General features: G+C 38.2%; 1 long non-coding RNA gene across 1 annotated transcript; it reads left to right on the top strand.

Annotated features, from left to right (window-relative positions):
- The first annotated feature begins 6,702 nt into the window (after positions 1-6,702).
- On the top strand, positions 6,703-37,862 carry LOC122688695. The gene is made up of 3 exons (XR_006339546.1): positions 6,703-6,741; positions 15,892-15,904; positions 37,767-37,862. It is a non-coding gene; the product is annotated as an uncharacterized LOC122688695 (long non-coding RNA).
- Positions 37,863-72,089: the final 34,227 nt, after the last annotated feature.

The following is a 72,089-nucleotide window of genomic DNA, read 5'->3' on the forward strand; positions in this document are numbered from 1 at the left end:
CAAGCGTATTGCATGTTTCTGCCATTATAGTGTGATATAAAATTATTTCACTACCTTGACAATCACCTGTGCTCCACTTGTTTTTATTTTCTTCCTCCTATGAACCACTGGGAAGCTCTGAATTTTTGCTGTCTCTATAGTTTTGCTTTTTCCAGAATTTAATATGGTTGTAATGGCAGTATGTAGCTCTCTCGAGAGTGGTTTATTTCACTTGAAATATGCATTTAGGGCTCCTTCATGTCTTTTGTATCTTGATAGCTCCTTCTAGCGTCTCTTCACCTTAATTTTGAAGCTCGATGAATTGTGATTCAATAAACTCAATAGCAAGTTTTTCAATCATCTGATAATTATACCATACACCTTCTGAATTCTCTCTCAGAATAGCTTCTGAAATAGTTTACCATCCTCAATATTCCTTCTCTATTTTTTCACATTTTCTCTTTGGAAAGCAAGAAGTCTGTACATATCCTAGGTTTTTAAAACCATTTGTTTCTATTTGATAGCATATTGGATTAACCTACCTTCCTTTTAGAAAGCTGTTTAAGAGTTGCCGGAGTTTTCCTAATAAGCTTTAACTCATTTCCTCCACAAGGGAGGTGATACTTTGCTTGGATAAATAAGACCAAGTGCTCGGCCCATTAGCAAAACTGTTGTCTTCTCCCTTGTGCAGGTGGTCTGAAGCAGCCAGCCCCCAGTCTGTTGTTGGTTTAATCAGCATGGTAACCAAAAAAGCGTTTCTTCTTGGCTATTGAAAATGAGAAGAAGTGAACAGAAAGTGTTTAATTAGAGAACAGGATGCCATTTATCCCTCTGAAGTCAGTATCTCTCAAAAACAGACACGTCACCGTCTTACAGCCTCAGATTATAGAAAGACAAGGTGAATGGATGGTTTTCTCAAGGAACAACATTTAAAGACAACCTTAAAGCTATTCCTTACCATTAATACAGAAACAAGTAACTATGTATGTAGAACCACAAACCAGATGAGCAAACCAGTCAACAAATAGCAACGCTCCTTCCTTCATGTCTAAATTGGGTCAAATAAAAATGATTGAACACAAAGTCTGAAAGGCACTTAGGTGTGTGATACACACTACGTGATTCAATCCTTAAATAGCACAGGCAACATTGTTAACATCACATTACTTTTGAGGAAGCTGAAACTCAAGAGTTTGTCAATTTTCTGCTGGTTATAAGGCTAATAGGTTATCTTTTCACTTTATTTGCTACATTCTCCTCCTTAAAAAGCTCTGCTTAGATCCAATATGCTTCCTGACTGGCCTGTAAATATACACTGTGTATTTCAACTGTTATTTTATCTACATTTATTGAAGAGAATTATCTAGTTTCTGTTAGGGTTCAGACAAGTTTGCTCTGAGTTAGTTCATATTTTTTATTACCTTTATTTACCAGACACCTAATACTATAGAATTTATTTCTAGCAACCTCATTATTAATACTGAAAGGTAGATATGATTAAATTTTATGAATCACATATTTGAGACTCTAAAATTACTATAGAGTAAGTGATCTAAAGAAATATTTAAAACCAAATTCAGTTTCTTCTTAGCTTTTTCACTACCCATCCGACACTAATGAACTCGTATTGCATAATGTCTCATGATAAATACCATTAAATAATTTCCATAAAAGCTAAACTAAATAATTTTGCTTAGACATTTTATAATTGAAATCTTTTTTTTAATTGAAGTATAGCTGATTTTTAATGTTATTTAGTTTCAAGTGTAGAGCAAAGTGAGTCAGTTTTATATGTATGTACAGACATATGTATACACACATATGTACACAATGTACACACATATGCACACACATACACATATATACACATATGTACACATACACATACACACATATGCGCGCGCGCGCGCACACACACACACACACACACACACACACATGCTTTTCCAGATTCTTTTCCCTTATGGGTTATCACAAGATACTGAGTATAGTTCTTTGTGCTACAAAGTAGAATGTTGTTTTTTATATATTTTATATATAGTAATGTGTATATGTTAATCCCAAACTCCTAATTTATCCCTATCCCATCTTTCCCTTTGGCAACCATGTTTCTTTTCTATGCTTTTGAACCTATATTTAGTTTGTAAATAAGCTCTTTGGTATAATTTCTTTTTTAATTTCATGTAAAATTGGTGGGACTTCCCAGGTGGTAGAGTGGTAAAGAATATGCCTCGCATTTCAGGTTATGCAAGAGACGCGGGTTCTATCTCTGGGCTGGGAAGATCCTCTGGAGGAGGAAATGGCAGCCCACTCCAGTATTCTTGCCTGGGAAATTCTGTGGACAGAGGAGCCTGGTGGGCTGCTGCTGCTGCTAAGTCACTTCAGTCGTGTCCAACTCTGTGCGACCCCATAGACGGCAGCCCACCAGGCTCCCCCGTCCCTGGGATTCTCCAGGCAACAACACTGGAGTGGCTGCCATTTCCTTCTCCAATGCATGAAAGTGAAAAGTGAAAGTGAAATTGCTCAGTCGTGTCCGCCTCTTTGCGACCCCATGGACTGCAGCCTACCAGGCTCCTCCGTCCATGGGATTTTCCAGGCAAGAGTACTGGAGTGGGGTGCCGTTGCCTTCTCCGCTGGTGGGCTACAGTCCATAGATTTGCAAAGAGTCAGACATGACTGAGCAACGAAGCACACAAGCACATCAGTTCAGTTCAGTTCAGTTCAGTTCAGTCATGTCCGACTCTTTGCGACCCCATGAACTGCAGCACTCCAGGCCTCCCTGTCCATCACCAACTCCCGGAGTTTACTCCAACTCATGTCCATCGAGTCAGTGATGCCATCCAGCCATCTCATCCTCTGTCGTCCCCTTCTCCTCCTGCCCCCAGTCCCTCCCTGCATCAGGGAACATAAGTGATGTCAAATATTTGCCTTTCTCTGTCAGGCTTGCCTTATTCTCAAGGCAAGAACGCTGGAGTGGGCTGTACTCTCCTACTCCGGTGAACCACATTTTGTCACAACTCTTCACTATGACCGGTCCATCTTGCGTGGTCCTGTATGGCACGGCTCAGAGATGTATTAAGTTACAGAAGTCCCTTTGCCTCCACAAGGCTGTCATCCATGAAGAGGATCACACTACACTAAAGCCTTGGACCATGTGGATCACAACAAACTGTGGAAAATTATTAAAGAGATGGGAATGCCAGACCACCTTACCTGCTTCCTGAGAAACTAGTATGCAGGTCAAGGGACAACAATTAGGATCAGACATGGAACAACAGGCTAATTCAAAATTGGGAAGGGAATGCATCAAGGCTCTCTATTGTCACCCTGCTTATTTAACCTATATGTGGAGTGGTGGTGGTTTAGTCAATAAGTCAAGTATGACTCTTGCAATCCCATGGACTGCAGCCTGCCAGGCTCCTCTGTCCATGGGATTCTCCAGGCAAAAATACTCATGTGGGTTGCATTTTCTTCTCCAGAGGATCTTCCCAACCCAAAAACTGAACCTGGATCTCCTGCATTGCAGGTAGATTCTTTACCGACTAACCTATGATTAACCTATGACTAACCTATGATTCTTTACCGACTAATCTATATGCAAAATGCCAAGCTAGGTAACTCACAAGCTGGAGTCAAGATTTCTGGGAGAAATATCAACAACCTCTGATGTGCAGATAATGCCACTATAGTGTCAGAAAGTGAAGAGGAACTAAAGAGCCACTTGATGAAGGTGAAAGAGGAGAGTAAAAAACTGGCTTAAAACTTAACATTCCAAAAACTAAAATCACGGCATCTGATTCCATCACTTCATGGCAAATAGATGGGGAAAAATGGGAACAATGACAGATTTTATTTTCTTGAGCTCCAAATTCACTGAAGACAGCAGCTGCAGCCATGGAATTAAAAGACACTTGCCCTTTGGGAGAAAAAGTATGAAAAACCTAGACAGTGTATTAAAATGCAGAGACATCAGGTTTTTTCAATAATCATGTATAGATGTGAGAGTTGGACCATAAAGAAGGCTAAGTGCTGAAGAATTGATTCTTTTGAATTGTGGTGCTGGAGAAGACTCTTGAGAGTCTCTTGGAAAGCAAAGAGGTCAAACCAGTCAATCCTAAATGAAATCAACCCTGACTATTCATTGGAAGAACCTATGCTGAAGCTGAGGCTTCAATACTTTGGCCACTTGATGTGAAGAGTCAACTCATTGGAAAAAACCATGATGCTGGGAAAGTTTGGGGGCAGGAAGAGAAGGAGGCAACAAAGGTGAGATGGTTGGATAGCATCGCCAACACAATGGACATGAATCTAAACAAACTCCAGGAGATAGTAGAGGACAGAGGAGCCTGGCATTCTGCAGTCAATGGGGTTGCAAAGGGAAAGTCATGATTTAATGACTGAGCAACAACTAAACATCCTGACTATCCCCTGAGCTTTCAACAAGTCATCATCTTTTCTTTTTTTTTCCCATTTATTTTTTATTAGTTGGAGGCTAATTACTTTACAATATTGTAGTGGTTTTTGTCATACATTGACATGAATCAGCCATGGATTTACATGTATTCCCCATCCCGATCCCCCCTCCCATCTCCCTCTCTACCCGATCCCTCTGGGTCTTCCCAGTGCACCAGGCCCGAGCACTTGTCTCATGCATCCAGCCTGGGCTGGTGACCTGTTTCACCCTAGATAACATACATGTTTCGATGCTGTTCTCTCGAAACATCCCACCCTCGCCTTCTCCCACAGAGTCCAAAAGTCTGTTCTGTACATCTGTGTCTCTTTTTCTGTTTTGCATATAGGGTTATCATTACCATCTTTCTAAATTCCATATATATGTGTTAGTATGCTGTAATGTTCTTTATCTTTCTGGCTTACTTCACTCTGTATAATGGGCTCCAGTTTCATCCATCTCATTAGAACTGATTCAAATGAATTCTTTTTAATGGCTGAGTAATATTCCATGGTGTATATGTACCACAGCTTCCTTATCCATTCATCTGCTGATGGGCATCTAGGTTGCTTCCATGTCCTGGCTATTATAAACAGTGCTGCATCTTGAGTCTTGCCCCAACTGATCAGGGTGGCAGTTCCTGATGGTTGGGGTTGCTGTGACAATTTCTTAAGACTACACTGAGGTTTAGCACATCCATTTGACTCTTCCTTTTATGAATTATTTCTCTGTAGCAAAAAGTACTGTTTAATATCATTTTACCCACCACAGGACTTCCTTGAATGTTGGAGTCAACATTTTCAAAGACTGATACTTCTTTATCAAAAAAGTTTGTGCCATATTCTAAATGACGATCCTTTGTTGTCATTTCAACAATCTTCACAGCATCTTCATCAAGAGTAGTTTCCATCCCAAGAAGTCACTTTCTTTGCTAATCTGTAAGAAACAACTGCTCATCCATTAACATTTTTTCAGGAAACTGCTGCAATTCACTCGCATCTTCGGGCTTCACTTTTAACTCTTGTTATCTTTCTAGTTTCATCACATCTGCAGTTACTTCCTCTACTGCTGTCTTAAACCCTTCAAAGTCATCCATAAAAATGACTCTAGAAGGTCCATAGATTAATGTAACAGAAACCTAGAAATAAGAATTTACTTTTAATATATTCTTATGAGTTTCTACCACCTCTAAACAGATATACCATTTCTATACATTAAAATTATTATGAACTCCTACTATAAATGGAGGATGAAATGGCAATCAACTCCAATATTCTTGCCTGAAAAATCCCATGGACAGTGGAGCCAGGCAGGCTACAATCCATGGGATCACAGATTCCAGGTATGACCGAGCCACTGAACACACATACCATTAAACCTCACTCCCAGAGCCAATGACTAGGATCAATTTAGTTTGTATTTCAATATTTATTTTATATATTTAAGAAATAATTTTTAAATTGGATTGTATGCATTTGGGTGGTCAACATATTATTTGCTTGCCTATTTTTTTTTCTTTTCTTTTTTTTTTATTTGCTTGCCTATTCATTTAATTTATATAATGTTACATGCAACTAGAACATTGTACATGTTTTATCTTTGATATACAAAATTACTGCATCTAATTTATATGTCTTATTGAACATTTAGGTGCATATTAGTGAAGATAACTTTGGCTTTTGCTGCAACATATGAATCTCGAAATAGCATTTCTTTACATGGCAGAGTTTTATTTCTGACTGATCTAAACTATAATGTAGGTCAGGGAATGAGCCTTCTTTCCCATCTTTTACTGCCTCAATCTGGAAGATGTATCTTTCAAATCCACTATGACACAGCAAGAAAGGGACAAAGAACACACACTGGTTATTTTCTTCCTTTTTGCTCATATTTGATGGGCAGCATTTGTCACATGTGGAGAAGGAAATGGCAACCCACTCCAGTATTCTCACCTGGAGAATCCCATGGACAGAGGAGCCTGGTGAGCTACATACAGTCCATGGGGTCAGAAGAGTCAGACACGACTGAGTGCCTAAACCACCACCACCACCATTGGTCACACGAACCCAATCTAATTGTACGGGATTCTGTAAAATGTAGATGAGTCAGTTCAGTCACTCAGTCATGTCCAACTCTTTGTGACCACATGGACTGAAGCATGCCAGGCTTGCCTGTCCATCACCAACTTCCAGAGCTTACTCAAACTTATGTCCATGGAATAAGTGATGCCATTCAACCATGTCATCCTCTGTTGTCCCCTTCTCCTCCTGCCTTCAATCTTTCCCAGCATCAGGGTCTTTTCCAGTGAGTCAGTTTTTTGCATCAGGTGGCCAAAGTATTGGAGCTTCAGCTTCAACGTAAGTCCTTCTAATGCATATGGAATATTTAGGCTCAGCCATAGCATGTCTAAATTGTCATTTTATGGTGCTAAAACACTGATGCTCTTGTATGTTTGGGTTCACATGTGAGAATTTGTCTGGGATACGAGTAGGATTTATATGTAGGGTTTACATACATATTTTGTATTTTGATGGAGCAGACATATTGTTCCCTTATATGGTTGTGACAAATTATGTTCTTTTATTAGGTCCAAAACAACTAAACTTGCATTTTTATATCCTTCTCTCTCTTCTCATACTTTCTGATTATATTTAAATCATCAGCAGAAGAGGACATTGTTTTGTTTTCAGTATGCGCCCTTAAAACTCCACAAATTTATAAATTTGGGAGGGGAACTTCTTACAATTTTATTGATCTATTCCTATGTCAATGCTGTTTTGTTTTGCCTTCAATCTTTCCCAGCATCAAGGTCTTTTCCAATGAGCTGGCTCTTCACATCATGTGCCAAAGTATTGGAGCTTCAGCTTTGGCATCAGTGCTCACACTCCCATCTTTATCTGAATTCCCAGACTATTCAGTTTAAATTTCTTCTTTTGAAATATCTTAAACTGCTTACTTGCTTTACACCATTAGAACCTATATGTCTTAATGGGACAGGACATAGATGTCTTCTTAATGGGATAAGACATTTTTAGCTGTCAATTATAAATAATAGAAACTCAACTCAAACCATATCAAGGGGGAAAAATAATGTTTATGTAAGTATTTAAATTTTGGGTTTCAAATACTTTCGGGGCCAAGGACCCTAAATGGATATTTCTCTGTCCTTTTCTGTGTGTGTGTCTCTCTCTCTCCCACTTTATTGTTATCTTCTGACTCTTGCTTCCTCTCTTCTCTCTGTATTGGCCTCATTTCATTCTCCTACAATTTTAAGGCTGATAGAAGTCTCGACAGTTACAGAACATCCACTCTTTACATAGCAGTTCCAGGGAAGTCATTTTGTCAGATTTGCTTACTTCCTGCAGCCATCCCCAAGGTAACTAGTATCTCAAAAGGAATGCATATTGCGATTATGTTGGTCTGAGTCTTATGACCACAACATGCAATGGGTCTAGGGGAACAAACCCAGGCTACTCAAGAACAGATTACTGCTTTCTGTTTTGTGCTTTTGTCACTTGTTTATTTGATTTTTAAATAAAGCACATGATTTGAAGACTCAAACAAGAACTTTTAAGTCAGAAATTAATCCCCTAAAGGCCTAAAATAAAATAGGAACACTGTAGTCATAGCTTTTATTTCCAGTTTAGTTTGTACTAGTTTTTCACGTTAAATAGCTGTTGCAATCAAATTGTTCTGTCAGTGTCTACTGAAACATGCCTTGTTCTTTGCTAGACCTCATTATTCTAACCACTCTTCCCACCTGGAATACTTCAAGACCCACACTCTCTGCAATGAAAAATTCTATGCATTCTTAAAGGTTCTATCTGAAAGGTTTTACCTAATTGTCCAGGCTTAAAATATCTATGTTTCTCTTTCCTCCGAAGCTTCTCAATTGTTCAAACCATGACACAGCCATCCTGTAGCTATGACTTGACTTTAAGGACCTAAAAGAATAAAAACAGTGTGACACCCATCTCTGAAAGGTCCTGTCCCTCCCAGGGTCAGTTAATGCACATGCCTCCTCAGCTTTGGCCTCGCTCCTCCTCCTTCCTTTGTCTTTACTCTTTAAAATTAGCTAGCAATGTTACTTATGCTTTGGGAGGTATATATTTTATCCTATCTGCTAGATTATAAACTAATTTAGGACATATATTTCGTTTCATACCTAGCTTGTGAGTGGTTTGAATAAGACAAAGTTTGGATTCAGATAACTCTGGTAATTCAAGAACAACAGTTCATTCTCTGTAAGACTTTTCTTGGTCATATTACTTAATCTCTGGAACTATGTATCTATGCTTATCATATGGGGGTGATGATATCTGTTTATCTAATGAAATACCTTAGGTCATATCATGGGACACTTTCTTAAAATAAACCCTTTTTATCCCCTCTTTCAACTCTCACTATGCCTAATACCCAACCAACACTGAACAAATATTTGCTGATTGTTTGAATAGTACAAATTAAGGCACAGGTTTCATAGATTTGACTTCAACATTTACTGAATCTAATTGCATTATATGGGAAATGAAAATGCAGGCTGAAAAGCAAGTTACACTATGATTATTGATTTTCCCTATCCTTAGCTTATTTTTGTAATGGACAGAAAACTGGCATTATGGCTTTTTAGCAAGACTATGCTGATGCTATTACTTTCTTTTTCTTGTTTTCAAAGGACTCCTGGTCATATGGTTTATAATGTTTATTAATACAGTTCTTGGGCACATCAACAAAACCACTTTCTAAGTAGAACTGTCTCAGGTTGTGATATTTATCATTTTTCCTTTACTTGATTTGAAATGAAAGTCACTCAGTCGTGTACACCTCTTTGAGACCCCGTGGACTATACAGTCCATGGAATTCTCCAGGCCATAATGCTGGAGTGGGTAGCCTTTCCCATCTCTAGGAGATCTTCCCAACACAGGGATCAAACCAAGGTCTCCAGCATTGCAGGTGCGGGAGTCACAACGGAAGCCCAAGAACACTCGAGTGGGCATCTCTTCTCCAGCGGATCTTCCTGTCCCAGGAGTCGAACAGGGGTCTCCTGCATTGCATGCGGATTCTTTACCAACTGAGCTATCAGGGAAGCCCAAACTTGAAACTGTTACTGAATTAAGTCCTGTGGACCCTCCAAGCCTGGCAGAGACTGTCTGCCTTCCTGGGGGGAGGGTTCATTTTTCATTTGGGTTTGAGTAGGTTGAGATCAACACAACACAAGCTTTGTTCAGCGGCCAAAGAATGAAGCAGAAACTAAGTTACCAGGTCAACTTCTTGCCCAGCTGAAGAGAGATTTAATTTTAAGCAGTAAAGATGAAGGGAGGCATGCTAGTCGTTCAGTCATGTCATACTTGAGAATCCCATGGACTGTAGCCTGCCAGGCTCCTCTGTCCCTGGAATTCTCCAGGCAAGAGTAGTGGAGTGGGTCGCCATTCCCTTCTCCAGGGGATCTTCCCGACCCACGGGTTGAGCCCAGGCCTCCCACGCTGCAGGCAGATACTTTGCCATCTGAGCCACAGGGACAGAGGGAGAAGAGGTGAGGCTAATTATGAGGACGTGTGTGCATTAGTCGACCCTGGAAGGGACAGGACTTTTCAGGGATTGGGGAAAAAAAAAAAAAAGAATATTTTTATTCTTTTGATCCTTAAAGTCAAGTGATAACTAAAGATAGATGTGTTATTTAACTTGCTAATGTAGCAAAATCAGGGTATACTGAGACTCAGAGTCTGTTGGAGGTTAGATTCATCACCATCTAGGCCTCCGTTGAATTCACCTGGCCTTTGGTTGTTCATAACTTCCTTTCTTATCTCTGGATCCTTGCACTTAAAGATTTATGTTCACTCCTGCTGGAGATGGGGAGGGGCTTGGCAGGTTTGGAACAAGGGAACTCGTGCTAACAGTGGGGACTGGAGGGTTTTGAGCAAAAACCTGGAGTAGCTCTGGCAACAAAACTGAGAGAGGGAGAAAAAAATACAGTGATGTTTGACCAATATTGCTATGGCAGGAGGGAACCCTAGTAGTAATCATTTAATAAGGCAATTTTCTCATACAAATCATCTCAGTGACACAGTAAGCTTTTATTTTTTTTAATATTTATATATTTGGCTGATTCATGTCTTAATTTCAGTATGTGGGATCTTGTCCCCTGACCAGGGATTGGAGTTGGGCCACCTGCATTAGGAGTGTGGAATCGAATCCACTAAACCTGCAGGGAAGTCCCAGTAAGATTTTTAATTTGATTATTCAGGTGATGAAGCTAATGCTCAGAACACAGGTAATTGAAGTAATAGTGCTTTGGGATGAAAACCCAAATGTTTCAGATTCTGACACATTATTCATACCAATATCATGCTACCTCCTGACTAGCCTCAAGAAACTAATTTGCCCAAAACTTCTGTCAACAATCTTAGTATAAATTAACTCCGACAGACTATATATTAAATTGAATCTCATTTTTAATAAACTTTTTAATGCCAAATTTCACATGTTAGTAAAGTAATGCTCAAAATTCTCCCAGCCAGGCTTCAGCAATATGTCAGCTATGAACTTCTAGATGTTCAAGCTGATTTTAGAAAAGGCAGAGGAACCAGAGGTCAAATTGCCAACATCCCCTGGATCATCGAAAAAGGAAGAGAGTTCCAGAAAAACATCTATTTCTGCTTTACTGACTATGACAAAGCCTTTGATTGTGTGGATCACAATAAACTGTGGAAAATTCTGAAAGAGATGGGCATACCAGACCACCTGACCTGCCTCTTGAGAAACCTGTATGCAGGTCAGGAAGCAACAGTTAGAACTGGACATGGAACAACAGACTGGTTCCAAATAGGAAAAGGAGTACCTCAAGGCTGTATATTGTCACCCTGCTTAATTAACTTATATGCAGAGTACATCATGAGAAATGCTGGACTGGAGGAAGCACAAGCTGGAATCAAGATTGCCAGGAGAAATATCAATAACCTCAGATATGCAGATGACACCACCCTTATGGCAGCAAGTGAAGAAGAACTAAAAAGGCTATTGATGAAAGTGAAAGAGGAGAGTGAGAAAGTTGGCTTAAAGCTCAAGATTCAGAAAAATATTATCATGGCATCCGGTCCCATCATTTCATGGCACATAGATGGGGAAGCAGTGGAAACAGTGGCTGACTTTATTTTTCGGGGCTCCAAAGTCACTGCAGGTGGTGACTGCAGCCATGAAATTAAAAGACACTTACTCCTTGGAAGGAAAGTTATGACGAACCTAGATAGCATATTAAAAAGCAGAGACATTACTTTGCCACCAAGGTCCATCTAGTCAAGGCTATGGTTTTTCCAGTGGTCACGTATAGATGTGAGAGTTGGACTATAAAGAAAGCTGAGCATTGAAAAATTGATGCTTTTGAACTGTGGTGTTGGAGAAGACTCTTGAGAGTCCCTTGGACTGCAAGGAGATCCAACCAGTCCACCCTAAAGGAGATCAGTCCTGGGTGTTCATTGGAAGGACTAATATTGAAGCTGAAACTACAATACCTTGGCCATCTGATGCAAAGAGCTGACTCATTTGAAAAGACCCTGATGCTGGGAAAGATTGAGGGCAGGAGGAGAAGGTGTTGACAGAGGATGAGATGGTTGGATGGCATCACTGACTCAATGGACATGGGTTTGTGTAAACTACGGGAGTTGGTGATGGACAGGGAGGCTTGGCGTGCTGTGGTTCATGGGGTCGCAAAGAGTCGGACACGACTGAGCGACTGAACTGAACTGAACTGAGCTGAAGGCCAAAAGGATTTTTTGCTTCTTTTGTCCATTTTCAAGCTGTGTTTTTTTTTTAACTTATCTGAAATCTCTGTCATGTGTTTATAACATCAAAGTCCTTTCCTCAAGACCAAAGTGCTGTCACAAATAGAAGATTACACGTTTGGGACTACGTGAAGCAGCAAGAAAAGATAAGCTCTAAAGAAACAAAGATCTTATTTTGATAGCAATTTGCCAGGCAATGTATGACAAAGCAAGAGGAAGGCAGAGTTTATGATTCAGCCACGTGTTACATCCCTCAGAAAATATTGTCTCAAACAGATTGATAGTATATGATGTCAGACATGTTTAAGCACCACTTAAACTCTCAACAAAAACCTCTCACTAGAATTTTCCTAGTTTGGAGGTCAAATAATTTCTGGTGGCTGAAATAAACAGTTAAGAAAGAATATTACATATTTTTATTTACATATGATGAAATTTTGAGTGAAGTCTAATAATTTAGCTTACTCTTTACATTTAACACATTGTACATAAATAATCCACTTACCTGGCTTTCATTCTCTACAGATTCACAAATCATTTTAGCATGGATATATTGTTTCATATAAAGTGAAACTCCATTTGTAAATATTTGCCTATAATAGTCACTTACTGTATTTGTTAGCATGAACTTAATTTAGTCTTCCATTGGTTTTTATTAAATATATTTTATTGAAATGTTTCAATTCATTTAAGTTTATTTTGTTATGAAATAATTCCAAATAGTGACAGATTATTTTTAAAAAAATTGTACCCATAATTATAAATAGTACAAATGAAATATTAAATGGATAAAATACATATGACTACAGACTTTTGGCATTCTAAAACTAAGTCATTTTAATTTTTCAATTCACATTATTATTTTTCTTTTCCAGGGAGAGTGAATTTCTGATGTATTTTCCTCACAATAAAAATGTTCTGAAATAGGGAAATATTTATAAAATGGAATTTTCTTATTGAATTTCTTTTCACAAAGGTGCTAAAAAAATCCAATTTTAATAAACATACATCAAAGTTAAAAAACAAATGTTAAGGCTTCTATGGCACCAAGACAAACAGTAATTTAGACAAGCTAATTAGCTATGTGATTCAATCAATGAAAAAAAGTCAGATCTGCTAATCCACAATATTTGGACTGTTGACTGATTGAGTGCATGTGTCTGTGTGTGTGTTTAATGGAAAACTTAAAAAGAACTCAACTGATACACATATAAAGCTAAAAGACAGGAAAACATGAAAATGTTAGGTTGCTAGAGTCTTTAAGTCTCCCAGCTTAAGTTCTTAAAGATGCAAAATGTAAACAAAGGAATTGTAAACAATTCCCCTAAATGAGAAGAAGAACAGAGAAAGAGGGCTGTTGCTAGTGTAGAGAGAGAGGTGCTGACTCTTATGCTTCTATGCATTTTTGGATAATTCTTGCTGTACTGTAAATTCCCACATTCCAACAGAGATGGGATTTTATTTCTTATTCATATAGCAATTCATCTCATATATACACCTGGTTTTGTAGGTTTGAGGAACACATTTGTTCACATTTTGGCCTTATTTGATCCTATGGTCTTATGGTCTTAGACTCTTCTGCTTTCTGTGTTATTCTGAAAAGAAAAGAGAAATTCCAGATATTTCTTACCACTTAGGTCCAAGAGTAACTCACACAATTTCTCACACACTCCACTGGCTAGAATTCAGTTATTGGTCTATATTGATTGTAAGTAAAACTGGAAAATGGAGTCTGGCTTTATTGCCAAAAAATGAACATGCAAATTAGTGAATAAATGAGTTGGACAAAAATACAGCCATTCTCTTTTAAACTATTAATTGCATTTTTATTTTAGGGGACATTTATAAAAGAAAAACAATTATTAAAAGAAGTAAGAAAAATAAAATAGAAAAATTTTGGAAAGAAGAAATCAGTGAAGAAAGATCAGTTGAAAATAGAGGAGAATGTGGAATAGCCACAATACATTGCCATGTTTCACTTTTCAATCTCTGTCTATAATTTCTCTTTCCCTCATTCTTTTCAACATTTCCTCATTCCCTGTGATTTTTCTCACTTAATTTTCCTTCTATTTACTCTCCCCAGCTTTACTTTTTCTATTTTGACTGTCTTGGCTCCTTCTTACTCTTATTGCTACTTATCCTACAGAAAAATTGTTTTTGCACATATCCTCAAGGGTCTTCTAAAAAAAAGAAAAAGACAGAAAGCATAACCAAAAGGGACAAAAAGCATAAACAACTGTCTAGTTCAGTTAACTCTTCTAGCTAAAATTCTAAGTGAGGCAGAAAGACAGATTGCTCTTGCAGGACAGTCCGTAAAAAAGGTGCTCATTGTGCCTTGCCAGCCTCTCATGATACCACAGGCTATGCCTAAAACACATACTCTGATAAACCCAGAAGCACTCTGCCTATCCTTCCTTTCAATTAGGACAATGCTTCATTCATAAAAGTAAGTCTCAGGTTCCTATAAACTGAGAAGTGGAAGCTGAATAGTACTATACAAAAAATTCTTTGATTTTGTGTGTACACGAAAAAAATATAAGACATTACAGGTGTGAGCACATTGCAGTCCATAAGCATCACTATCTAGAATAACCTGTCTGTCAAAGAAGCAATAGAGATTTGTTTGAAGTGAAAGAATGCCTTTTTTCCTTCTTATGAATTGTGCTATATGCAAATACAATGAATGGAAAAGAAGAATTACATTAGATTTTTCTGGTTCAGGTTGATGTATTACTTAGTAATTCATTTGTAGCTGTACCTCCATTCCACCCTCAGTCATTCTGTAGTCATCTTAAATCTGTGAACCTAGATAAATTTAGGCTAGTTTGCTCAGAAAGTGATGTGTATATGTATATGTGTATGTGTTCTTGACAACTTTGAATAATTCTTTACACAATTTATTCACTTGAATTCTAATAAATATCTACACAAGTAGGGGGAAGTGTTCAGTGAACTTTAGTTTCAGATTGTACTTGATAAACTCTAAAAATACTTATGAAATTCAACTGTTTAGATACTCAGAGATAATCCAGAACATTTATTTCCTATCTGGGTAATAAAACTGAGACACAGAATTTATCTGCTCATGTCATATATTATGTAACAAAACCTTTTATATAATTTAGTACTTCTCTTACTTATTTTATAGTTGTACTCAGAATTTCAGAGGTAAATATACACTACACAATAAATCTGTTTTTGGTGTCTGTGATAGGTTTGTAGAAAAATCCTACTGTAATTATAAATAGTCTTTTTTTTCTCTTCAAAGTGATTTTCCTATATAATGTTTTTAAAAAGCAAGGTACAAAGATCATAGGTCTTTTGTTTAGCCAAAATGCAGTAAAAGTTAGTAGTAGAATATAAAAAAATAAAGTTTTCTTAAAACTAATTAAGTTTTTCTTATATCTTACAGACTGCTTCTGTGAGAGTTTATGTTTTCCTGTATCCTGTATGATAATCTTTCTGGGTATAATATCCTTTTCTGTTGCTCGGTCACTCAGCCGTGTCTGACTGTGACCCCATGGACTGCAGCACGCCAAGCTTCTCAGTCCTTCATCATCTTCTGGAGTGTGCTCAAATTCATGGCCATTGAGTTGGTGATGCTACCAAACCACCTCATCCTCTGTCATCCCCTTCTCCTGACTTCATTCTTTCCCAGCATCAGGGTCTTTTCCAATGTGTCAGCTCTTCACATCAGGTGGCCAAAGTATTGGAGCTTCAGCTTCAGCATCAGTCCTTCCAGTGAATTATTTACGGTTGATTTCCTTTACAATTAACTAGTTTGATCTCTTTGCAGTGTAAGGGACTCTTGAAAGTCTTCTCCAACACCACAGTTCAAAAGCATCAATGCCTCAGAGTTCAGCCTTCTTTATGGTTCAACTCTCACATCTATACATGACTACCGGAAAAACCATAGCTTTGAGCACTTGGACTTTTGTCAGCAAAGTAATGTCTCTGCTTTTTAATATGCTGTCTAGGTTTTCACAGCGTTTCTTCCAAGGAGCAAGCATCTCTTAATTTCATGGCTGCAGTCACTGTCCACAGTGATTTTGGAGCCTAAGAAAATAAAGCCTGTCATTATTTCCATTTTTCCCCCATCTATTTGCCATGTAGAGATGGGACTGGATGCCATGATCTTAGTTTTTTGAATGCTGAATTTTAAACCAGCTTTTTCACTTTTCCTCTTTCACTTTCATCAGGAGGCTCTTTAGTTCCTCTTCCTATCTGCCATAATAGTGATGTCATCTGCTTATCTGAGGTTATTGATATTTCTCACAGGAAAGTATCTGTCTGCAATGTGGGAGACCAGGGTTTGATCCCTGGGTTGGGATCTCCAAGGATCCTATCCTTGGAGAAAGGATAGGCTACACACTCCAGTATTCCTGCCTGGAGAATTCCATGGACAAATGAGCCTGACCAGATACAGTCCATGGGATCCCAAGTAGTCAGACACAACTGAGCGACTAACATTCCCCCCAGCAATCTTGATTCCACTTTGTGCTTCATACAACACAGAATTTCACATGATGTACTCTGCATATAAGTTAAATAAGCAGGGTGATAACATACAGCCTTGACGTACCTTTCCCAGTTTTGAACCAGTCCATTGTTCCTTGTCTGGTTCTTACTGTTGCTTCTTGACTTGCATACAGGTTTCTCAGGAAGCAGATAAGGTTATCTGGTATTCCCATTGCTTTAAGAATTTTCCAGTGTGTTGTGACTAGGCTTTAGCGTAGTCAATGAAGCATATGTAGATGTTTGTTTCTCTGGAATTCTCATGATTTTTCTATGATCTAATGGATGTTGGCAATTTGATTTCTGGTTCCTCTGCCTTTTCTAAATCCAGCTTGTACATTTGGAAGTTCTTGGTTTAGGTACTGCTGAAGCATAGTTTGAAGGATTTTGAGCATTAAATTGCTGGCATGTGAAATGAGTGCAATTGTGTGGTAGTTTCTTTGGCATTGGAATGAAAACTAATATTTTCTTGTCCTATAGCCACTGCTGAATTTTCCAAATTTGCTGGCATATTGAGTGCAGCACTTTCACAGCATCATCTTTTAGGCTTTGAAATAGCTCAATTGGAATTCCATCACCTCCACTAGCTTTGATCGTAGTGATGTTTCCCACTTGAGTTTGTACTCCAGGATATCTGGCTCTAGGTGAGTGATCACACCATTGTAGTTATCCAAGTCATTAAGTTCTTTCTTTTTTTTTTTTTTTTTGTATAGTTCTTCTGTATGATCTTGCCACCTTTTCTTAATATCTTCTGCTTCTATTAGGTCCTTACCATTTCTGTCCTTTATTGTGCCCATCTTTGCATAAAATGTTCCCTTTTGTGCATGTCTAATTTTCTTGAAGAGATCTCTAGTCTTTCCCATTTTGTTTTTTTCCTCAATTTATTTGCATTGATCCCTTAGAAAGGCTTTCTTATTTCTCCTTGCTATTCTTTGGAACTCTGCATTCAGAAGGGTATAACTTTACTTTTCTGCTTTGCTTTTGATTCTCTTCATTTCTCAACTATTTGTAAAGCCTCCTCAGACAACCATTTTGCCTTGTTGTATTTCCTCTTTTGGGGGATGGTTTTGATCACCACCACCTGTGCAATGTTATGAACCACTGTCCATAGTTCTTCAAGCACTGTATCTATCAGATCTAATCCTTTGAATCCAGTTGTAACTTCCACTGTATAAATGTAAGGGATTTGATTTAGGTCATACCTGAATGGTCTGGTGGTTTTCCCAACTTTCTTCAATTCAAGTCTGAATTTGGCAATAAGGAGTTCATGATCTGAGGCACAGATCTGAGCCACTGAGCTCCCAGTCTTGTTTTTGCTGACTGTATAGAGCTTTTCCAAATTTGCTGCAAAGAATATAATCAGTCTGATTTCAGTATCGACCACCTGGTGACGTCCACATGTAGAGTTGTCTCTCATGTTGTTGGATGATGCTGTTTGCTGTGACTACTGTGTTCTCTTGTCAGAACTCTGTCAGCTTTTGCCTTTCTTCACACTGTACTGCAAGACCAAACTTGCCTGTTTCTCTAGGTATCTCTTGACTTCCCAGTTTTGCATCCCAGTCTCCTATGATGACAAGGACATCTTTTTTTGGAGTTAGTTCTAGAAAGCCTTATAAGTCTTCATAGAACTTTTCTGTTTCAGCTTCTTCAGCATTAGTAGCATAGACTTGGATTACTGTGGTATTGAACGGTTTGCCTCGGAAACACTCAGATCATCCTGTCATTTTTAAGATTGCACCCAAGTACTGCATTTTCCACTCTTGTTGACTGTGAGGGCTACCCCATTTCTTCTAAGGGATTCTTGCCCACAGTAGTAGATGTAATGGCCATCTGAATTAAACTCGCCCATTCCAGTCCATTTTAGTTCACTGACACCTAAGATGTCGTTTACTCTTGCTCTCTCCTGTTTGACCACTTTCAGGTTACTTTGATTCACGGACCTGACAGTCCAGGTTCCTAGGCAATATTGCTCTTCATAGCATTGGACTTTACTTTCACCACCAGACACACCCGCAGCAGGGCATTGACTCCACTTTGGCCAGGTTGCAGGTTTTTCCCTTTCAGCACTTCGAATATATCATGCTACTCCTTCTGGTCTGTAAAATTTCTGCAGAGAAACCAGTTGATAGCCTTATGGGAACTGCCTTGTATATGACTGTCTTTTTCTCTAGCTGATATTAGAATTCTCTCTTTAAATTTCCTGATTTCAATTTTGATATGTGTCGGTTTGGATCGAGTTGAGTTCATTTTGTTTGAGGACTTCTGTGCTCCCTGTACCTGGGTATCTTTCCTTCTTCAAGTCTGGTAAGTTATTGGCCATAATTTCCTCAAATACATCATGTAGATCTTCACTCTCAGTTCTCCTTTTGGATCTCTATTCTACAAATGTTGGTACACTTCAATGTTACTACAAATATCTCTTAGACATTTTTCTTTTCTTTCTTTTTTTTATTTGCTCTTCTTTTTGCTGTTCTGACTGGCTGATTTCCAGTATTCTATTTTCCAGATAACTTGTACATACCTCTGTTGCTGCTGCTAAGTCAATTCAGTCGTGTCCGACTCTGTGCGACCACATAGACGGCAGCCCACCAGGCTCCTCCATCCTTGGGATTCTCCAGGCAGGTACACTGGAGTGGGTTGCCATTTCCTTCTCCAACATAACTCTGTATCACTTACCTATTATTCATTCTTTCTAGAGCATATTTTACTTTGACTATTAAATTCTTTGTATCTGATCGGGTGTGTTTTTATAGTTTCTAGTTCCTAATTAACAAGTTCACTATGTTCATGTATTCCTTTACCTAGTGTAATTAATATTTTTATTTTCAGTGCTTTGAATTCTTTATTTGGTAAGTTGTTTATTTCTGTTCCATTTAAAAAAAATATTTTCTGAAGCTTTGTCTTTCAGTTGAGAGCAGTTCCTCTGCCTTTTCATTTTGCTTAATTTTTCGGCCTGTATGAATTTAAGAAAAAAGTTACCTATTGTGCTCTTGAAAAGGTGTTGTTTTTGAAAGTGTGCTTATGCAGACTCATGTACCCAGCCTTCTGTAGGAGCGCTGACCTTGATGCAGATGCAAGTCACATCTTTCTTCAGGGCGTGCTGGCGGCTATCGCCTTGGTAGAGGTGGGGCTGGGGATGCAGAGCCTAGAGCAGGAGCAAGGTGGGAGAGCAGCTCCTGTCTGCTCAGCGACCGTCTCTGCGGTACTGAGGGTGGGATCTCATCCCAAGCTGCTGGAGTAGACGCCCTGAGGGTTGGCCTAAGCTGGCTGTATTCTGTTCGATTTTCTTCCTGCCTCTCCACCCCAGGAACTTTGCCCCTGAGCAGGGAGGGGCTGCGGTCAGCGGGGCCCCTGCAGGCTCGCGGCTGGTGTCAGCAAGAGCAGCGCAAGCCGCGTCAGAGGTGCTGCACGCTGAGGCTTCTGCAGTAGTTTTCCTCACCCCACCCAGGACAAGCCCTGGGTGCAAGTCCACCGGGTCCCTCACAGACGATCGACTGTCCCCAGGCTCTGCCACACCCACCCTGTTTAGACGCCCCACTGCAGGACAGGCTATGCGTGTGTGTGTTCCCAGAGTGGACCTGGGTGTGAGCCGTGGTGGAGAAGTGGCTCTCAGGGATTTGGACTGCTTCAAATGCCCCGCTTGGGTAGGTGCCAGCATGACTCACTGCCACCCCACCCGAGGCCCTGCCTCGGGATGGGACAGTCTCTAGTCTCAAGGTCAAGCCCTCTCTTGGGTGGTGGCCCGGACAGACGCATTGCCTTGCTGTGGTTCGTGAGCAGGCCCAGAGCGTTTACTTGGTTTGGGCGGGAGGACCTGTCGAGGATGTCACAGGAAACTCAGCGGTCACTGGAGCTGACCTCTGTCCGCACTGCCTCCAAGGCGAGCAAGCATGCACAAGCTCTGCACAAAAATAGTCCAGGCTTCCCAGCGCTTTCCTGTTGGTCCCTGCTGTCCTCCAACTGGCCAGGGCAGGGCTCGTCGCCCTTGTGAAGGTCTGGGACTGAGCGCCCAATTCACGGCTCTGGCTGCTCATCCCCCAGGGTGGGCGTCTGCCTGTGCATCACCGTTCTTCCTTGCCTACATGATTATATACGCTTTTTTCCTTCAGCCCTGGGTGTACAGGAGCCCTTCTGCAAGTCTCCAGACAGCCTTCACTGAGCATTGCACCAGGCGCAGAAGCATTTGTGGTGTTTTCCTGGGGACGGGTGAGCTCCAAGGTGGTGTCCTCTTGCGCCACCATCTCAGTTGATCCCCATCACTTAGTCTTTGATAGTGTAATTAAAGTCTTGTCAACTTCGTTGATTTTTTTCAGAGAGTCAGTTTTTTGTTTTATTGATTCTCTGTGGCATTTAAAAAATCTACTTTACTCGCATCTGCTGTAATCATTATTATTTTTCTTTTGTTGGCTTTGGGTTTAGTTTGCTCTTCTTTTCCTAGTTGCTGCTGCTTAAACTTAGGTTATAGATTTGACATTTCCTTTTTTTAAGTGTAGGTGGTAAACTGCTCTGAATTTCCCTCAGAGTATTGACTTAACTGCATAAGTTTTAGTATGTCATATTCTCACTTCTATTCATCTTTAAGTATGTTTTAATTTCCTTTATATCTTCTTTGTTCTACTGGGTGACTGAGTGTAGAGTTTAAATTTCACAACTATGTGAATTTCCAGGTGTTTTTTTTTTTTTTTTTCTTTTCCCTTCTTCTATGTTATTTTTCTTTTAATTCTGAGATTTACTAGAACATGGTCAGGAAAGATATGTGTATAATTTTAGTTTTCCTAGATTTATTGAAACTTGTTTTGTGGTCTAACATGTGGTCCATCTTGGAGAAGTTTCCCTGTCACTAGATTAGAATGTACATTCTGCTGTTTTGGGGTAAAGTGATCAGTTTATGTCAGTTAAGTATGGAATGTTTTAAGTCTCCTCTTTTTAAACTGAATTTTATTCTAAATGTTCTACCCATTATTTAAAATGGAGGGGCAGGGCAAGGTCAAGCAAAAATGCCATAAAGTTTTAATGTTTTTAATGTTAATTTTCTTGATTCAGTGATTGCTTGTTTGCTGTGAACTTTTAGCTGTTTTCCAGATTTATGGGTTTGTTTTATAAATTTTCCCAGTTTCTGATAGTTCTGTGAATGGATGTATGGGCATCAGAAGCTACCTACAATATTATTTTTCTGATGTTTCTCTCTCTCTAAATTATTTTGAAGCATTCATTCTAAAAATATCCTTCTCTGGAAAAATGGTTTGGGGGGTCAGTGTAGGCAGTAATGTTTTCCATATCTCTGCTTCAGTATTTTATGAATATAGACATATAGGTATACTGATAAATATATATGAATTTTAATGATACTTTATATCAAAAGCAGAAGTCACCAAATTCTAATCAACAAAATTCACCATGATGATTTTCAATGCTTACTGCATCTGTTTATTTTCATAAGAGAAGCAGTTTGCTTTATGTGAGAACAGATGTATGTGTGATTATTTGCACTGAAATACACAAACATTGGAGTAAAGCAGCAATTTACAATTGCTGCCTGAGACTTCTCTTAAGTATACAATTAGTGAACAATGAAGAACTCATTACCTCTTATAATTTTACAGTCAAGGAAACAAACAATTAAAATTGGTGGTGTGAAAACATGTGTAGATAAACTGATGTACACAGAAACTCACATCACAGTCTTTCAAGTTTCCTGAAACTGGGAAACATCTGCTATCTTATTAGAGACTTTCCTTTTGATGAAAAAATACCCAGAGGTTGATTCTGTATTGGTATTCTTTAATGTTTTGATACTTCTCTCAATTATTTATGCAATTATTCATTTTTGATAAGGAAGAGGGAAAAAACGACCATTGAAGGAACAGCGATCACGAGAAGAAAACTACCTTCATCCTTGATCTGGTAAATCTTCGCCAGATTAAACTTTATTTAGTTATCCCATTGCTGATAAAAGAGATACTTATTAACAATCCCTCCAAATGGTGATCTTTTAATACCTTTATCTGTGTTTGTGTAAATGAAAGACACTCTTGTTCACAAGACGCTGCTCTGAATCATTTGCTTTACAGTGTATGGACTCCAACAACATGCCTATCACGCTCATGCTCATCAACGTCATGTTTTTCAAGATTTTTGATACCTTCTCTCCTCTCGAATCGTTTCCCCCTCTTCCCCTATTTTCACATTTAGGTGATGACCTTCCTTCTGCCACTGACGCATATTCACCATGAGAGAAATCAGCTTTACGCACTTTTTGCTTTGTTGTTCAGTCACTAAGTCTTGTCCTACTGTTTTGCTATTCCATGGACCGTAGCTCACCGTGTTCCTTTGTCCAGGGGATTTCCCAGGCCAGAATGCTGGAGTGGGCTGCCGTTTCCTTCTCCAGGTTATCTCCCTGACCCAGGGATCCAACCCAAGTCTCCTGCTTAGGCAGGGGGATTCCTTACCATGGAGCCACCAGGGAAGCCTGTATTATATATATATAAATATGCATGTATGTATGTATGTGCATATAACATATATATATGTATGTGTGTGTGTATATAACATAATATGCATGTATATATGTATAAATATGTATGTATGTATATGTATATAACCTATATATATGTATGTGTATGTGTATAACATAATATGCATGTATATATGTATATACATACGCATATATTTGTTGGCAAGTTCAGGGTGTGTGAAGGGCTTCCCTGGTGGCTCAGTGGTAGAGAATCTGCCTGCCAATGCAAGAGACCTGGGTTTGATACCTGGGTTAGTAAGATCTGCTGTAGAAGGGGATGGAAGCCCAGTCCAGTATCTTTGCCTGGAGAATTCCATTGACAGATCCTGAAAGGCTGCAGTCCGTGAGATCACAGACTTGGACATGGTTGAGTGGCTTTCACACATACATACATATATTTTTTTCAACCTTTGACCCCATTGCTACACATGAGCCTTTTCTGAGCCTAACACAGCTTCATATACAGCCCAGGTAGGTTATCCTTAAAACTCTAGACTCATACATGGAACTGGCCATTCACATCTTCCTTTGAAAGTAAACTATGTACCTCAGAAATAACTTTAAATGAAATGTTTATTGAATTAAAAAATAAATAGTTGAATATATAAAATGTGATCATACAATTCAATAAATTTCTAAAAAGACAACACAGTGTTTACCAGCATCACAGAAGTCCTTTTGTCTTTGCTAATAATCAGCCCCCAAGTTAACAGTGTTCTAATTTCTAATACAATAGGTGAGTTTGTTCTGTTTTTACACTCTACATAAACATGGGGCTCCTACAGTGTATACTCTTTTACATCTATTTTGTCTTAACATTACTTGTGGAATGTGTTCATGATGTTTCAAAAAGTTAAACTGCTATGTAATATGGTATAAATGTGTCAACGTTATTGCTGATCATTATTTGTTTGCTTCTAGTTAGGGGTTTTATAATAATGCTGCTATCACATTTCTTGTTCATGTCTTCTGGGGAAATTTCTGCCCACCTCTATTTGGAAAATATCTCACAGTGAAATTCCTCGATATGTGTATATTTTGCTTTAGTAGACACAGCTAGACAGTTTTCCAATATGGGATCAATTTATACCCTCATTAACACAGAAGAACTGTACAAAAAAGATGTCACAACCTAGATAATCATGATGGTGTGATCACTCACCTAGAGCCAGACATCCTGGAATGTGAAGTCAAGTGGGCCTTAGGAAGCATCACTATGAACAAAGCTAGTGGAGGTGATGGAATTCCAGTTGAGCTATTTCAAATCCTAAAAGATGATGCAGTGAAAGTGCTGCACTCAATATGCCAGCAAATTTGGAAAACTCAGCAGTGGCCACAGGACTGGAAAAGGTCAGTTTTTATTCCAAATCAAAGAAAGTCAATGCCAAAGAATGCTCAAACTACTGCACAACTGCACTCATTTCACACGCTAGCAAAGTAATACTCAAAATTCTCTAAGGCAGGCTCTAGCAATACATGAACTGTGAACTTTCAGATGTTCAAGCTGGTTTTAGAAAAAGCAGAGGAACCAGAGGTCAAATTGCCAACATCTGCTGGATCATTGAAAAAGCAAGAGAGTTCCAGGAAAACATCTATTTCTGCTTTATTGACTACGCCAAAGCCTTTGACTGTGGATCACAATAAACTGTGGAAAATTCTGAAAGAGATGGGAATACCAGACCACCTGACCTACCTCTTGAGAAACCTGTATGCAGGTCAGGAAGCCACAGTTAGAACTGGACATGGAACAACAGACTGGTTTCCAAATAGGAAAAGGAGTATGTCAAGGCTGTATATTGTCACCCTGCTTATTTAGCTTATATGCAGAGTACATCACAAGAAACGCTGGGCTGGAAGAAGCACAAGCTGGAATCAAGATTGCTGGGAGAAATATCAATAACCTCAGATATGCAGATGACACCACCCTTATGGCAGACAGTGAAGAAGAACTGAAGAGCCTCTTGATGAAAGTGAAAGAGGAGAGTGAAAAAGTTGGCTTAAAGCTCAAGATTCAGAAAAATATGATCATGGCATCCAGTCCCATCACTTCATGGCAAATAGACGGGGAAACAGTGGCTGAGTTTATTTTGGGGGGCTCCAAAATCACTGCAGATGGTGACTGCAGCCATGAAATTAAAAGACACTTACTCCCTGGAAGGAAAGTTATGACCAAACTAGATAGCATATTAAAAAGCAGAGACATTACTTTGCCAACAAAGGTCTGTCTAGTCAAGGCTATGGTTTTTCCAGTGGTCATGTAAGGATGTGAGAGTTGGACTGTGAAGAAAGCTGAGCACCGAAGAATTGATGCTTTTGAACTGTGGTGTTGGAGAAGACTCTTGAGAGTCGCTTGGACTGCAAGGAGATCCAACCAGTCCATCCTAAAGGAGATCAGTCCTGGGTGTTCATTGGAAGGACTGATGCTGAAGCTGAAACTCCAATACTTTGTCTACCTGATGCGAAGAGCTGACTCATTTGAAAAGTTCCTGATGCTGGGAAAGATTGAAGGCAGGAGGAGAAGTGGACAACAGAGGATGAGATGGTTGGATGGCATCACCAACTCAATGTACATGGGTTTGGTTGGACTCTGGAGTTGGTGATGGACAGGGAGGCCTGGCGTGCTGCAGTCCATGAGGTCACAAAGAGTCGGACACGACTGAGCGACTGAACTGAACTGAGCTAACAATTTATGAGTGTAATCTTGATGTCATATATTGAAAACCTAACTTCTTTCTGCCTTCCACAAGCAGTCTCTTCTAAAGTCATATACTTTTTGAATAAGTGGTAAATTTATTTTTCTGTTTGATCATTCATACCAAAAAAGCTTGACAATATCCTTAACTCTTATTTTTCTCATTGCTGTTCTTTCTTGCCATTAGCAAATCCTGAAACCTCTCTTGAAAAATCATAAAGCACACATGTACATATATATATATATAATTGGTATATGTGCTTATATTAGTACAACCATTTGCTCTAGTCATGACTTCTTGCGTGATTTTTTAATTGCCCACGTATTCCGTTCCATCTCTTGCAGTCGGTTCTCCGCTGAGCCGGCCCAGTGATAATACAGCATTGGCCATATCTTGTCCTAACTGGTGCCTCATCTCATGCTAAGTAGGAAACTCTCACAATGGTCTGCAGCCTACTACTGTGCCCTGTGTTTCTACTTTGTGTTTCTCCTGCTCTCTTTCTTTTGCCAACTGCACCCCTGCCAACACTGGCTTTCTTGACGTTATTCAGTACAAGCAGCATGGACTTATTTCTGGTCCTCACACGTGCTAGCGTTTCTAACCTTGGGTGCTTCTCCTGGTGCCCAGTCTTTTCCTAAGTGTTAACTCATTAAAATTTAAACATTAACCTCCGCTTTCCACTTGGCACCACCTTTCCCCTTATATTTATTTGTCTGTGTGAAAGTGTTAGTCACTCAGTTGAGTCTGACTCTTTGCAACGCCAACTGTATCCCACCAGGCTCCTCTGTCCATGGGATTCTCCAGGCAAGAATATTGGAGTGGGCTGCCATTCCCTTCTCCAGGGGATCTTCCTGACCCAGGGATTGAACCTGGGTCTCCTGCATTGCAGGAGGAATGCAGGAATTTCTTTACCATCTGAGCCATTTGCGTGAAGAAGCTACTAAAACAGTAACCGTGTATTTATAAATCTACCAACACTAGAAAAGATATCAGGCAGAAGTATGACTTTGTTTTATTCAGCCTGTTTCCCAATTATCTAGATCAGTGCCTAGGATGAACTAGGTGCGGATATAAAGTACGTATGCGTGCTCAGACACCTCAGTTGTGTCCAGCTCTCCTTGACCCCGTGGGCTGTAGCCCCCCAGACTCCATTGTCCATGGGATTTTCCCTGCTGGAATACTGGAGTGGGTTGCCATGCTTTCCTCCAGGGGAATCTTCCTGACCCAGGGATCAAAACTGTCTCCTGAATTGCAGGTGGATTCTTTACTGCTGGGCCACCAGGGAAGATCGATCAAAGTACATTTGTGAATAAACAGATATGTCAAGAGACTTCTCCAAGAATAAGTTTTTAAGATAGAGTGATAACCCAAAGACGTATTGACGAATTTAATAATTTTTAAAATATGTGTAGTCCAAATTCTTCTCTTTAAGATGAAAATCATAAAAGAAATCCTTAGAAATGTGAAGCGATATGGATACATTAATCAATTGTCTAAAAGGTTAAAAGCACTTGTATACCTAAAGAGTTAATTATTTGTATGAATTAATTATAAATTGATACTATAACTTTTTGATTACTTAAGCTGTATTTGGCATGGTTTAATATTTCCCGATATTTCTCAGTTACCCAGCATTGCACTCAGACATAGGGGCAATTACTCTAAACTTCAATAACACTGTGGATTCTAACACTTTTTTTACATTTGTATGGATAAATGCCAAGATTGGAGATTTTAGAAATAATATGTATGTAGCAGTTACACAATCTCAAAATTTCCTCAATGTGACCCACATTGGCACACTTGAGTTTTAAAATATATAGTTCAATTGTGATATCAGTTAAGTAAATCATTAGAGATTAAAATGTTATTTCTGTAGGGTTATTATTAATAAATATCCATGCTAAGTTACTCATTCAGTACAAGTTGGTCTAAAAGAAGCAAGACCTTTCCCTTCTATTCCTTCCTCCCCTGGTTTTCTAATTCAAGATATTGCATATTTAGCAATGAATTTCTTCCCTTCATCAAATATGCATGTGAGATAACATGAAATACATATATTGGTCTCTGGCTCTACTCCCTGGAACGGGGCTCCAAAAACCTTTGTAAATTCCTAAGTGGTACAAGAACTAGAAGCATCTTTTGTTCTGTTGAGGTGACTCTGGTTGAGTCCTGAATGGGGACTTGTCACCAGGAAGACCAAATAGTTATTAGATGCTTGATATTTTCAGCCCCAGTTCCCATTTTCTAGAGAGAGGAGAGGGACTGGCAGTGAAGTTAATAATTGATCTTGTCTACATGAGAAAGCTCCCATAAAATCACAATAATATGGGATCTTGGGAGCTTTCAGGTCGATTAACATATTCACATTCCAGAAGATGCACCCTAACTCTATGGAGACAACATCTCTGCACTCAGGACCCTTCCAGACCTTGCCCTACGCACCTCTTTCTTTGATTGTTCATATATATCCTTTATCACATCTTGTCTGAATTCTGTGAGCTGTTCTAGGAAACAAAGGGCAAAAAATCATGGGAATCTCTGACTTGTTGCCCAGTTGGACAGAAGTTGCAGGTAACCTAGGGACCTGCTATTGCAATTGACATGTAAATTTGAGGGGCAGTCTCAAGTAACTGAGCCCTTAACTTGTGAGATTTGATGCTATTACCAGGTAGATAATCTCAGAATTGACTTAATTTGTCGAACACCCTGTTGTTGTTACAGAATCATGTGGTGCAGCCAAAACCCCCACACATCTGATGGCCAGAGGGTCAGAAGTGAAGTGTTCTGTGTAGGAGTAGAAAAAGACACAGGAGGAGAATTGTAGGTGTTTCAAACAAAACACATTAAGATATGATGATATTAAATCCTATTCTGGGCTCAAGCATAAGTCAGAGAAGTAGGACAAAACAGGAAAGGATGCTGAGGGGAAAGTTAGGATGTCATAAAGACTAGAATATCTAAAGAAGGGACAGACAAAAGGCCCGAGAGGCCAGCTTTAATTCTTCTTCTGCAGGTAGTGTGATGACAGGAGGACTATGACATAATTCAACATGGTCATTAGTTAAACAGAACTGACTCATCCTCAGCCTTGCCGCCTTCAATTCTGAACACAGATTCTGAGCAAGTTACATCATCTCTGTAGCCTTTAATTCTTTGTTGTCTAAGGATGATTCTTATTTTGTGCTAGGATTAAGTCAGAAATGCATTGAAGCTTTGGCTACATGGTTAAGATTAAATAAATATTAGCTTTCTGCACTTTCTCTACAGATATTTTTAGAAACAAGTTCTGTTACAATTTTCTGAGTTTTCTTTTTTTTGGGGGGGTAGGGATAGGGTTTTTTGTCCCCCAAACAGGATGTTCTGTATCCAGCAGACACAGCCTTAGTATGTGATTTCTCCTCTCTTCTGACATTTCACAGACTAGTGAAGGACATGGGAGTGTGATACTTGATGAATTTACATATTAAAGTTACTTTGGTCTCTGAAGGTGAAAGATTTCGTTGAAATTCTAGGTACAGCTCACTGGTTGGATGGAAATGGACGGATCTGAATGTATCAACCAACTCCAGCTGAATTTCAAAACATCAAAGATCCATTGAACCTTCAAGTGCATTTGCAAATGTATTTTCACTTAACTTGTTTTGAATCAAAGATAATTTAAAGAAAAAATTTAGCTAAGTAGTTTGAGTTCATTTACACTCATATCATCAAAATGCCATTTTGCAAGCACTTTAAGCCATTTTGAATTCTTCTAATATGTTTAAAAGCCTTGAGAAAAAAAATATGTTTTGTATTTACAAAAAAGGAGCTGACATACATTAACAAAAAAGAACACGCTCCCCCCCAGGCACTTGCTTCTTAGAATACACTTGAAGCAGCTCCTTCTCAGTGGCATCGTAGGTAATATTTGACCTTTCTGCAAGGTTAAATACATACCTCTTCCTCCAGGAAACAAAACAAAATTTCCTTCTTTATTTTCTCCTAAGCTGAAAAAGATTAGAATAGGAAAATGAGGAGGTTCTTGTAGGGGAGGAGTTCATCCCCACCTCCCCTAACACCTTCTAAATCCATCTTTGAAACTCCATGATTGAAGTAAAAAGAGCTTTTAATAAAGCAAAGTGGCTCTTTTATCAATGAGATCACTGATCCTAAGTTGCCCCAAAACAAACCTTGCAGAACCTGCCCTGGAGGCCCCGCTGTGGTATGTTACCGGCATGTTTTTCTGTTTTTGTGTGTGTATGTGTGTGGAGTTATATACATAGAATTTATATATATTCTATATTTTTATATTTCTGTGTGTATGTATGCATATTTCTGTGAGTATTTTTTAATTTCAGTGCATGTGTATATTCATATACAGATCATATCATATATATATGTATGTATATGTAACTCACATACACAACCATGAAATACATAGATGTATTCACTTTTGACATATATATATATATATATTTAGACATAATGCTATGGCGCACTTAATAGACTGCAGTATAGTTTAAGCATAGCTTTTATATGCTCTGGGAAACCAAACAACTCATGTGACTTACTTTATTGGGTGATCAGGAAGCCTGTTTGCAATATCTCTGACGTCTGCCTGCATATGGTCATCAGAAAATAGACAGAAATGTTGCTGGGGTGAGTCCTGTAGGCAGTAATTTTGATGAGAAGAGTGGACAGAGGAGCCGGAAATGGGCCTCGCTGTCCCACGTGTGAGGCGTCTCAGGAGGGAGGGCGGTGGAGGAAATGAGCTCAGTGGTGCCCAAGGTCTGAAGATGCATTAACAGACAGGGAGACGTTGTCAGAGATCAAACAAAACTTGGATCTTCCTGAAAACTTTGCCTCAAGTGCGACTGTGAAATATGTGTAGGTAATGAGGTGAAGCCAATAATTATTAAAAGTACTTTAATAATTCCTATCCAAAGCAGAACAAGTTTGCTTCTTCTGTATCTCTAGTTTAGCCAATTGTACAAACTGAATGTATAAAAATGAATTGTGATTTGAATCATTTACATTGTTTGCTAATTCTGTCATTCTCTGCTTTACAGTTGATTGCTTTATTATATTTTAATGTGATTCTAACAAATTAATTCTTTTGGAAATTTCTTTAGTTTGAAACATTTTAGCAAGTATTTTCTTCAGAGGCTGATCTTTCTTCTGCATTGTTTGTGTTCAGATCTGTCCATGTGGGAGGTTTAAAAAGATAAAACTTAGTCAAGACTTGAAGAGGAGTAGTTAATAAGGGTCTGGGCAGATGTACTAGAAAAATTAAATAAGTTGTCCTTTCAATAGCAATTCTTTATTAGTATTTGTACATTTAAAGCCAGTCAAACTATTTCTATACTTTGTGAATAACATGCAATAAAAAGAAGGGCTGAACAACACCCTGCATACTTGTCTTGGAGGCACACTGTGCACACAATTGAATCAAAGTCTTTCACGTTCATTGGATATTTTTCCCTAATCTCCTATATTCTGCATTATTATGAACTTCAGGTATATATAAAAAAAGAGAATCAATGGACCTGACTCTGTTTTCAGTATCTTTTAAATGTTATTAATGATTGTTTCTTGCTATTATTTTTTATTACTGTTATTTTGGGAAGTATACACATGCTAGAATGAGCTTCCCCATGGTTCCAATGTTTACATCTTCTCTGTCCAAGAGATTGAGACCAAATTCTCTTAGTTCCAACTCCATATTCCCATAAGGACTCATTATCTGGGTTCAGTGCCAGTACAGAATTCTATGCTCAGAAGGTATGGATATCAAAAACCAACAGCAAGGCTACTGATGTCCTCTCCTGAGGTCTCACAAATGAGCTCACACATTTTCCTCATAAAACCTTGCAGGTGCATCCAAAGTTGTGTTGAAATGATTTTTATGAAGTCATATGGCTGTATTGTGGATCTGAGACCACAGTGTAGGTTTTCTGACTAGTACATTAAAAGTTGTTTCTAGGAACCCATCCACATTGTGGATGCTCCATTTCTTGACTTGTAGAGTCATATTCCTTCACCCTTCTGTATTTGCCCTTAATTTCTCATTTTTTTGCTTCTATCTGTTGCTTTGGAGCTACAAGTTCAGGTGGCATAAGGTTGCATTTCTGCATCCCTTGGCATTTCTTCTTTTCCTCTTACACATAATTAATTTTACCTCTGCTAGGGATTACTTCACCTTGAAGCTCAGCCAAAGCCAGGGAGCACCTATACCCTAAAGTAAAATTGCAAGAAGTCACATGAAGGCAATGTAGCTGTTAGAAATATGATTCCTCAGGTGTGTCTGGATAATGCTCAGATGTACCAGAACTTATATCAGCTGATGCCAATGAAAACTGTGAGGTTTCAGTTGATTTTTGAAAACACACAGGACACCAAATCACCAAGGTGACTAGCTATTAGGTTGTTAAAAACCTGTGCAACATGCTTTGATACTACAGGGTATATTGCAATGTGCAAAATATAATGCATATTGCAATTTTTGCAATATGCAAAATTGTTGGTTGGCTATTTAAGAGCCTCATGAGATTAAAGACTATGGAGAGGCAAGGGAAAAATATTTCCCTGCTGGGGTCAATTTTTTTTTTTAAATTTCAAGGAGGTACAATCAGACCTAAAAAAATCTTTGGGTTACAAGAAAACAGAATTATGAAAGATATATCATGAAATAAACAATGCATTGCTTTTCTTTTTTTTTTTTTTTTTTTACATTTTTGACAAAATTGCAGACTTAAAAGTTGCTAGATTACTACAAAGAATTGCAATATATTTTTAACACAATTTCTCCAAATGTTAAAATATTTCTATATTTGTTTTGTCATGCTCACTGGTCCCTTTCTCTCTCCAGAGAGTAAGATAGATAGATGATATGATAAATAGATAGAGATATATGCATACATATAGATATCTGTGTGAATAGATGGATTTATCTATTTCTTTTGACAGTAAGTTGCAAAGATGATGTTCTTAGAGTGTGAGTGATAGTCACTCAGTTATGTCCAGCTCTTTGCGGCCCCATGGACTGCAGCCCACCAGGCTCCTCTGTCCATTGAATTCTCCACACAAGAGTACTGGAGTTGGTTGTCATTTCCTTCTCCAATGATGTTCTTTACTAATAAATATTTGTATCTTCTTGACATTGGACATATTTTTTCTTACATAAAAGCCATGATTATCAAAATACAGAAATTGCCATTGACAGACAGCATTATCTAACCCACACATGTTATTCTGATTTTACCCGTTATCTTAATACTGTGCATTATAATCAAAAGAGATCACAATTAATGTGTTGCACTTTAGTCTGGCTCTTTTTACTTTGGAAAATAAAGTTTTATCGTTGAATAGTTTAAAAAAAACCTGTTTCACTGTGTTGTAATGTCTTTTTGTTGTTATTTAGTAGCTAAATCGTGTCCAACTCTTTTGCAACCTCATGGATTTTAGCCCGCCTGGCTTCTCTGTCCAGGAGATTTCCCACATGAGTACTGAAGACAGTGGCCATTTTCTTCATCGTGGGATCTTCCTGACCCAGGAGTTGAACCCATGCGTCCTGCTTGGCAGGCAGATTCTTTACCGCTGAGCTGCCAAGGATGCCTTTGTGGCTACACCAGTACATTCCCACCAACAGTGTAAGTGGGTATCCTTTTCTCCACATCCTCACAAATATTTGTTATTTGTGTTCTTGATGATGACTATTCTGACGGGTATGAGGTAATATTTCATTGTGGTTTTAATTTGCATTTCTCTGATGATTAGTGATGTTTTTCATGTGCCTGTTGGCCATCTGTATCCTTCTCTTGAAAAAAAAAATTGATTCAGTTCTTTTGCCCACTTTTAATTTCTTTGTTGATGTGTTTTTGTTTGTTTTTTTTTTTAATTGAGTTGTATGAGCAGTCAATATATTTTGGATGTTAACACTTTGGTGATCACATCATTTGCAGATATTTTCTCCCATAGAGCAGTTTGTCTTTTCACTTTTTAGATGGTTTCCTTTGCCATGTGGAAGCTTTTAAGTTTAATTAGATCCTATTTGTTTGTTTTTGCTTTCATTTCTTTTGCTTTACGAAAAAGATCCAAAAAAATATTGCTATGATTAATGTCAAATTGTGTTCTATCCTGTGCATCTCCTCTAGGAGTTTTACGGCGTCAGGTCTTACACTGAGGTCTTAATCCATTTGAATTTATGTTTTGTGTCATGTGCTAGAAGGTCCAAATCTCATTCTTTTACTGTCTAATCTTCCCAGCACCACTTATGAAGAGACTGTCTTGTCTTCATTTTGTATTCTTGCCTCCTTGTCATAGACTAATTGACCATAAGTATATGAGTTTAATTCTAGATTCTTTTTTCTATCCCACTTATCTATGTGGCTGTTTTTGTACCTGAATTGGAATCTCAATTCTATCTCTTAACACCTCTTTGATTGGGTGTATAATGAATCCAAGACATATTTTCCTCATTTACAAAACAAGGATAATACACACCTCACAATAAGGTATAGGTGAAACCATTGTGAGGGAAATCTTTCATTGTTTTCTAGAGACATACATCCAGTGGAAGGGAGTAAGAATAAGCAGACAGAATTTTAGACTGAAAATTTGAAAACAGAGTTTTAAAAAAGCTAAATTATAGGATAATTTAAATTCTCTAGTTTAACAAAGAAAAGCCCTGCATGTATAGATTTGATAAACTTTATTTATGAAATAATTGGAAATATTATGAAAACTATTATTTAAATATGAATAAGTGACTATATATATATCTCTTAAATATGGTACTGAGTTTATTTTTGGTTAAGCTATTAGAGTGATTAGTTGGAAATATTATCTCAGTAGATTTCCATCCACCATGAATCCTTGATCTTAATGTTGATCAGTTCAACAAAGCTGTATGAGAATTTGTAAGTTTTGTAATATTCCAAAGTTAGAAAGAGTATGAAAAATAGAATCTATGGTTATTGGTAGAAATAGGTATAAAGTATTTCATTCATTATCCATTCATTCAATTATATGAATGGGTTCAATTACTGTGTTCTAAGAATTATGCTAAGAATTAGGGATATAGAAGTGAATAAGTAAAATCTTTGAACAAACATTTTTGAAAAAAGTTTAGAAAACATCTGCTAAAATCAGACGCAAGTATATCCTTGAGAACAGCAATTTCATTTATAGAATTTAACTGAAGATATCCAGATATTTGTAGAAAGGCATTCAGTACAGTGTTATCTATAAAAGAAAAAAGTTAAAAGTTAACATTCACCTACAATAGTGGATAACTTAACCATCTTGTGCTGCAACCATAGTGACATAATATTCCAGAAGTAAAAGAAGAATTAGGTGCATTTTATTATAGAAGGAAAAGAATGAACTGTATATCCTATAATATACATGTATGTCCTATACTGCACATGTCTGTTTCTGCCATGTCTATATTCTTTTATCCAAAATTTTATGTTAGAAACTGTTACCCGTCAATTCAGGAAGTTAGATGCACGGTCTAAGTGGAGATAGAGACATTTGCTTATCACAACTTTCATTACTATGTATAAAGTTTTCAACATATGCATGCATTAGTATTGTTTAAAAATTAAATGTGCATCAAAAAATATGTGTTAATATTGCATAATTTCAAAGATTGCTCACTATTTTACCACATTCCTTGTAAGGAGCTATGTGGTCAAGCTCTTATAGAATCTGCTTAAGTTAAAACATGGGAACAAATCTATATGTATAACTGCTTTCCTCTTCAAATTTCCCGTGGGAAGGTCCAATCCACATGAAAGAGAACGCTTTCTACCACTGCTGGAAACAAGAGAACCTCCTCGAGAGATTTATCAGGATGTGACGGAGATGAGAGCCGAGAAGGGGAACAAGAGGCTTACTTCCCCAACAGTCAGGATGAACCAAGCCGACGTGAAAGCCTCGGGGTTTCTCTCCAGCCCTTTCTCTCCCCTCACAGAGGTCCGTTTCTGCTTTCCACTTAACACTTTCTGAGTGAGACTTTTGTGTCAGATGAAAGGAATTCCTGAAGTTTTGACTCCATAAAGTTTTTACTGTTGTTGATCTTAAGCCAAAAATTTAGATTCGAATATCTAGTTAAGCCGTTAGCGGAATAATCATAGGGTTCATATCTTTCATACAAACCAGGGACTAAAGGAAGACATGACAGATAGTGACATGGTAAACACAGAATATAGAAAAAGACAGAAAAATCACATGAAAAATGAGTGTTTTCAAGTATATATATGATTTTATTTAAAAAGCATAACTAGATCTTTTTAATGAATGTAGATGAAAAATTCTGAAATATTACCAACTAATCCAGCATGTCATGAACTACCCTGGTATCATAGGGAATGTAATTTCCTTCTGAGAAGCATGACATTTATTAATTTAACCCTTAATGCTAATATGTTAAAGAAGAAAAAATTAAGCTGCATCAGTGTTTCTTACCAGGGAAATAGATTGCATTTGAGGGAAGTATTACCATGCACAGCAGAAATTTGGCATTTCTGTGGTCTCTGCTCAGTAAATGCTCATAGCCTTCCCCAGGTATTAACTCAGTCCCTTCACTCAGGTTGACTCTGAGACTCCATGGAGTGCAGCCCACCAGGCTCCTCTGTCCATGGGATTCTCCAGGCAAGGATACTGGGGTGTGTTGCCGTGGCCTTCTCCAAGGGATCCTCCCCACTCAGGGAATGAACCCAAGTCTCCTGCGTCTCCTGCATTGCAGGCAGATGCTTTACTACAACCCCTGGGGAAACAGTATTGACTCTTTGCACCACATTCAAATGTCTCTTTAAACATTCTGGACCTAACAGAAGCAGAAGATATTAAGAAGAGGTGGCAAGAATACACAGAACTGTGTATACAAAAGGCCTTAATGACCCGCGTAACTACAATGGCATGTTCACTCACCTAGAGCCAGACATCCTGGAGCGTGAAGTCAAGTGGGCCTTAGGAAGCATTACTTTTAGGTCTTTTAGGTCTCCTGCAATGGCAGGCAGGTTCTTTAAAACTAGCACCACCTGAGAAGCCCAAAAGAATTATACTGCAATAAAAATTAATTTAAAAATAAAACAATTAAAATCCATTCATTTGTTTCCCCTAAAGTCCTCATACAGTGGGAATAGTGAAGATTGCCTTTAGAAATAGCAAGAGAAAAGACTTTCTTGAAGGTTAAATGGTGGAATTTGGACACATAAATACAATTGCATAAGTATATATTTGTTGTGTATATATCAGCAGTAAATGCTTTTAAATGCGATGAAAAGGAAAATCCCAACTGCCGTATGAAGAAAAGCTTAATATAAGAGAAGGAACAATAATTTTGAAGACCTGTGTAAAGAAAATATTAAACTTTGTTCAGGAACATAAAGAACATTGGACTATCTATGCCCTTGGATTCTCTCCCAAATATAAATATTTTAAGCAGACACACTGTAGATAGGAATTTAGTATATACTAAAACTGGTACTTCAGTGATCAAAGGACCTATAATTAAGTCAATGCTTTTAGGTTAACTTCTCAGTGGAATTTTGATATTTTCTTGATATTTTGACAAAATAATTCTAAAATTTATCAGGAAGAACAAATTCTGCAAAGTGGATAGTTTTAGTTCAGTTCAGTTCAGTTAATGTCCAACTCTTTGTGACCTCATGGACTGTAACACGCCAGGCCTCCCCATCCATCACCAACTCTGGGAGTCTACCCAAACTCATGTCCATTGAGTTGGTGATACCATCCAACCGTCTTATCCCCTGTCACCACCTTCTCCTCCTGCCTTCAACTTTTCCCAGCATCAGGGTCTTTTTCAATGAGTCAGTTCTTTGCATGAGGTGGCCAAAGTATTGGAGTTTCAGCTTCAGCATCAGTCCTTCCAATGAATATTCTGGACTGATTTCCTTTAGGATGGACTGGTTGGATCTCTTTGCTGTCCAAGGCACTCTCAAGAGTCTTCTCCAACACCACAGTTCAAAAGCATCAATTCTTTGGCACTCAGCTTTCTTTATAGTCCAACTCTCACATCCATATATGACTACTGGAAAAACCACAACTTTGACTAGACGGACCTTTGTTGGCAAAGTAATGTCTCTTTTTTTTTAATATGTTGTCTAGGTTGGTCATAACTTTTCTTCCAAGGAGCAAGCATCTTTTAATTTCATGGCTGCAGTCACAATCTGCTGTGATTTTTGAGCCCCAAATAAGAATAATTAGGCAGTGTTCACCCTAGAAAATTCTAAATTATGTAATAAATGTATATAGGTAAATCAGTTCTATATTATTCCAGAGGAAAGAACAGATTATAAGATTCAGAAACAGATTCAACTGCAAAAAAGACTTTAGAATATGAGAGAGGGTCACTTTAGGTTAGGAAAATTATGTTGTTAGAAATATTTAGGTCAATATTCTGGAAAAAAAAAATGTCCTGTAGTAATAGTATAATCTTTGCCAAAATAGATTTTAGAGGACTATATATTTAAAAGTAGTAAATAACAACCCAAATCTAATAGGGTAAAATTTAGGGTAGAAATAAATACACACAAATTTAGGGTGTTAGAAAAGCTTTCCAGATCGACAGCCAAGTAAAAGCACAAATGAAAAAAAAAAAAGACTGACAGATGTAACTACCTATAAAGGTGATAGTTTTAAAACAGTAAATACAGACAAATATTAAACTTAAAGCCAAAAATTAAACCTAAATTTAAACTTAAATTTAAACAAATATTAAAAATTAAAGACCAAATATTCAACTAATGAAAGTAAATAATATTAGGTAACTGATTCACATATGAAAGCAAGTGATTAATATATCTAATTAGAACATGTGATTAATCAATACAAAATATAATAACTAGTAAAAATTGAGCTGAAAGTATAAAAGGACTTATCACAAAAGTGAAACATTTTCAAAGGTTTATGTGAAAAGACTTTTATCCTCACAATGATATGCTTTGTCTATCAGAATAGACAGACAGACAGATGCTAGTTAAACAAATTGATGACCGAGACATATAGAGACACAACCAGTATATATAAAATGAAAACAGACATCATATGTTTCTTTTTTGTGAAGATGTAAACTGCATGCCTTTGTCTAAAACATTTATCTCTGGTAAAGTACTCTAAGTAAATACTAGAAGAAGCAAAGAAATTATCTGCATAAGGTTGCCTACTGAAGTGTGTTTTAAAATAAGAATACGCTGTCTTTCTCATTCTCTCTGTACTCACACATGCCCCCATGCACACACACAAACATCCCCAACTGTTTAGTCAATTATCTATACAAAAATGGTGGGGGTTTAGTTGCTAAGTTGTGTCCGACTCTTACAACTCCATGGATTTTAGCCTGCCAGACTCCTTTGTCCATGGCATTCTCCAGGCAAGAATACTGGAGTGGGCTGCCATTTCCTTCTCCAGCGGATCTTCCCATCCCAGGGATTGAACACAGGTCTCCTGCATTGCAGGCAGATTCTTTACCAACTGAGCTATGAGGGAAGCTCTGTAGCGTAATTACAGTGATAATTGGATATCTTTATTTACTGATGCTATACATGTCCATTGCATACTGCTATGAACAAAAGGTACTTACCAAACTATGAATATAATTACACCCAATTTTTATAACACCATATATATGGAAATAATATTGAAAATACAACACATACCCCATATTAATACCTAGTATCTCTGTATTTGATATTATTCATGTTTTCAATTTTCCTTTTAATATATTCCATGCTATGTCTTTGAGATGAAAATATGTTAATTTAAAGGCATCCAGGTAACATCCCCTGGGTTCCTGGCCATACCGTGGCCAGGAGACTGGCCTAGTTCTGGTTACAAATATGCACATACCTAGGGAATTTCTCCCCTGTTGGCTTAGACAGTAAAGAATCTGCCTGCAACACGGGAGACCTGGATTCTATCTCCGAGTTGGGAAGATCCCATGAAAGACAGCATGGCAGCCCACTCCAGGATTCTTGCCTGGAGAATTCCTGTGGACAGAGGAGCCTGGAGGGCTACAGTCCACGTGGTCGCAAAGAGTTGGACATGACTGAAGTGACTAAGCACACAGAATTTCTAATCAGAGAATAATAGTAACGATAATAATGATAGTAATAATAATAGATCAAACCAGCCAATCCTAAAGGAAATCAGTCCTGCATATCCATTGGAAGGACTGATGCTGAAGCTGAAGCTCCAATACTTTGGCTACCTAATATGAAGAGCTGTCTCATTGGGAAAGACCCTGATGCTGGGAAAGATTTAAGGCAGGAGGAGAAGGGGACAACAGAGGACAAGATGGTTGGATGGCATCACTGACTTAATGGACATTAGTTTGAGCAAGTTCCAGGAGATGGTGAAGGACAGAGAAGCCTGGTGTGCTGCAGTCCATGGGGTCGCAAAGAGCAACTGAACAACAACAATAATTATAATTGTTTTTCTATTAAGAAAAAGAGCTATTTTTGTAAGCCTTTATAAGAATATATAATGTGTTCATTTCCAAGATATTTTTTCATGCTTTTTTTCATTCATATTATGAGTTATTGTTTTTTCTTTTTTTGTTCAGACAAGTTGACAAAAAACTCAGAAGTAGTTATTTTCAATTAAGAAATATTATTTTAGTCCTCACGTGTTGCTTTTTTCTCTTTTTCTTACTTTGATAGCATCAAATTTTTTATTATATTTTTTTTGATGTTTAACATTAATCCAATCCTATTACTTTAGATATGCTTTATTAGAAGTTACTTCAGATTCTATTGGAATGGAGTCAGAGTGTTAGGACATAGATAAATAGTGTAATAAGAAATGGTATACAACTTATATTACTCCACATAAATCATTTCAAATTTGAGTTTCACCTTCTTTATAACTCCACCCACAAAAAAAAAAAAAAAAAAGGGAGGGTCATGTTAGCCAGAAAGCTCAGAGAAAAATGTACTCTTTGACACAGTCAAGTTGGAGTTTACTAGCAATGCATTAGTGCTCAGAGAAGAAGTTTCCCAAATATGAAATGACAGAAAAATAAAGAGCATAATATTTTGTGAGCAAAGGTCACTTTTTAGAATTCCAAAAATGTGGTATTCTCTACTTCCAAGAATTCTCTTAGCCTTTTCCAATAATGGATATTGAAACTTCAGCAAAATCATTCTGTATTTCCTATGATATTTTATGATGTTTAAATTGTTTTCATTCAGGTGTTTTTTAAATTAACATACTTAAATCCCTATGAGATTGTTATATCCATGTTTCATGTTAAGCAAACAAACTCAGGTCAAGTAACTTGCTCAAGATCAAACAGCCAGTAAAATTGGCAGAACTTGGCTTTGATCACAGCTTTCCTAAAATTTTTAACCACAGCCAGTGTGCTTATCATGACTCATTAACATCATTGTCATTGAGCAAGCTTTAAGAATTTTAAAAATACCTTACATAGCATGTTTCTTTTATATTTCCAGCTCCTAAAGGAATTAGGATGCACACACTGTAAGCTCATCTTTGGAGTTTAAGCTGACTGATAATATTAAATAACTCAATACAGGGCTGTTCTCAAAAGTGTGTCTTTCAGTCTGTCTCCTGATTTTTGCCTTTTTGTTGGAACTTTATTTTCTCTTTATTTTTTTGGTCTCAGGATTATTTAATTCTCCGCTAAATATCTCAAAGATATTTGCAATATATTAAGGGCCATTTAAGAGATCTATTTATTTTAAATTAAATACACTTGGTGAAGTTCTCTCCAAACATGCATGTAGATAGAGTAATGAACTTTGAGGTTATAGATACCCAAGTTAGTATTCTGTTTCCATGAATTTAGCTAGATCTGTTACTATGGACAGAGTTAACATTCTTTTTAAACCTCATTGTCCTCATCTTGGGCTTTGCAGGTGGCTCAGTGGTAGAAAAAATCTGCCTGCCAATGCAAGAGATGCAGGAGAAACTGGTTCAATCCCTGGGCAGGAAGATCCCCTGGAAAAGGAAATGGCAACCCACTCCAGTACTCTTGTCTGGAAAACTCCATGGATAGAAGAACCTGGTGGCTTGCAGTCCATGGGGTTGCAAAGAGTCAAACATTACTGAATAACTGAGCATGCACACATGCATATCCTCAACTCAGAAATGGGAAAAGTTTCATTCACAGGGCTGTTGTATGAATGTAAGAGATAATGAATATAAAGCAGTTAGTTATGAGTTATTGTTTTTTCTTTTTTTGTTCAGACAAGTTGACAAAAAACTCAGAAGTAGTTATTTTCAATTAAGAAATATTATTTTAGTCCTCACGTGTTGCTTTTTTCTCTTTTTCTTACTTTGATAGCATCAAATTTTTTATTATATTTTTTTGATGTTTAACATTAATCCAATCCTATTACTTTAGACATGCTTTATTAGAAGTTACTTCAGATTCTATTGGAATGGAGTCAGAGTGTTAGGACATAGATAAACAGTGTAATAAGAAATGGTATACAACTTATATTACTCCACATAAATCATTTCAAATTGTCTAGTGTAGTTGAAAGTGAAAGAAAAGTGAAGTTGTTCAGTCATGTCCTACTCTTTGTGGCCCCATCGACTGTAGCCCACCAGACTCCTCCATCCATGTAATTTTCCAGGCAGAAGTACTGGAGTGAGTTGCTGTTTCCTTCTCCAGCAGATCTTCCTGACCCAGGGATTGAATCCAGGTCTCCTGAAATGCAGACAGACGCTTTACCGTCTGAGCCACCTTGGTACAAGGCAAACTGTAGTGTTAAAAAGTCCAGCTGAGTTTGAGCTTAATGGAAATATTCCACCTGCAGTGACATTCACACTTTATTCATTTCTGATAGTGGTTGAGCCTGCTATGGAATAATAGGCTGAGAGGGATGAGGATCCTATAGGTCAAGGCCCCAGGGAGAAAGAGATGGCTCACTTAAAACAGACATTCGAGAAGGGTTTAATGAAAGGATTATTCATTAATATGTGCATGTGTGTGTGTTAAGTTGCCTCAGTCATGTCCTACTCTTTGAGACCCTGTGGACTGTAGCCCACCAGGCTCCTCTGTCCATGGGATTCCACAGGCAATGTTACTGGAATGGGTTGCTATTTCCTAAGGGTATGAAAACCCATTAGAAAAGGTGACTTGACTGCATAAAGTCAGTCATTGCTACCCTTGCCCGGGGGAACAGAGTGCATTACTTGTTGTTGTTCAGTCATGAAGTTGTGTCCAACTCTTTGCGATCCCATGGACTGAAGGATTCAAGGCACCCCTGCTCTTCAGGGGCCCCCAGAGTTTGCTCAAACTCTTATCCATTGGGTCAGTGATGCTATACAACAATCTCATTCTCCATTGGCCCCTTCTCCTCCTGCCCTGATCTTTCCCAGCATCAGGGTCTTTCCCAAGGAGACAGCTCTTCATGTTAGGTGGCCAAAGTATTGGAGCTTCAGCTTCAACATCAGTCCTTCCAGTGAATATTCAGGGTTGATTTCTTTTAGGATTTACTGGCTTGATCTCCTTGCTGTCCGAGGAACTTTTAAGAGTCTTCTCCATCATGACAATTCAAAAGCATCAATTCTTTGGTGCTCAGCCTTCTTTATGGTCCACTCTCACATCTGAACATTGCTAGTGGAAAAACTATAGCTATAGGGGTCTTTGTCAGCAAAGTGATGTCTCTGCCTTTTAATATGTTCTCTAGGTTTATGATAGCTTTTCTTCTAAGGAGCATGTGTCTTAATTTTGTGGCTGCAGTCACCGTTCACAGTGATTTTGAAGCCCAAGAAAATAAAATCTGTCACTGTTTCCACTTTTCCCCCAACTATTTGCCATGAAGTGATGGGACCTGATGAATGATCTTATTTTTCTGAATGTTGAGTTTTAAGCCAGCATTTTTACTCTCATCTTTCACCCTCATCAAGAAGCTCTTTAGTTTCTCTTTGATTTCTGCCATTAGAGTGGTACCATCCACATGTCTGAGGTTGTTGATATTTGTCCTGGCAATCTTGCTTCCAGCTTCTGATTCAACCAGCCCAACATTTTGCAATATGTACTCTGCATACAATTTAAATAACCATGGTGACAAAATGCAGTTTTGATGACTTCTTTCCCAACTTTGAACCATTCAGCTATTCCATGTCTGGTTGTAACTGTTGCTTCTTGACCTGCATACATGTTTATCAGGAAGCAGGTAAGGTGGTCTGGTATTCCCATCTCTTGAATTTTCCACAGTTTGTTGTGATCCACACAGTCAAAGCTGTAGCATAATCAAAGAAGCAGATGTTTTTCTGGAATTCTCTTGCTTTTTCGATGATCCAACAAGTGCTGGCAGTTTGAGCTCTGTTTCCTCTGCCTTTTCTAAATCCAGCTTGTGCATCTGGAAGTTCTTATTTTTTAGTTCACATACTGTGGAAGTCTAACTTGAAGGATTTAAAGCGTTACCGTGCTAGAATGTGAAATGAGTGTGGTTGTACAGTAGTTTGAACATTCTTTGGCACTGCTCTTCTTTGGGACTGGAATGAAAACTAACCTTTTCCAGTCCTGTGACCACGACTTAGTTTTCCAAATTTGTTGGTGTATTAGGTTGAGCACTTTAACAGCCCCATCTTTTAGGATTTGAAATAGCTCAGCTGGAATGCCGTCAGCTCCACTAGATTTGTTGGTAATAATGCATTCTAAGGCTCACTTGACTTCACACCCCAAAATGCCTGGCTCTACCATGGTTATTCGGGTCACTAAGATCATTTTTGTACAGTTATTGTGTGTGTTGTAAGCCACCTCTTCTTGATCACATCTGCTCCTGTTAGGTCCTTGCCGTTTCAGTCCTTTATTGTGGCCATCTTTGCATGAAATGTTCCCTCAGTATCTCTAACTTTCTAGGAAAGATCACCAGTCTTTCCCATTCTATTGTTTCCCTCTGTTTGCATTGATAACTTAGGAAGGCTTTCTCACCTCGCCTTGCTCTTCTCTGGAGCTCTGCACCCAGTTTAGTACAACTTTCCCTTTGCTTTTTGTTGCTCTTGTTTTCTCAGCTATTTTGTAAGGCCTCCTCAGACAGCCATTTTGCATCCTGCATCTCATTTTCATTGGGATGGTTTCAGTCACCACTTCCTGTACAATGTTATGAATGTCTGTCCATAGTTCTTTAGGCACTTTGTCTATCAGATCTGATCCCTTGAATCTATTTGCCACTTCCACTGTGTAATCATAAAGGGTTTGATTTAGGTTATATCTGAAAGGTCTAGTGATTTTTCCTACTTTTTTCAATTTAAGCTGAATTTTGCAATAAGGAGCTCATGATCTAAGCTACAGTCAGATCCAGGTCTTCTTTTTGCTGATTGCATATAGCTTCTCCATCTTCAGCTGCAAAGAATATAATCAGTCTGATTTCAGTGTTGACCACTTAGCGATGTCCTTGTGTAGAATTGTCTCGTGTGCTGCTGGAAGAGGGTGTTTGCTATGACCAGTGTGTTCTCATGGCAAAACTCTGTTAGCTTTTGCCTTGCTTCATTTTGTACTCCAAGGCCAAATATTCCAGGTATCTCTTGACTTGCTATTTTGCATTTCAATCCCCTATGATGAAAAGGACATTGTTTTGATGTTAGTTCTAGAAGGTCTTGTAGGTTTTCATTAAACTATTAGACTTCAGCTTCTTTGGCATTAGTGGTAGGGGCCTTGACGTGGATTATTGTGGTGTTGAATGGTTTGCCTTGGAAATGAACAGAGATCATTCTGTCATTTTTGAGATTGCACCAAAGTACTGCATTTTGTACTCATTTGTTGACTATGAGGGCTATTCATAAGGGATCCTTGCCCACATTAGTAGATATAATTGTCATCTGAATTAAATTCATCCATTCCTGTCCATTTGAGTTCACTGATTCTTAAAATGTTGATGTTCAGTCTTGACATCTCCTGCTTGACCAAGTCCAATTTACCTTGATTCTTGGACCTAACATTTCAGGTTCCTGTTCAATATTGTTTTTTATAGCATCTGACTGTACTTTCACCACCAGGTACATCCACAACTGTGAGTCACTTCTGCTTTGGCCCAGCTTCTTCAGTATTTCAGGAGCTTTTTATCCACTCTTCCCCAGTAGCATGTTGGATGTCTACCAACCTGGTGGGCTCATCCTCAGGCTTCATATCGTTTTGTCTTTTCATAAAGTAGTAATTCTTTATTTCTAACATTGAGAAAGACACCAGGTACAAAGCAGGCATGAAATAATTCATTATTATTTATTCATTTCCCTTTCACTTACTTCTAAGCTCTTGTTTCAAAATGGATCACAGTTTGAAAAAAAGCCCCAAAAATCCATTTTGCATTAATAGAACAAAGATTGGAAATATCTCCATAGGCAATCTGTATCTGAAAAAATTTATTCTCAACTTTGCAAATTTGATAGGTGAAACCTTTGGCAAAGGATCAGACATGCTGCCATGGGTTTAGATACTTATCCAAAATTACCTTCTGAACATCCTGAAATTGTCTAATTGCTAATTGCCAATCAAGGGCTGTTTTGTAAGTCTTAATTCCTGTCTTGCTCCCAGGAATGTTAGCCAACTTTTAACTTAAATCCAGAAATGTAAAACAGTCTCATTTTTGGTATGAGATCAGTCTTTAGCAGTTTCCATTTTGCTACTTTTTTCAAAATATATTTTAGAGGTAAGAAAATGTGGCCAAGGATTATAGCACCCTTTTGTTGATATTCAGTTCAGTTCAATTCAGTTCACTTCAGTTGCTCAGTCACGTCTGACTCTTTGTGACCCCATGCGCTGCAGCACACCAGGCCTCCGTGTCCATCGCCAACTCTCGGAGCTTACTCAAACTCACGTCCATTGAGTCGGTGATGCCATCCAACCATCTCATCCTCTGTCATCCCCTTCTCCTCCTCTCTTCAACCTCTCCCAGCATCAGGTTCTTTTCAAATGAATCAGTTCTTCACATCAGGTGGCCAAAGTATTGGAGTTTCAGCTTCAGCATCAGTCCTTCCAATGAATATTCAGGACTGATTTCCTTTAGAATGGTCTGGTTTGATCTCCTTGCAGTCCAAGGGACTCTCAAGAGTCTTCTCCAACACCACAGTTCAAAAGCATCAATTATTCAGCTCTCAGCTTTCTTTATAGTCCAACTCTCACATCCATACATGACTACCAGAAAAACCATAGCTTTGACTAGATGGACCTTTGCTGGCAAAATAACGTCTCTGCTTTTTAAAATGCTGTCTAGGTTGGTCAGAAGTTTCCTTCCCAGGAGTAAGCATCTTTTAATTTCATGGCTGCAGTCACCATCTGCAGTGATTTTGGAGCCCCCCAAAATAAAGTCAACCACTGTTTCCACTGTTTCCCCATCTATTTGCCTTGAAGTGATGGGACTGGATGCCATGATCTGAGTTTTCTGAATGTTAAGCTTTAAGCCAACTTTTTCACTCTTCTCTTTCGCTTTCATCAAGATGCTTTTTAGTTCATCTTCATGTTCTGCCATAAGCGTGGTGTCATCTTCATATCTGAGGTTATTGATATTTCTCCCAGCAATCTTGATTCCAGCTTGTGCTTCTTCCAGCCCAGCATTTCTCATGATGTACTCTGCATATAAGTTAAATAAGCAGGGTGACAATATACAGCCTTGACGTACTCCTTTTCCTATTTGGAACCAGTCTGTTGCTCCATGTCTATTTCTAACTGTTGCTTCCTGACCTGCATACAGATTTCTCAGGAGGCAGCTCAAGTAATCTTGGATTCCCATTTCTTCAAGAATGTTCCACAGTTTGTTGTGATCCACACAGTCAAAGGCTTTGGCATAGTCAATAAAGCAGAAATAGATGTTTTTCTGGAACTCTCTTGCTTTTTTGATGATCCAGTAGATGTTGGCAATTTGATCTCTGGTTCCTCTGCCTCTTCTAAATCCAGCTTGAACACCTGGAAGTTCACTGTTCATGTACTGTTGAAGCCTAGCTCGGAGAATTTTGAGCATTACTTTAATAGTGTGTGAAATGAGTTCAATTGTGTGATAGTTTGACTATTCTTTGGCAATGTCTTTCTTTGGGATTGGAATGAATGAAAACTGACCTTTTCCAGTCAAGTGGCCACTGCTGATTTTTCCAAATTTCCTGGCATATTGTGTGCAGCAGTTTCAGGGCATCATCTTTTAGGATTTGTAATAGCTCAACTAGAATTCCATCACCTCCACAAGATTTGTTCATAGTGATGCTTTCTTAGGTCCACTTGACTTCACATTCCAGGATGTCTGGCTCTAAGAGTGAGTGACCACACCATTATGGTTATCTGAGTCATTAAGAGCTTGTTTTTATAGTTCTTCTGTGTATTCTTGTCTCCCCTTCTTAATATCTTCTGCTTTTGTTAGGTCGATACCATTTCTGTCCTTTATTGTGCCCATCATTGCATGAAATATTCCCTTGGCATCTCTAATTTTCTTGAAGAGATCTCTAGACTTTTCCATTCTATTGTTTTTCTCTATTTCTTTGCATTGATCACTAAGGAAGTCTTTCTTATCTCTCCTTGCTATTCTTTGGAACTCTGCATTCAAATGGGTATATCTTTCCTTTTCCCCTTTGCCTTTCACTTCTCTTCTATCCATAGCTATTTGTAAGGCCTTTTCAGACCACCATTTTGCCTTTTTTCATTTCTTTTCTTTGGGGATGGTCTTGATCCCTGCCTCCTCTTGATATTCATTCCCTTGCATATGCCAGGGTTGCCCAGGTGGCTCAGTGGTAAAGAATTCCCTGCCAATGTAGGAGACATAAGAAATGTCAGGTCGATTCCCGGGTCAGGAAGATCCTCTGGAGGAGGGCATGGCAACCCATTCCAGTATTCTTGCCTGAAGAATCCTGTGGACAGAGGAGCCTTGAAGACAATAGTACATAGGGTTGCAAAGAATCAGGCATGACTGAAGCAACTCAGAATGCTTACCTAAGCCAACCTCTTAAACGCATGTTAGTTTTTACAATCTTCTTCATGTAAAATAAACAAATGAAGACAAAGTTTTTAAATTTTTGAAATTTTGGGTAAAAGTAATCCAAGTTTCTGTCCAAGTAAAAAGATGAACACCATATTATATATTTCCCAGTGAAACAAAGCAACATTGACTTTAAATAAATCATCTAAGACATGGTGAACTTGAGCAAATAATAAGTAGCTTCTGCCTTCTATTCTGGACACACAATTTGAAAATATACCTTTTTTATGAATGTATTTTAATTCTAATTTTGTGAAGAAGAAAACAAAGCTTTTAAATCCTTGGTAAGGGCTAAGTTGCACAAGTATGTGGTCAGTAAGTGCCAAATACTACCTGAAGTCATGATGTCTGATTTGAGACATCTAATCTTAACTTTTTTCTATTTATGCTAGTAAACTCTACCCAAGAAGATCTAAAACCTTTGGATATGAAGGGTATCAATCCCTTTGTTAGCATTATACTGCAGTTGAGGAAGGATGTTGCAAATGCATTTAAGTTCTCCAAGCAGTTAACTTTGAAGTAAGCAAAAGAAGGGTATCCTGGATATAAGCTTGGCCTAGTTGTATAAGTCCTAAATAAAAGGATATAAAAGACTAAAATGTTTTCCGGGGGTCCTGGAAGAAGCTAGTCACATTAATTTCTACAGTTACAAAAAAATTAGTTTGCCCAAAACCATGGGATCTTGGAGGAAAATTCTAAACCTCAGATGACCCCACAGCCCAGACAACCACTTTGATCACAAATTTTGTAAGACTCTGAAGAAAGGACTCAGTTAAACTGAACACAGATGCCTGACTCACAGAAACTGGGAGACAATAGACATGTGTGTGATTTTAAGCTCTTGGTTTGAGGTAATTTGTTATGTGCAGTTAGTGGTGTTCCTTTTCAGGAGCTCAGTCCAACTCTGTGGTCCCATGGACTGTTGCATGCCAGGCTTCCCTGTCCTTCACTATCTCCTAGAGTTTGCTCAAACTTATGCCCATTGAGTCGATGATGCCATCCAACCATATCAGGTGCTATTATTGCCCCTTTTGCCTCATGCTCTCAATCTTTCCCAGCATCAGAGTCTTTTCCAGTGAGTCAGTTCTCTGCATCAGATGGCTAAAATATTGGCACTGTTCTATTATGCATAATAGAAAACTAATATATTCTTAATAAAGATAGTAATGCAATCATTAGGTAACTTGCAGAGTTGCAGTGGTCTATATTTGTTTTTACTATAGCACTTTGAGCATATCTTTGCCATGCTCTGAGCTTAACTCTTCTCATCTATAAAAATAAGAATTGCACTTTAAAATGAGTAATATTCTCAAAATACCTAGGGAAAATTACACTAATTCCAAGAACTATCATTCAAGAATAGAACATAAGTATAACATAACGTTGCTATACTTAACTAATTAAATTACTGTTTGTCATAGGGTTGGGATTAAATTATTTCTATTCTCCCTTGATTTCCTTCTTTTCTTGGATTGTGAAACATATTGGGTTAGCCAAAATGTTTATTCAGTTTTTCCATAACATTTTAATGGAAAGACCCAAATGAACTTTCTGGCCAACCCAATACAAAAGCTTCAAATAGCTAAATTGGGCATTTGGTAATAAGCCTTTGTCACAAGAAGAGAAGTGACCCTTTTAGCACAATTATACTGTGACAATATCAATATTGACAGTGCAAAAACACAGATTTACTGGTACTTACATCAAAAATAATGTATTGGTTTATTAATATATGCTAATTTATGTGATATTTTTCCCTTTTACTGTTATTATTGACTTATAGGTGATGTATCAGAGAAGAGAATGGCAACCCACTCCAGTACTCTTGCCTGGAAAATCCCATGGATGGAGGAGCCTGGTAGGCTCCAGTCCATGGGGTCTCGAAGAGTCGGAGTCTGACAAGACTGAGCGACTTCACTTTCTCTTTTCACTTTCATGCATTGGAGGAGGAAATGGCAACCCACTCCAGTGTTCTTGCCTGGAGAATCCCAGGGAAGGGGGAGCCTGGTGGGCTGCAGTCTATGCGGTCGCACAGAGTCAGACACGACTGAGGTGACTTAGTTTAGCTTAGCTTATAGGTGATGTGTTTATAATATGATGTTAGCTTCAGTCCAATACTATATAAGCTTGAACATTTACTCTCTTTAAGAAATGATCACCACAATAACTTTAGTAACCATTGGTTGCCAAAGTTATTATAAAGTTATTTACCATATTCTTTACACTGTGCATTACATCCAGTGGCTTATTTATTTTATACATAGAGATTCATACCTCTTAATCCCCTTGGCCTATTTTGCCCCTTTCCTGACTCCATACCCCTCCGGCAATCACCTTTTTAATCTCTGCACCCATGCATCTGTTTTTTTCTTTAATTTGTTTATTTTGTGTAGATTCCATATATAGTGAGTGAGTGAAGTCGCTCAGTTGTGTCCGACTCTTAGCGACCCCATGGACTGCAGCCCACCAGGCTCCTCGGTCCATGGGATTTCCCAGGCAGGAGTACTGGAGTGGGTGCCATTGCCGTCTCCAGGGATTACATGGTATTTCTCTGATCACTTATTTCACTTGGCATAACACCTTCTAGATTCATCAATGTTGTAACAAAGGGAAATTTTTTTTATTTTTTATGGCTAAGTAATATTCTCGTGTGTGTTTTGTGTGCGTGTGCGTGCATGTGTGCGCACATGTAACATTTTATTTATTCTTTCATCTAATGATGCACATTTATGTTGTTTCCATATTTTGGCTACTGTATATAAGGCTGCAATAAACACTGGGATGAATATATCTTTTCAAATCAGTGTTTTATTTAGGTAAATATACAGAAGTTGAATTGCTGAATTCTATGACAGTTATGTTTTAAATTTTCTGATAAATATCTGTAATATTTCCCATTATGACTGTACCAATTTACAGTCCCAACAGTAGAGTATGGGAGTTCCCTTTTCTTCATATTCTCTACAACACTTGTAATTTGTTGTCTTTTTGGTGATAGACATTCTGACTGGTGTGAAGTAGTATCTCATTATGGTTTTGATATACATTTCCATGAAAATTGGTAATGATGTATTTTTTTTCATCTATTGGCCAACTGTATGCTTTCTTAGAAAAGTGTCTGTTCATGTCCTCTGCTCATTTTGAAATCGGAGAGTTAGTGGTAAAGAGCCCGTCTGCCAATGCAAGAGATATAAGAGATGTGGGTTTGATCCTTGGGTCAGAAAGATCCCCTGGAGGAGAGCATGGCAACCCACTCCAGTATTCCTGCCTGGGGAATCCTATGGACAGAAGAGCCTGGCTGGGTTTAGCCCATAGAGTCACAAAGAGTCAGACACAACTGAAGTGACTTAGCATGCACACAGTATTTTGGACACCAAATTGTATGAGCTTATTTTTTATTTTGAACAGTAACCATTTATCATATATATTATTTGCAAATATCGTCCCCCTTTCAGTAGGCTGCCTTTTTGTCTTGTTGATGTTTATCTTCCTTGTTTGAAGCTTTTCAGTTTGATATAGACCCATTTGTTTATTTCGTGTTTGTTTGTTTGCTTCTCATAGTTGGGGAGACAGGTCCAAAAAAATATTGCTAAGAATCTATGACAAAGAGCACATTGCCTATTTTTTCTAGGAGTTTTATAGCTTCGGATCTTACATTTAAGTCTTTAATTAGTGTTGAGTTTACTTTGTATTTTATCTGTGAAAGTAGTCCAGTTTGAGTCTTTGCATGCACCAGTCCACTTTCCCCAACACACTTACCAAAAGGACTATCTTTTCCCCGTTGCATATTGTTGCCTCCCTTTTCACAGAATAATTGACCACAGAAACAGGAGTTTATTTCTGGGCTATTCGTTCCCACTGATCTTTGTGTCTGTTTCACGTGCCAGTCCCTTGTTGATCACTGTAGCTTTGTAGTTTAGTTTAAAATCAGAAAACATGATACCTGCAGGTTTTTTCTTTTCTCAAGACTGCTTTGACTATTTTCTAAACAATTTTATAGATTTTTTTATATAGTCTATTAATTTTTATATAAATTCTATACAATTTTTTTCTTCTTCTGTGGAAAAAAAATCATTAATATTTGGTTAGGAATTCCATTGAATCTTAAGATCACCTTGTGTAATATGATCATTTAAAAAATGTTAATTCTTTCAATCCATGAGCATGATATATATTTTCCATTTGTTTGTGCTGTCTTCAATTTCTTTATCAGTTTTACACTTTTCAAAGTACGTCTTTTACCTCTGTGGTTAGATTTATTCTTAGGTATTTTATTTGTTTGGCTGTGATTGTAATCTTAATTGTTTATTGAACTGAGATTAATTGAGATTATTTTCTTAATTTCTCTTTCTGACCATTTACTATTATTGTATGGATATACAACAGATTTCTGTATATTAGTTTTGTATTGTGCAACTTTATTAAATTCATTTATTACTTCTACTAGTTATTTTTGTTTTACCATTAGGAATTTGTATACATAGTATCATGAGATCTTCAAACAGTGACAGTTTTACTTTTTCTTTGCCAATTTGAGTTCTTTTTGTTAGTTTTTCTTGTCTGATTTCTGTAGTTAGGGCTTTCTACATTATGAAGCATAAGGAAGGCAAGAGTGAGTATCCTAGTCTTGTTTCTGATCTTAGAGGAAATGATTTCAGCTTTTCATCAGTGAGTATTATGTTAGCTCTGGCTTTCCCACATACAGCCTTTAATATGTTGAGGTGTGTTCGCTCTGTAGGGTTTCCCTGGTGGCTCAGTTGTAAAGGGTCTGCCTGCAGTGCAGGAGAAGCAGGAGATGCAGGTTCAATCCCTGCATCAGGAAGATTCCCTAGAGGAGGAAATGGCAACCCACTCCAGTATGCTTGCCTGAAGAGTCCCATGGGCAGAGGGGCCTGGTGGGCTATAGTCCATGGGGTCGCAAAGAGACATGACTAAGGTGACTGAGCACGCATGGTCTTTCTATACTTAACTATCTTGAGAGTTTTGTCATAAATATATGCTAAATTTTGTCAAAATCTTTTTCTGCATCTACTGAGATATTATATACATTTTATTCCTTAATTTGTTACTGTGTGTCATGCTGATTGATCTGTATTTCTCAAACCATCCTTGCATTCCCTGCAATAAATATCATTTTATCATGGTGTATAAGGCTTCTCTGGGGGCTCAGAGGTAAAAAGTCTGCCTGCAATGTGGGAGACCTAAGTTCGATGCCTGGGTCAGGAAGATCCCCTGGAGAAGGAAACAGCAACCCACTCCAGTATTCTTGCCTGGAAAATTCCATGGATGGAGGAGCCTGGAAGGCTACAGTCCATGGGGTCACAAAGAGTCAGACACAACTGAGTGACTTCACTTCACTCACATGGTGTATGATCCTCTTGACGTACTATTGAATTTGATTTGCTAATATTTTTTAATATCTTCATATTCATGTTTATCAGTGATATTGGGCCATACATATTTTTTGTGTGTGATGTCTTTATTACATTTTGATATCAAGGTAATGCTGGTCTTGTGAAATGAGTTCAGAAGCTGTCCATTCTATTTAAGATTTTGGAAGTTTGGGAAGGATAGGTTTTAATTCTTCTTTAATGTTTGGTAGAATTCATCCATAAAGTCATCTGGTCTTGGATTTTTATTACTTAGGAGTTATTATTATTACTGATTCAATTTACCAGAGTCAGTCTGTTCATAGTTCAGAAGCTTGGAGTCTTTCTGCTCCACCATCTTGGTCACAATTCCTTTAGTGATAATATTCTGATTGTAGCGTGAACGTAAAAAATAGGAGGTGGAAAATCCAGGATGAAGACCAATTGAGTTGTCTATAGGCCTTAATAAAGATAGTGGTGAATTAAACAGAATTAAACCAACAGCATTATGAGTGGGAAAATGTCTATAACTCCAAAGGCAACTGTGAGGTTAGACTGATTAGATTTGAGTTTGAATAACCAAGAAGACCAATAGAGAAGAAAAGTGAGGGTGGTGCTTAAGTTTCCATCTTGAGAGGTATTAAGAAAGATCAAAGATGTCAGGAAAGGATTCTAATTAGTAGCATGAAAAAAAAATCATCTTTATTTCTTCGTTAAAAAGACTGCCTGGGAACTTCCACATTTGTCTACCAGAGAATTGAAGATGTGTGTCCAAAACTCGGTCTTTCCTGGTGGTTCAACAGTAAGGAATCTGCCTACAGTGCAGGAGATGGGTTCAATATCTAGGTCTGGAAAATCCCCTGGAGGAGGGCATGGCAACCCACCCCAGTATTCTTGCCTGGAGAATCTCATAAACAGAGAAACCTGGCGGGCTACAGTCCAAAGGGTTGCAAATAACTCTCCATGACTGAAGTGGCTTAGCATTCATGCATGCACATCCGATACTCAGGAAATATATCTGAGTTGAAAAAACTATCTGAAAATCTTCAGGATTTGGACAATGATTAAAATCAAAAGAGTTGATTGGATTGTGCATGAAGAATAAATCATATGAAAAGAATGCTGAGGCCAGTATCCAACTTTGACAAATGGGCAAAGGAGCAGGAGTCTGCTAAGGACCTGAGTAGGAAAATAAAGACAATGCTTTTCCACAGAAGCCAAGATAAAGGACAGTTTCAAGGGAAAAAGACATCTGACAGTTTCAAATGCTGCTGAAAGACAGTAAAGACAGGAACATTGTTGCATTTGGCCTTTGACTTATTTGAAAATCTTCCTGTTATAAACAGTGTTGACATAAATAAACATTATCTCTTAACAGTACATCTATAATTTATGGGGCAGAGCTGTTTAGCTTCTGACAAAATTGTTTCTCTCTAGTTTGTGAACATAACTAGACAACACATTCAAATTTCTCTTCCACTTGGGCAAAGCTGTGGATAAGTTGTAACAAAAATAAAATCAAGTCACCAAGAAAATTAGCAAAAGCCACATATTCATGATTTTGCATTGTAGGAGAATCCATCTGCCATCATTTTAGTTTCAACGAAGTTTAAAACGTGTTTGAAAGGAGTATGAGGTTTATGGAGCCGAGCTGAACTGAGCTGACAAAGAACAGATGTTTATTCCTCACAGCTCTAAAGCTGGGAAGCCCAAAGTCAAGGCGCTGGCGGATGTGGTTGCTGACGACGGCCCAGCTCCTCCCTTGTAGGCTGCTGCCTTCTCTCTGTGCTCACGTGGCCTCACTTAGGTGTGTGTCCATGGAGAGAGGAAGAGCACGCAAGCTCTCTTCTTTGTGTGTGTGTTTTCTTACAAATGCACCAATCCATGGCGGAGGCTCCACCCTCATGACCTCATCTAAGCCAAATTACCAGGACTTCCTGACGGTCCGCTGCTTAAGACACTGTGTTCGTAAGGCAGGGGGCCCAGGTTGAATCCCTGGTTGGGGAACTAAGATCCCACAGGCCACACAGTGCATCCAAACATATAAATATAAATAACAATAAAAGACACCCATTTCAAGTATTAATAAATAACAAATCTAATTACCTCCTGATGTCCCTACCTCCTTACAGGGGTTAGGACTTTCACCTAGGAATATTGCAAGGGAAAAATGCATTCAGTTCATAATATACAGTAAAAAGAGAAAACTTCTGAGGCAGCTTCTGCTTGGCAAGAATCTTATTGCAGTGACCCCCCTACGTATGAATCCTCAAGTTGCCCACAGTCATGTGAGTTAGCTCACGGGCCTGGGGTGCATTGTCACATGCATGCCTCCGCTACGGCTGGTGGTGCTTTGGGGACTTCACTGTGCAGTACTGTATAGAGTGTGATGCTATAGTATCTTTCAAGCCCACAATGTATCTGAAAGCAAGCATAAAAGCAGTTGCTATGTTAGTAGCTGTATCTCCTATTGCTGAGGATCCGTTAGCTCTCCCGTCTGCCACCTCTTCCCCTCCCCGTCAGTTACTCTTGCTTGTTCAATACCAGCCAGCTGCTGTATGCCCACTGTTGTACTTCTCAAGGGACTGTACTGTAAGATTAAAAATGCATCCTTTATTTTTTTGTGTTTGTTTTTTAAGTATTATTTGTGTGAAAAATATTATAAACCTATTACAGTGAAGTACTATCTAGCCAATTGTGCTAGTTGGGTACCTAGGCTGACTTTGTTGGGCTTATGAGCAAATTGACTTATGGATATGCCCTCAGAACAGATCTCATTTGTATGTAGGGGGCTTAATATAGTGTGGAATTTGGAATCCAGGAAGAGTTTCTACTTTGCCATCCAGTACATTTGAGACTCCTTGCTTTGTTGCAAGGTGTTAGCAAGCAATTTGGGGGATTTCAGAAGAGGCAGAGAGCTGTCTGTGGATGATCATTTCCTGAACAGAGTAAAGATCTATGTGTTGCTCTTTTGCAGGCAAACTGTCATGGTGGTCCTTAAGGAGACTGGGGATTAGTGGAAAGATAAGCATGTTTTTGGTTCTAACCAATAGTAGGACATGAACTAAAGTGAAGCACTGCTTATGAACTTGGCTCATGAATGCTCCCAGGCATGTCCTTCCACACTGTTGCATTTTCTGGCTTTTGCCTTTTCTCTGTTACAGAGAAACCACTGTGCTAGAGAAGTCCATTTGGATACTTGAATCAACACCTAGATTCAAAAGCCCAGTTAGGAATGTCACTTTGGGAGATATAAACTTCTATTCTGTTACTCATTTGGGCATGGAAATTTATCTATTTTCATCAGGTACATTTTTATAAAATATTTTATAGTGTCTCCCCCCCATCTTTAGTTTTTCTTTACTCTTTAAAATGTCTGTAGTAAGCATGTATAGCAAGGAACAATAGATTATAAAATCTGAAAAGAAGTTCACATGGAGAAGTTATTTCATGTTATTAAGTTCTCATTTCTTCATTCTTCATGTATTAAAAAGAGGAAATTTTATTTGATTTCTCACATTCCTCTCTCTAGCATAGTGTATGATTTATACCATTAGTGACCCCAATCAGAGTGTAGAATATTTTACTTTTCATGATGATTACAGACATTAATGAAAAACATTGTAAGAGAAAGACTTTGTTTTAAAATGAAAAAGCGGTACAGGGGTTGTGGTATAAGTTGGGGCCACTGCACTTCCGCCTCCCAGTAATGGCCAGTCCTCCTGAGTGGTAAGGCCATTCTGAAAGGAGTATGTGTGATGGGGTAGTTGCGGCCTTTACTTTTTATGTCATGTTTCCATTTTCTCTTTTCATAAGTTTTAGGAACAACAAGCCATTTTTTTTATTGAAATAAATTGCAGATTTATTGGTAGCAGTATCTCTTTTATTATTCTTTGTATCTCCTTCAAAATCTGGCTCACTTATGCAAACACATGATTTCTTTCATATGTTTTGTCCAAATAACTTGAATTGAAGCCTATCTAAAACTCAAGACCATTTTTCAATTGCTAATAAATCACCTCATAATTAAATTATCATTTTTTTTCCAGTTCAAAGATTAAATCCCAAAAGTCCCACTTATGTCTTCAAACATTTCAACAGGTATTATACCAGTTGCCAGGATCTATCAACAATAAAGTGTACAGGTCCATATAATATCAGTGATTATAGAAAAAAAGCATCTTCTACTTATTCATTGTTTGTTGTTGCTGTCGTTTAAGTCACTAAGTTGTGTCAGACTCTTTGTGAACCCATGGATTGTAGCCTGCCAGGTTCTTCTGTCCACAGGATTTTCCAGGCAAGAGTACTGGAATGGGTTGCCATTTCCTTCTCCAGAGGATTTTCCAGACTCAGGGATTGAACCCAGGTCTCTGGCTTGGCAATCAGATTCTTTACCACTGAACCACCTGGGAAGCCCAACTTAGTCATTAAATAAGGTTTATAGAATACCTACTATATAAAAAACACTTCTACAGAAACTGGAAATGTAACAATGAACAAAAAGGGCCCAAGTCTTGCCCTACTCTTTGCTTCACTTAAATGTGCTTCTTAAAAGATGTCCTTGCTAGTAACCTTCTGTGGGGAGACAGCATCCTCGGGATGTGACAGTGGCTACATTGAGTCTTACAGAAGTGACGTAACTTGCTCCATGCCATTCTCTAAGTGACGGATCTGTGATTCTGTCTAGGCACACCTTAGTTTCAAAGCCAAATCTCTTTGTATTGTGCTCATTGTCAACTTACAGGGATGATTGAACATTATAAAGAAGACTTTAGTAATAACATACTTCATTATACTCCAGATTAGTTGGCAACATTTGCTGCTGATGAATGCTCTCATCCCCTTGAAACTATTGTTTCCTTGTTTAATAGATTTATAGGTTTGTATTCCTGGCTGCATTTAACTGCCTCTATTTTTAGTTGTCAAGGTTCTTCACAATACATTCTTTCTTTTTCCTAGTATATAAGTTCTTCCTGGTGGAGTTCATCTACCTGTGTATTTTTAAGTATTATGCATATAAAGATGGAGCCCAAATCTATTAGCCAACATTTTAGAAACAAAGACTTCATTGAAAAAAAGAAATCTTTGCTTTTTAGAACTGAAGCCCAAGACACAGATTCAAGAAGCACTTGAATTGTGTTCTGTTGGAACACAAAATGGAGAAAACTTATAAAGGCAAAACCTCAAGACCACAGTTAGTTACATGAGCTATGTATCAAGAATTATAAATGGACCTGGAAAGAAGTAAGAGTGTGTGCTAAGTTGCTTCAGTAGTGTCTGTATCTTTTCAACCCCATGGAGTGAAGCCTACCAGGCTTAAGAATACTGGAATTGGTGCCATGCCCTTCTCCAGGGGGTCTTACCAACCCAGGGGTTGAAACCATATCTCTTATGTCTCCTGCATTGGCAGACGGGTTCTCTACTACTAGCGCCATCTGGCATTGGTTACAAGAGGAACAGACTTGAGACCACTAGGTTGTGGCAAGGTGTTGTTTTATAAGCTGCTGGTATCCTTGTGGACCTAATAAAAGCATAAGATATTAAGAAGAGGTGGCAAGAATACACAGAAGAACTATACAAAAAAAGATCTTCAGGACCCAGGTAATCACGATGGTGTAATCACTCAACCAAGAGCCAGACATCCTAAAATGTGAAGTTAAGTGGGCCGTAGGAAGCATCACTACAAACAAGGCTAGTGGAGGTGATGAAATTCCAGTTGAGCTACTTCAAATGCTAAAAGATGATGCTATGAAAATGCTGCACTCAATATGCCAGCAAATTTGGAAAACTCAGCAGTGGCCACGGAACTGGAAAAGGTCAGTTTTCAATCCAATCTCAAAGAAAGGCAATCCCAAAGAATGCTCAAAATACTGGTGCCGGGAGCCAGCACATGAGATTCCACCCATGACAAGGTCGTGAGGAGAAGACCTGACAAGCAAGGCAGATCAGGACCTCAGGGATTTTGAAAAGCTGCCCCGGCGCTCACCTTAAAGATGATCTCTGTCTTTCTGATGCTTGCTATATTAGACTACTCCCTAATTTCTGTGACACATGTAGAAGGTCTTCCCCAATCTCTCTCCAAACAGAATCAACTTAGAACTTTAATCAATATGTCCCCTGGACAGTGGTATCCTATAAGATTTTCAAGGATGAAAGGAGTGTTTCAATTTAGACCCCTTTGCTGGCATTCTAGCCTGCTTGGCAAATGCGTACTAATGCACATGGCTGCTCACAACACCTTAATCATAAACAGCATAAAGAACCTGGTCACATAAAGGCCCTAATAGGTACAGAGCCCTTTGGGGGGTAAGGAAGCCCTATTAGAGAACACAAAAATATTGTTCTAAAAGCAGTTATAGTTAAAGACTTAGAAAAATAAGAGTTTAGAATTGTTCATTTTAACCAGGAATGCTAAACAGGGGCTGCCCCACCAGAGCTGCAGAGTCTTTGTGTGATAAACCTTTTAGATAAATTTAACTGATAACTTCTGCAAAAGGACTGACCTTTGTGTTCAACAAAGAATACATTACAGAAAACAGCTTTGCATTCACCTAGGTCATAAAATGTTAATAGGCCCCAAGGCCAGAAGATAATGTACAAGACTCTCACAAAGAAGTATGCAGAAAACACCCTGGTTTAGTGAAGGATAAGCTGATGTAAAATTAAACTATCTTCCCTTAAAAATGTACTTAGAATATAAAAGCTATGGTAAAAAAATAAAGCATTGCCAGACTCTGCTGCACACCCCCAGTCTGGTGTCTCTCTCTCTCTCTCTCTCTCTCTCTCTCTCTCTTTCCCGACGCCATTCATCCTGAGGGTACCCCTGGACCCTGCTGAGGCTGGACTCTAGCATACTGGAAATTGCACTCATCTCACAGGTTACTAAAGTAATGCTAAAAATTCTCCAAGGCAGGCTTCAACAGTACGTGAACTGTGAACTTCCATATGTTCAAGTTAGATTTAGAAAAGGCAAAGGAACCAGAGATCAAATTGCCAACATCTGTTGGATCATCAAAAAAGAGTTCCAGAAAAACATCTATTTCTGCTTTATTGACTATGCCAAAACCATTGACTGTGTAGATCACAACAAACTATGGAACATTCTTAAAGAGATGGGAATACCAGACCATGTGACCTGCCTCTTGAGAAATGTGTATGCAGTTCAGGAAGCAACAATTACAACTGGGCATGGAACAACAGATTGGTTTCAAATAGGAAAAGGAGTACGTCAAGGCTGTATATCGTCACCCTGCTTATTTAACTTATATTCAGAGTACATCATGAGAAATGCTGGACTGGATGAAACACAGGCTGGAATCAAGATTTCTGGGAGAAATATCAATAATCTCAGATATGAAGATGACACCACTCTTATGGCAGAAAGTGAAGAAGAACCGAAGAGCCTCTTGATGAAAGTGAAAGAGGAGAGTGAAAAAGTTGGCTTAAAGCTTAACATTCAGAAGACTAAGATCATGACATCTGGTCCCATCACTTCATGGGAAATAGATGGGGAAACAATGGAATCAGTGACAGACTTTTTTTGGGGGTCTCAAAAATCACTGCAGATGGTGAATGCCGCCATGAAATAAAAAGACGTTTGCTCCTTGGAAGAAATGTTATGACCAAACTAGACAGCATATTAAAAAGCAGAGCCATTACTTTGCCCACAGAGGTCCATCGAGTCAAAACTATGGTTTTTCCAGTAGTTATGTATGGATGTGAGAATTGGACTATGAAGAAAGCTGAGTGCTGAAGAATTGATTCTTTTGAACTGTGTCATTGGAGAAAACTCTTGAGAGTCCCTTGGACTGCCAGGAGATCCAACCAGTCCATCCTAAAGAAAATCAGTCCTGAATGTTCATTGGAAGCACTGATGCTGAAGCTGAAACTCCAATACTTTGGCCACCTGATGTGAAGAGCTGACTCATTGGAAAAGACCCTGATGCTGGGAAAGATTGAAGGCAGGATGAGAAAGGGACAAGAAAGGATGAGACGGTTGGATGGCATCACTGACTCAATGGACATGAGGCTGAGTGAACTCCCAGAGTTGATGATGGACAGGGAGGCCTGGCATGCTGCAGTCCCTGGGGTTGCAAATAGTTTGACACAACTGAGTGACTGAACTGAACTGACCCTTGGGTTTGGTATAGTTCACAGAAAATGCCAGTTCTCCATGGTATAAGGACATTTCTGAGGCCAGATCCTTAAGGCTACTCCAGCTCTGTTTTGTACACCTGAACTGTGATTGCTCCGTTATCTAAGCTCTGACTACTCTTCTGGATATCAAGCACATGTATTGACAAGACTGCTAGATATCTATATTTAGATGCTCCTGAGACATATAAAACACATTTTATAAAAATAATTCTGTTACTACATCTCACTACTATCACAGCTACCACCACACACACACATACACACATACATACACCCAGAGACGCATATGCACACACACACACACACACACATGACCTATTATTCTTCTATATGCTCAAAGGGTGTGGTATCACAATCCACACAGTATAGTTATAATTTGATCATGTTTCATTTCTTACAGCCATTACACAGTCATACCATGTTATTCTTAAGTATTTCTCAAACACGACCACTCTCTCTTTTTCCATTCCTACCTCTAACTCACTGTTCTGTGGACTATAGAGTTAGTTATGGGCAAAGTTCTCATCAGCAGATCTAATTTTGCTCAGAAGACACTGATTTCAATGTAGTTCGTCTGAATGCCTGTGATGGTCTGCTACAACATCTCAGAGTCTGACCTACAGCTCTGATTGCAGTCAGATTTGATGAGACTCTCATATGTAAGTGAGCTGAGAGACTTAGGCCAATCAGACCTGATAAATGACCCGAAGTCTCTCGTTCCAGAAGGTTCTTAATGAGGTGAGTAGGGATGGGTGATGTTTACTCACCAGAAACATCTTAATGATCTGAAAGTGGAAGAAAACAATGCATCTAGCAATTTACTGATGATAACAAATTGAGAAGTATTGGACATGCTGTTATGAGTCTAAAATTTAAAAGGGATTTACATAATTAGACAAAATTTTAGAAAATGACTCAACTCTTGCATTTGCAATGGAATACAGCTCTGAGAGGCAGACAATAGAATAACATTATGTAAAGCAGATCCCCAAGATGAGACACTTATAAGAACAAGTATGGATTCTTTAATTTTGTCTGATTTTTCAACTAATCATCAGACTATCTACATTTTTTTCAGAACAAATAAAAATTAAAATAACCATGGCTCAGGAAATTGAATTAAAGTCATAGCTATTCAGTGGCAGAGGTGGTATTATAATATTGATTGCTTAATTAATGCTCTAGAATTATTGCACATAATAACAAATCTGGAGGAAACAGCTTAGAAAACCAAAGATCAATATTTACAGTTATCTTTGCCCCATTTTTAAATTGTCTTTTACATACAGTACTTTACTGAGTACTGTACCTTTCATATTCCAGATGAAATCCATTTTCTTGGACTACTCAGATGCACAGAGTTGCCTGATCATCACAGGAGCGTCAACCTTATGGATATGCAATAGGAAGATTAGTGCCACCCCTGAAAATGCCCACCTGATTCCCAGAACCTGTCAATATGTTAGGTCACATAGCAATAGGGACTTTGTAGATGTGATTAAGGTTACAGACTTTGAGATGGGAAGATTATCTTGGATTATTTAGGTAGGTACAATAAAATTGCATGAGTCCTTAAAAGCAGAGAAATTTCTCAGTCTGCAGTCACACAGATGAAGGGGAAAAAGTGGGGGAGAAATATTCCACCAGTGTTGTTGGGGCCACAAGCCAAGGAAACTGGGTGGCTTCTAGAAGTTGATTGTGATGCCCAGGTGACAGCCAGTTTGGCAAAGCAGACTGAATTCTGCCAACAACCTGCATGAATCTAGAAGTGGACTCTCTCCCATGGTCTGTAGTAAGGAATGCAGCGCTGCCTACACTGTGATTTTGGCCTGTGATGTTCTGTATGAAAGAGGCAGTCAAATTGGGCTGTATATGGACTTAGAATCTATGTAACTGGGATACAGTAAAAGGATGCTATTTTCAGTCATTAAATTTGTGATAAATTGTTACAGCAATGGTAGGCAACTGATACCATGAAGCAAACAAACAAACAAAAAAAAAACAGGATGATAAATGGAAGTTTAGACACAGAAAAATTATCAACTAGTCACACGTATATAGGCTAGAAATCAATCAGGCCTCAATAGAATGATTTTTCCCTTGAAGTTAGATAGTGTTCAAAATTGTTCACATTCAGCTTTTTAGTCTGGTCATTTATAAATGTTGGACTTCTATACATTTTAAAAATTGGACATATTAATGGCAAAAGTATTACACACTTTAAAAAAAGATCTGACTATAAAAAAGTGTGCAAACTTAGACTTTTTTTTATCATCTACATGCCTGATTTACGAGAGTAAGCAAGGCAATTTATACCAGATATATTTCTATATATTTATATTTCAGTTCAGTTCAGTTCAGTCGCTCAGTCATGTCTGACTCTTTGCAACCCTATGAACCACAGCTCGCCAGGCCTCCCTGTCCATCACCAGCTCCTGGAGTTTACTCAAATTCATGTCCATTGAGTCGGTGATGCCATCCAACCATCTCATGGTTGTCATCTCTGTCGTCCCCTTCTCTTCCTGCCTTCAATCTTTCCCAGCATCAGGGTCTTTTCCAGTGAGTCAGCTCTTCACATCAGGTGGCCAAAGTATTGGAGTTTCAGCTTCAGCATCAGTCCTTCCAATGAACACCGAGGACTGATCTCCTTTAGGATGGACTGGTTGGATCTCCTTGCAGTTTACTGCTTCTTTTATTTGCTCTTTTTATCCTTTTTTGGTTGTGCTGCATGGCTTAGGGAATATTAATTCACCAGCTAAAAACTGAACCTCAGACCACTGCAGTGGAAGTATTGAGTCCTAACCACTAGACCACCAGGGAATTCCCTATTTATTCATTTGAATAGATATTATATTATCATAGTTTAAAAAAAGTCTCCCTCTGTTATTCCTATGTGAGCAGATCTTTCCCAACCCAAACAGGTAATCATACTTTTGTATTCATATATGTCCATTTAGAGATTTTATGCAAATATATCTATGCAAATACTAATATGTTTTAACCTCCTTTTAAGTCACATTTTTAACATTATGCTCATCAATCTATACTTTTTTCACATTATATATATACATACATATATGTATATATATATACCCCTGGAGAAGGGAATGGCAACCCACTCCAGTATTCTTGCCTGGAGAATCCCATAGAGAGAGGAGCCTGGTAAGTTACAGTCCATAGCAGTCCATAGTCCAGGGGTCTCAAAGAGTCAGACATGACTGAGAGACTAATTCATATATATATATATATATACTTATATATATATATATATGTGTGTGTGTGTATATATGTATATATATGTGTGTGTATTCATATCATTACATAAAGCCTCTAATTAAAGCAATATAACTGAATAATCATTACATTTAGAATAATTTTTGAGCACAGAGACAGTTACCAGTGTACATAAAACATAGTCTCTTTTATCAAGAATCATCTCTTCTGGCAAGGTGGTATAGTCACTATGCACAGATTTACTGAGTAACATAGTTCTGAAAAGGCCCCATAAGGTAACTATAGACAGTAAACAACACAGATCTTAAGAGTGAAAGGTCATTTCCAAATAGGAGGTTTTCTTGTGAGTTCATAATTGAAGCAAGTCATTTATGCTGCTGAAGAAAACACAAGTGTTCTAGAGAGACATCAAAGGCAGGAGAAACCTCACGGTCAGAAATCCTGGCTCAGGGGAGAGTAATAACATAAAACAAAATAGAACAAAAGTGGCCAATGAAGAGATAAGGTATTGACGAGGCAGTGATCGCCATGTGAAGGAGCGTGAAGTTAAAAGAGAGCAATGTAAAATTGTGACTCTCCCCCTACTACCTTATCACCAGTGATCTAGAGAATATTCGAGTTCATGCTCCAGGTGGACGAGGAACGCCTGAGAAGGTGACTGATGGGTGTGATAACACAACTAACGTCAAGTCCTAAGGAAGAACTTTCCAGGTAGGGTGTAGCAAATGTGGTGAGATGGAAAAAAAATGCCGGGGCGGCTGAAACCCAGAGAACATGAAGAAAAATGGAAAGAAGGAGTGCTGGAGAGAAAAAGAGGGGCCGGCTCATGTAAACTGTGTCCATTAGGACTGAGCCTATTTAATAGTACCTGTGATGGAAAAGCACTGGAACGTCTTTGAGTAAACGGAATGCATATAAAGGGGTTAGCACGGTGTCTGGCTCATGGTTAGTGTAAAAAATGATAACTATTATTCTTATTTGTCCTAGATGATAGAGTTGGCCTGAAAGTCTTTATAGTGAATAATTTTCATGGGATCTTGATAAGTAAACATGGATTATAAAAATTATTCATATGGTATACAGAGCTCAAACCAAGTTTGGAATCTGGTTAGCTTCACAGTTTGCAGTTGTTGTATATTATTCTAACCTCAGCAGGTGAGATGTCCCAGTAAAGCATATAGTGTGTTAAGTTAGGTGTTAGTCACTCAGTCGTGCCCAACTCTTTGTGACCCCATGGACTGCAGACCACCAGGCTTCTCTGTCCTTGAGATTTTCGAGGCAAGGATACTGGAGTGGGTTGCCATTTCCTTCTCCAGGGGATCTTCCAACCCAGGGATCGAACCCGGGTCTCCTGTACTGCAGGCAGATTCTTTACCAACTGAGCTACAAGGGAAGCCCAGGAACAGTGATATTGTAGTCTTTATCTCACTGGAATTCCGTTGTGCCCTTGGGAAATGACAAGAAGAGATACCTCTAAACCCTTTTTAACAGGGAACCAAGATTAGCCTCACATAAGTGAATGAGAAAAGAAAACTGGATTGTGAGCATAAACCTCATGTAGATGGGGTCTGAGACATGGCAAATGTGAGGCCATGTAGGGCCCCACAGGCCACTGTAAAGAATTTAGGACCTTTCTCTTGAGTGAAATAGGAATTCACTGGAGACTTTGAGTTGAGGAGTGAAACGACTTAACTTGCATTGAAAAAAAAAAAAAAATTCACTCTGGCTTCTTTGTGAGGAGAGAAGTGAAAGAAAAGATCATTAAAAAGCTACTAAAATCATCCAAGAGAAAGATGATGACAACATGGACCAGGGTAGTTGTGGGGTGTTGTGGATTGATTAGAGTCTGGAAATATACCAGTGAAAAAACCAACGGGATTTCTGGTGGGTTGGCTGTGCTCTGTGAGACAAAAAGGAGAGTCAAGGTGATGGTGATGAAAACAGCTCACCTCCGTGTCTTCTTTCCCAAAATCAATACAGACCGTGTAATCAGAAAAAAAAAAAAAACAAAAACACACATCAGAAAAGTTATAATAGTGGGACATACTACAGAATACCTGACCCTGGCTTCTCAAAAGTGTCAAAGTCATAAAAACCAAAGCAAGTCTGAGAAGGAGGTACAGCTGATGAGAGTGTAAGGAGACATGAGAAGGGAGTGCAAAGTGGTATTCTGGGTAGATCCTGTAACAGAGAAAAGGGCACTAGTTAATAGCTGAAGAAAATTGATTAAAGTGTGGACTTGAAATAATAAAAACATTAATATTGGTTCATGGATTGTCACAAATTTACCTTATTAAATTAAGATGTTAGTAATAGGGAAAACTGAGTGCAGAGTGTGTGAATACTTTCTGTACCATCTTCACATTTTTGTAAATTAAAACGCTCTAAAAAGTAAGTGCTATTAAAAATAAAAAAGGAGAGTCAAGGATGACATCAATTTTTATGTCCTGAACAACTGGAAAAAGGCAGTTACGTGAGAGGAGACATGAGGTCCTGTGAATTCAGTATGAGCTACTTTTCTCTTCTCTAATGACAGTCTTCACTGTATCATTAGGATACACAGACACGGGATTAATATGAGTGACCTGGGCAACACAGGCTGAGTTAAAATGGGTTTGAATTTTCTTGAAATGTTTCCTGGGAAAAGTGGAGTGTGAGGAAGTCTTTAAGGGCAGGACAAGATTTGCAAATGTAGAGAGGCTGAAATCCTCCATTGAAAGAGACTTAATTCTCTCTTTTGTAATATCCACGTTTTAATTCTACATATTTCCTTGCTCTTTCGTCTATACCTTTGGCCATTGAGTAGAGTTGTTTTGATTAACTTTTGCCCACATTCACATCTATTTGCTTTCACTTTTCTCAAATCATGCTTGATATTGAGGATCAAATAGCCCTTTGGGGACCCATTAGTTTTTCCTGGGAAAACTTTCCCATGCTGCGCTGCAGTCCTTTATCTCCTGGTTCCATTTGGCTGCAGTCAGCACTTTTTCATGTCTCCTGAAATATCTATGATGAATAGCATCACTTTCCCTGCTATTATTGCAAATAGGAGATGCAACTCTCCACTATCTGCAGTCACAGTGCTTCAAAAGACACATTAGCTGCTTTTAAAAAAGATAACTCCTTCATAATATTCTAAATAATTCCTTTGACTTGTAAAAGTAGATATAAACTCTAAGGTCACTCATTCCCATTCATATTTTCTTCAGTCAACACTGAAGTAAATACACTACAAACACAGAGGCATGCACATATATCATATCCTTATCAATTCTTACCCATGTTTATGGATTAGTCAGTTTCTCTCTTAGATCCACTATGGCGTATCTGGAAAATGAAATGATTGACAGCTAATCATTTTATGAGGTCTAATTCTCTATTCTCTAAGTTTCTGTAGAAAGAAAGTGAAGTTGCTCAGTCATGTCCAACTCTTTGTGACCCCATGGACTATAACCTACCAGGCTCTTCCATCCATGGGATTTTCCAGGCAAGAATACTGGAGTGGGTTGCCATTTCCTTCTCCAAGTTTCCATAATCTCTTGTCAATTGTCAATAAGAATGGGAAAAAATCCATTCTCTCTTTAACAATCTTATATGTCATCAACTAATTTCTTCTTTTCCTTTTGCCAACTGATTTCACCCAGTAGATGGGGATAGGCAGTTAACCAACACATGTGCTCAAGTAAGGTGGTAGATGATTCAGTGAGTAAAAATAATCATTGGAAAGACTAGTTGCTATTTATCCTTTTTTTTTTTTCTCTCTTGTCTAAAGGATTTAACTGTTCATCTAAATATCAAATCATGATTATGATGGCCAGAGAATGCCCTTAGCTTACTGATCAGTCCTGGATTTTATCATTTGGTTAAACCTAACAATAGAGAACTGGCCTCTCTCTATAAGAAAGATTTCTTTAAAAAAATCAGTTGTATTGAAATATGTATAAAATTGTGAGATATTTAACATATAAAATTGTAAGGTATTTAAATCTGACATCCTGTTATTTTATACACATACATTGTAAAAGGACTTCCATAATTTAATTTCTACTCATAGCAAATTTCTATTACACAATACAGTGTTATCAACTATAATTATGTATATGTGTAAAACAATACACAAATGTGTAAAACATGTATGTGTAAAACAAAACAATATATGTGGTTTACAGTTTTTTAATTAATTTATTTTTTATTGAAGGATAAGTGCTTTATAGAATTTTGTTGTTTTCTGTCAAACCTCAACATGAATCAGCCATAGGTATACATATATCCCCTCCCTTCTGAACCCCCCTCCCATCTCCCTCCCCACCCCACCCCTCTAGGTTGATACAGAGCCCCTGATGAGTTTCCTGAGACACACGGCAAATTCCCATCGGCTATTTTACATATGGTAATATAAGTTTCCATGGTACTCTTTCCATAAATCTCACCCTCTCTTACCCTCTCCGCATGCCCAAAGTCAATTATGTTTGCTTCTCCATTGCTGGCATGTAAGTAAATTCTTCAGTATCCTTTTTCTTGATTCTGTATATATGACTTAGAATACGATATTTCTCTTTCTCTTTCTGACTTACTTCATTCTGTATAATAGATTCTAGGTTCATCCACCTCATCAGAACTGACTCATATGTGTTCCATTTTATGGCTGAGTAATATTCCATTGCATTTATGTACCACAACTTCTTTATCCATTCATCTGTCGATGGGCATATCTAGGTTGTTCCCATGTTCTAATTATCGTAAATAGTGCTGCAATGAACAAAGGGATACATGTGTCTTTCTCAATTTTGGTTTCCTCAGGGTATATGCCTATGAGTGGGATTGCTATGTCATATGGTGGTTTTATTCCTAGTTTTTAAAGGAATCCCCATACTGTCTTCCATAGTGGCTGTATCAATTTACAGTCCCACCAACAGCACATAAGCATTCCCTTTTCTCCACATCCTCTCCAGCATTTATTGTTTGTAGACTTTTGGATCATGTCCATTCTGACCAGTGTGAGGTGGTATCTCATTGTAGTTTTGATTTGTATTTCTCAAATAATGAGCAATGTCGATCATCTTTTCATGTGTTTGCTAACCATCTGTGTGTCTTCTTTGGAGAAATGTCTGCTTAGATCTTTTTCCTAGTTTTTGATTGGATTGTTTGTTTTTGGGTTGTATTGAGTTGTATGAGCTGCTTGTATATTTTGGAAATTAATCCTTTGCCAGTTGTTTCATTTGCTATTATTTTCTCCCATTCTGAGGACTGTCTTTTCACCTTGTTTATAGTTACCTTTGCTGTTCAGAAGTTTTTAAGTTTGATCAGGTCCTACTTGTTTACTTTTGTTTTTATTTCCATTACTCTAGGAGGTGGGTCATAGAGGATCTTACTTTGATTTATGTCGTCGAGTGTTCTGCCTATGTTTTCCTCTAAGAGTTTATAGTTTCTGGTCTTACATTTAGATCTTCAATCCAATTTGAGTTTATCTTTGTGAAGGGTGTTAGGACATGTTCTAATTTCATTCTTTTACATGTAGCTGTCCAGTTGTCCCAGCACCATTTATTGAAGAGGCTGGCTTTGCCCCATTGTATTTTCTTGCCTCCTCTGTCAAAAATAAGGTACCCATAGGTGCATGGGTTTATTTCTGGGTGTTCTATCTCATTCTTCTGGCCTATATTTCTGTTTTCATGCCAGTACCATACTCTCTTGATGACTGTAGCTTTGTAGTATAATCTGAAGTCAGGAAGGTTGATTCCTCCTGCTCCATTCTTCTTTCTCAAGACTTCTTTGGCTATTTGGGGTCTTTTGTGTTTACATATGAATTGTGAAATTTTTTGTTCTTGTTCTGTAAAAAAATGCCATTGGTAATTTGATAGGGATCTCATTGAATCTGTGATTGCACTTGGTACTATAGTCATTTTCACAATATTGATTCTTGCTATCCAGGAACATGGAATATCTCTCCATCTGTTTATGTTGTCTTTGATTTCTTTCATTAGTGTCTTATAATTTTCTGGGTACAGGTCTTTTGTTTCCTTAGGTAAGTTTATTCCTAGATATTTAATCTTTTTGTTAAACAATGAATGGGATTTATTCCTTAATTTCTCTTTCTGATTTTTCATTCTTAGAATATAAAAATGCAAGTGATTTCTGTCTATTGACTTTGTATCCTGCAACTTTGCTAAATTCACTGATTAGCTCTAGTAATTTTCTGATACTATCTTTAGGGTTTTCTATGTACAGTATTATGTCATCTGCAAACAGTGAAAGGCTTACTTCTTCTTTTCCAATCTAGATTCCTTTTATTTCTTTTTCTTCTTCGATTGCCATTAGCTAGGACTTCAAGCACTATGTTGAATAATAGTGGTGAAAGTGGGCACCCTTGTCTTGTTCATGATCTGAGGGGGAATGCTTTCAGTTTTTAATCATCAAGAATAATGTTTGCTATAGGCTTATCATATATGGCCTTTCCTAT

Source organism: Cervus elaphus, chromosome 33, assembly GCF_910594005.1.
Source record: "Cervus elaphus chromosome 33, mCerEla1.1, whole genome shotgun sequence".
Taxonomy (NCBI): Eukaryota; Metazoa; Chordata; class Mammalia; order Artiodactyla; family Cervidae; genus Cervus; species Cervus elaphus.